At 41.2% G+C, this 72,089-nt stretch overlaps 3 protein-coding genes across 7 annotated transcripts; 2 read left to right on the top strand and 1 right to left on the bottom strand.

Annotated features, from left to right (window-relative positions):
- The first annotated feature begins 21,245 nt into the window (after positions 1–21,245).
- On the top strand, positions 21,246–26,142 carry LOC120452357. The gene has a single exon (XM_039636530.2). The coding sequence runs from the start codon at positions 22,037–22,039 to the stop codon at positions 24,431–24,433; it is 2,397 nt and encodes a 798-aa protein (XP_039492464.1). The 5' UTR covers positions 21,246–22,036; the 3' UTR covers positions 24,434–26,142.
- Positions 26,143–45,766: 19,624 nt separating this feature from the next.
- LOC120451236 (fructose-bisphosphate aldolase) lies at positions 45,767–53,538 on the bottom strand. 5 transcript variants are annotated; one of them, XR_005616360.2, is made up of 4 exons: positions 48,952–49,768; positions 48,618–48,817; positions 48,145–48,294; positions 47,613–47,983 (listed from the first exon to the last, which is right to left on the bottom strand). XR_005616360.2 is itself a non-coding variant. In XM_039634731.2 (4 exons), exons 2-4 carry the CDS (start codon positions 49,745–49,747, stop codon positions 47,888–47,890), a joined length of 1,092 nt encoding a protein of 363 aa, XP_039490665.1. In that variant the 5' UTR covers positions 49,748–49,768; positions 53,300–53,538; the 3' UTR covers positions 47,613–47,887. The 5 variants fall into 5 exon arrangements, 4 of the variants coding, with proteins under 4 accessions (XP_039490664.1, XP_039490665.1, XP_039490666.1 ...); XM_039634731.2 differs by lacking the exon at positions 48,145–48,294 and adding an exon at positions 53,300–53,538; XM_039634732.2 differs by lacking the exon at positions 48,145–48,294 and adding an exon at positions 53,112–53,232.
- A 1,188-nt stretch (positions 53,539–54,726) lies between these two features.
- LOC120453697 (dipeptidase 1) lies at positions 54,727–69,391 on the top strand. Its single transcript, XM_039638518.1, has 8 exons — positions 54,727–55,041; positions 60,445–61,172; positions 61,231–61,300; positions 61,367–61,543; positions 61,643–61,727; positions 61,830–61,905; positions 62,053–62,191; positions 67,092–69,391. The coding sequence occupies exons 2-8, from the start codon at positions 60,523–60,525 to the stop codon at positions 67,197–67,199; spliced, it is 1,305 nt and encodes a 434-aa protein (XP_039494452.1). The 5' UTR covers positions 54,727–55,041; positions 60,445–60,522; the 3' UTR covers positions 67,200–69,391.
- Positions 69,392–72,089: the final 2,698 nt, after the last annotated feature.

Below are 72,089 nucleotides of genomic sequence, written 5' to 3'. Positions count from 1 at the left end.
TCTTTCGCTCGCCATTATCCCTTTTTCCCCTTTCTTTTTTGTAAATTACTATTATTGTGTCTGTAACACCACTAGCTATTGTCAACGCGCACAATTCAAAGTGATGGACAGATAAATGAGGTGTTTATGCCAGCCGTGTAATAAGCAAACGCGCCAAAATGTAACAATTTGCACGTCTAGACACCGGAGAGAGTTGCTCCTGTTACTGGTAATTAAGGCTAATTCGTGTAAGACTCAGTCCGAGTACGGTTTTCAGCGAGTTGGTAGCAGTATTAAACACACCACATTAATGCAATTATAAGCACACTTCATTCGCCGCTACTCGGCTACAGCATTTTAAACAGACACGTGGCAAGCCAAAATAACCATAGAACTAATCTCACAGCTGCGTGCTCAGTTGTCCGTGTCCAAAAAGCTATTTTCCACTAAATTAACAAACGCAACAACGAAGTAAAAGTTTGCTTTCTGATATGTGCATTTCCTGTCGACTTTTAGCAAACATATTTCAGAAGAAATGTTAAAAACATGAGCGAAAGACCCACTAGAGACCGGAGAGCACAGAGCACAGAGTACAGAATACAGAATACAGAGTACAGAGTACTTTGCGAAATGTTCACTGTGCTCGCCTGTGTGTGGCATCGGAAAGTGCACCATGGCGTATGAGTGACACATAAAACTTTAACGCACACTTTGCTGAGTAATTTTTGGCCGGAATCAGATACCGCAGATTGCGGGGCCATAAATTATACGGCCAAGCAGCTGTCGGCCTGTCATCCTGCAGCTCTTTGGCTCCCATGTAAACAAAGCCGTAAACTGTAAGGACGAAACTCAAGCAGCTGCGATGGGGGAAATTCTCAGCCTAATTGCATTCATTTAGCATGGCAAAAAGGAAATGCAGTTTCCGCCGCTCAACGCCTTCAACCAATCACTTTGGCTTTAATCATTAAGACGTAATTGTAAGCCGGAAATCCGTGCGCACTTTCAAGTGCATTTCCGCTTCGAAAAATATAACGAACTGCCGTGAGCGCAATGAAAATTGTCATTTTTACGGAATCGCAACGGAAATGGCAGCAAGCGCCTGACTTTTCTCTTTTGCTCGTTTCAATTGGCCTCGTGCGCTCAAGTGTATGCTATAGATTTAAGTTGACAGAATGCCAGATCGAATCTATTGACACAGAAATTTAAAGCCAAGCTCATTGCTCATCATCGCCTTTGATTCGCTTTGACATCCAACACCCTGGTTGCATCGCATCACTTGGTCGTGGAATAATCTGGGCCCATTCTCCGGATCGTTAATAACGATGGAGCGTGTCAAATGCGCACAAATATTTCGAAGAGCAGCAGATTGGGTCGGGGTGATAAAAGTTGAACTAATCAATTTTTCGCATGATTGATGCCCAATTGTGCTGCATTCTTTGTTTGCCCTCGAGCTTCGTTTGACATTTGTCATCAGCGGCTCCAGACAAAAATACATAGTAACACGGAGAAAAAAAGCATAACTATATATATGCACAAATAGTAACTCTAGAAACATACTACCTTAAAAATAATCAACTTTAAAGAGTTTATGTATGGAAAGTTGTAAAAGCCACATCATAAGCAACAAAATATGTAAAAAAGTTGATATTTTATAATATATAGTAAAAAATGTCCCACTTTTTATTAAACAATTTATTGTGTCAAATACCTTTTCTGTGGACTTTTGACCACACTGGCGAACATTTTTGCTCTGTGCCGCACCAAATTGTTTCAGTCGACTGTGCAGTGTCAGGATTCGCCTGAAAGTTGAAAGCTTTCCCAATCCCCAGACCCCAGAGCCCAGAGACCAGACTCCGTATAATCGCATCACCGAGTCCTGCGGCTTCATGTCAGCCCTTTTTTCCAGTTGATGCGGTGTCAGCGGCAGTCTTTGTTGGTCCTCGTGATTGGATGTTCGCCGGGGAAATTGTCATATTAAAATTGCCCCGTAAATCGGGTTTTCTGCCGCAGCGATCCGAGCTAATCAAATGTGAAAATGTGCACACTCGCAGCTGTGGTGCAAATTTGAATTCTTTGAATTGACATTAGCTTATCGGTTGACCAATGCAAATGTCAGTTTGGTGTGGATGTGGGCTCACTTTTTGACATTCCGATTGCACACGGAAAAACACATCTGGTAATCCCACATAATGCAATGCTCAAGGCTAAGAGCCACTCAACTTTCAGGACATCCTGCAGGATGATATGCAAAATGAAAAATGCTTAGGGGACAAATCAATTGCCCAGCATGGCTAAGCAACAGAATTGAGCTGTTTGTGCGCGCAACAGTGCGAATGCGCATTTTTTTCAAGGCCAGCTCCATCAATCAAGAAGGAAAGTGTTTGTGGCGTATGGAAATTGTAGCCATTTTTCAATGTATTTTGTAGCCAAGAGGCCAGATAAACATTGCATTTGAGACGCGTGCAATCGATGATACACGCCTGATTCGTGTGGGGTAATTAAATCCGTATGGGGGTGGCGGAAAAAGCTATTTACACATTTAATTGACGCATTCTATTTTTGGCAAAAAAGCAAACCATAAAAAATGCCGCCATATTTTTTGCACCAACCAGTGGCGACGAAAAGCACAGAGAGAGTAACTCAAAATGTGGCAACATGCGTAGTAACAACAATCAAAACGCTGGCCTGTTAAGTGGCTGGGCAAACAATTTTATGGCCCGCTGCCTGTTTTCTTGGCCTCTATGAATATTTATCGCTAATATTGGTTATATAGCCACCATAATAACAAACCGCGGCCACAATAATCACATGTCCGATATACAACACATAGCCCATTTAATTAACTTGCGCGAATTTTCATCAAAAGCGCAAACTTTGACGCGTGGCTGATTTTGGGTTGGGCTCGAATCGTCGAAGTTGCGTTTGATTTGCTGGATTAATTCATATATGGGGCAATAGCCTATCAGCGCACTTCGCCTTGAGTTTCAACACTTTTGCCGGCAACTGTACGCATTGAATTTGGGTAAAGGTGTTGAACTAGGGTAAAGGTTTGTTCGCTTGACTGGCTACCAATTAGTACTTTTGGCGCAAAGTGTTTTCGCTCCTGAGTGCTTAATATCGCAGCAGATAGCTATGGTGGCTGGAAACATGAAAAAATAAATATGTATAATTAAAGTGAATTTTTGCAACAACACTTTACAGTGACACAGCCAGCGACAGGGTGCCAATCATCTTGGAAAATTATTTCAGAGGAAAGCCCCCATCGCGGCAGGCTTATTCATTGGCATGTGTACCTTGAACCCGCCACCGGCTGAAGTCGCATCCATTGTCGCCAGACAATAACAAGTTCGGGATGAGGAAAATGAGTGGAAAGAGGAGAAAATCATGTCCGAACTCAAGTGAGCGCCCTTCAACCCGAAATTCCCAAAAGCCAATGCACCGGAGGCTCCAGAGAACACGCCGCAATATATATGAAAACGAAAAATCGTTGTGGGGGGACTGCAATTCTTGGCGTGATATTTGCAAGATTCAAAATTGCTTGCATTTATCGCATATATATTATGTACGCTATTTGCATATTATTTATTTGGACGAGTTTATTGAACTGCACACTTAACCCCTTCCATCCTCTTTCGAATGCAAAGTAAATAGTCGCAGAGCTTTCGCTGTTTGCCCTTTGAGTTTATGTACCTACATTTCTTTTTTCAATATTTAAGTAAATTAAGCGAGCCGAAATAAATTCAATTTCCCAGCAGCGGAAGTTAATGTAATATGTAAATGAGTGGATGCGCATCAATTGAATTTTCCACTGCCCAGTAATTGCATTTTAAATGCTTTTAAATGTTTTTAAGGTCAAAATGCAGCTGCCTTTTAGCCACTGGGCAATCAATCAGCCTTGCATGCAAATTATTTGTGCTCTGTGAGTGGCTGGCCAACGCTGCGTATGATGGATGTACGAAAAGTGCATAATTGGATTTGTAATCAATATTGATTCGTGCCAAAAAAAGAATGCAACACAAAAGCGAAACTACGCCAATGATCGATAGACAAAGGCATCTATCTCAATAGTTTTGTGCCACTAACCCAGTTTTTCGGGGGTTCAAACTTGTTCGTTGGTGGAGAGGTTAAAGTACGGCAGGACATTAACCTACAGCTGACCCGGCAGCCGAGTAATTCAATCCTTTTCTGGGCAGCATCCTCGGCGGAGATCGCCCTGAGGTATTAAGTTCCTTTTAGCCACGTGCCAGCATCCTTCAGCACCTCCGCCCTCCCGCCGTCCACGATCGCAAGTAAATATCGATGAGGGGCTGTTTTTTTTTGTTCACCTCTTCGAGCTGATTTATTTGGCCGGCACACACTGTGCGGCTTGTTTGTCCACTTGACGCTCATCACGTTTGGCTATTAAGGCCATTAACACTTCCAGTCTTCTGGCCCCCGACTTTCCTCTCAGCGCCGGCCTTTTGACTTGGTTTCGTTTTTGCGGCTTTTTTTCTGGGTCCTTATTTCAGCAGGGTGATTTGGGCTTATTGAAATGTTTGTGCTTTGTTTTTGGCGAAAGGGATATGAGTGTCTTAGCAAGATAAAGAGATAAAGAGGCAATATGGTCCTGAGCTGTGATTCTTTTTTTCAGTACTCTTTAGGTAACCTAGTGAACGAATTTTTCCATTACAATCATTTTCAATGTTAAATGGTCAACGGAACGTAGGTGTAAGAATTGTTTTTTTTTTAGAATTACTTGTTCGCAGCTTGTTACCTTGCAACTTGTTGACGGAATGGAAAGTTTTTAATTTAAGTTGTTTGAAACTGTCAAACTTGTCATGTTTGTAATGCAATAATGGCGTTTAGTGAGTGCCCGAACGTCAATCACACTTTACAGATACCTTCAGTTTAAATATTTCAACAATTTTTTACTGGGGCGATAATTTAATGTGGCACATTCTATATCACTAATCACTGGGTTTTATGAAAATAGCATACCCAACAATACTCTAATAAATCACTAGATAGCGTATACATATGAATATTTATCAATTTGCTAATTAGGGCTTTTATGAAATTGATATGTGTACGTATGAACTGTGCAATCAGCTTAAGTTGGTCTACACTATAATTATAACCCAAGAAAGCCAACCAAAGGAACCTAACTTTCCTTAGCTTTATTAACGTTTATATTACATATATTAATTTAATACTTGTCTATACTTTTTTGTTTTATTTACAACATGAGCTCAGAGGTTTAATAAGATTTCTATATGCTAGACATTACTGTTTAATCTTATTCAATTTTTAGTTGACTAAATTACTAGTCTTGTCTGTAGTTTGAGTATATAAAACCATTTTCAAGTGATTTCACTCTTGCCCCATTTTTATTGGACCTCGCAGCTTCGCACATCGTAAAACCAAGAAATATAAACATCATTTGACATGCGTGACTGGGGTTTAAGCTCGTGTTGAACTTTTAAGCCATGCTTGTGCCGCGTGCTAATCAAAAATGATTCCAGAACATCGAAAAATTTAATCAACTTCGCAATCGCCAAAGAATTCCCCAATTGACTTACTTAAAATTTATTGCATTCGCTGAGCTTCTGAGAGCCTTGTGTCACCCGTAAATCAATGGACTGAAAGACCTTCACTATTCTCAATGAAAAATTATATCAGTCGATTTGATTTGTCATTTAAAAGAAGACGAATAGAAAGCTGGCTGGAAAAGTTTGCTGTCTGGGTATTAAATAATACCAATCGATTAAATTTGTCTGTACGAGCAATGGAAAAAAAACATTTCTCTCTGAAATGGAAAATTTTACATTTTAATTTATATTTCATTAGGAATATTTCTTGTTTTTCCTTTTGATTAAAGAATTGGGCCGTCGGACAGCAGAAACTTTTCTTAATTGACTTTTAGTGTCAGAGTTGCTAGAAAGTAAAAAGAGTGTGAGCTGGACTCATGGGAAAGTTGTATTTAATTTGCTAATTGTTGCACTTAACGGCGAGAAATGCGAAATTTGCGTGCCACAAGACGGAAAATTAGTCAACAAAAGACGGATGCGCAGCGGCTATGTTTGAGATCGTATAAGCGCGAAAATACATTAAGCTGTCAATCTTCATTCCGCACACAAACTTACGCAAGTCAGCCGACTGAAAATATTTTGGCAGCGTTGAATAGCCGGAGGGCAAAGGGCAGGGGACAACGTTGAGTGGCACTTTTTGAACTTTGGCATCGTCGAAGTTTGCCTCAATTGATTCGAGTTGCCATCTGATGCAGACAGACACACACAGACACATCCAGAAATTCAGTCAGCTGCCAAAGGGCAACAAACAATTTCACTAATCGACTTAAATGGAGGCACTCAAAATGCTTTCTCAAAAGTCGACAGGTAAGAAATTCGAACATCACAACTTCACAATTTGCCTTTGACAAATCTGGGCAGAGTAACTGATCATCCACCACAGAGTTCAATGGGTCTTTTGTTGAGCATTAGCTGACATAACTTGAACTGCACCACCCTCGATGCCAGAGGTCGAGTAATCAGTGTCCTTTTCAGGGCGAAATCATTGATTTATGGCAGGCAACCTTTGTGACTTTGACCAACTTCTTTGTCACATGAGAGCGTATGAAACCTGCCACCTTTCGACCATTGATATGCCAAGGGAATATTGAGTTGGGTTCGAACTTCGAACCAGAAACGCCCAAAAATATCAAGACATTCAATGTATATCAACATACATCTACACTTAAGCTGCAACTGACAATAGGGGTATTATTGCTGTTTGCATGGGGGCTGGAAAAATATTTCCCCCATTTTATTGACTCAACTACTTAGCAAAATGATTGTTTATTGTTAGTTTCCATTGTCTGTTTGTATCGCATAAAATGTTAATAAGTCAAGAGCAGGCACAAGACGATAACTCGAATTTTCCATATTTTTCCAATCTTCCTACCCGGGGCTGAATATTAAATAGTTATTTTCCTGTTTATTTTGCAGCTTTCCTGCCCGCAATGTCAAGGACATTGTCGCATTGTCGTTGCCATCCGCTCGGCTGAAGCTAATTTCATTGAGAAGGAAAACGAGGGGATCCTGCCAGAAGGGTAAGCAATTGCCAACAATTCCCAATAGGAAACGAAAATGGTAGGAATAGGATAACGCAAAAGGTCAATAGGCCAACGGATACCCTAATCGAAGCTGAGAAGTGCTCAATTTGAATTTAAAAATCTCTTCTTTAGTGTGTTTAACTTTGGGCTATTTTATGCTGAAAGCATCCTTGAATGAATTACCATTTTCAAAAGAACTGAATAAATGAATTTTAATCCCATTGAAAGCAGAGTAGAGTAAATGATACCTGAGAAAATAAAAGCCAATTTCTAATAAATTGTTATTAGTTCGTTAGATTTTAGTGTAGCGTTTAGAAATTTATTTCTAATTCTTATTTTCAAATTAATTTTCCGAAAATTTTTAAGCTCATTTCATCCAGTAAACGGTGAAAGTAAAAATTGTTGGCTTACAAATTCTATACTTTATTATCCGTATTAAGGCTAGAATAGCGTATTTAACTTTTGGCTTGCCTCGAATTTCCCAGCCATCAAGGCTAAAATAACAGCTTCCAGCTTGGTTCTGCCCGAAATTTCAATCAGTTTTCCTCACACATATGTGCCTCTCTCACTATATTGCCCGGTTTGTTTGTGCGAGTTTGTGTCGAAAATCATAGTTATTTTGGAGGCACGTGCACACACATACTATACTCACATACCCATACGATTTCTTGCCTTCTAAATTTTCTGAATTTCTCCTGACAGCTGAATCCGAAAAAAGTTACATAAAGCCTCATTGTTTCGGCACAAATTGCAACTTTTGATTAGCACTCTGATGTAATAATCAACTTTGGGCCACAAATCCTGCCGTCGAATTTGCTGGTCAGGAAAAGCGGTACGGCTGGCATTGTGAGTGGTATTCATAAATACATATTATAGACTGAATGAAGGGTTCCCTTGTGCCGGAGCACTATTATTATTGGCCTGCCATACTCTGGAGGTGGTGGCATCGAGCACTGCCTCTTATTTATTGAACCCCTCCACCTCTGAACAAGCACTATTGTGAAGTGGCGCCTATTGAGTTTCTGCGCTTTTAATGGCTAAACATTCCGAGCGCCTCTGATCTGAAGTTTTTCCGCAAGTTGAGCGCTTTCCGTGCCATTTTCGCTACTGTTGCCATGCGGACTGCGAGTTTGGGGAACTAGAAGGCAAAGTAATTGCTCAAGTGAAGTGGTAAAGGTCTCTCAGTTAATAAAAATAAATTGTCCGGCTTAATTCTGTTAGCTTGCCACTGGGGAAATTGGTGAGTGTCTTTAAGCCTCAATACTGAATACTGTAAAATTATACTACATAAGTTTTGAAAAAAGTTTCAACACTAAACTCAATCAAACTGCGTGATATATTTCATGATTATTGTTCCGCAGTGGGTTAAAAGATAAACGTTCTGCCGATTACGTCTTGGGGGGATATGAGTAACTTCTTATCAAAGGCCAACACTTTTTGCCACATACAATATGACGCAGATAGACAAACCAGCAGTTTCATGGTCCTTCGCTGCCCATAAATGTCAAAATAACAATTGCACTGCCTTTGAAGTGCAATCTTTTCGCTCAGCTTGCACATTTAATGGCGTTCCACTCTCACTGCACTACAACGCTGAGCTCAGAACTGGAGACGCCAATGGCTCATATTTCCTAGCTGGACTCTGTTTATGATGATATATTAATGTGCCAGCCAAGAGGTGCCATAAACTGAAGCCACTTGAAGCCACCAGCCACTCGATTGCGGTGTTTTCGGGGGGGCAGGGGATCCATCGAGATTGCAGCTCTCGGGATCCACATGCCAAACATGTTATACCTCGCATATATATTAAACGCTTAGTTATATGCTACTTAACACTTCCCTCCATTTATTTTTGCTCGAGAGCGAAAATTGTTTATTTTCATTGCCATAAATTTTGATGGCCAAGCTGGTCGTGCCATAAATCTTCCAGTTTAATCCCGCTTCTCCCGTTCGATAATGCCTCTTTGCATCGCAACCTCGTTCGAATGGCTTCAGTTCTAATTGCTTTTCCAATCAGCTGCATTGACTCTAGTCTCTGGACCTCGGCCACATGGAAAAATCTGTGGAAGGAGGCGCCTCATGCGCCTCATGCGTCAGCTAAGTGTCAACTTTTTGAAATTGCTAATCATGCGAGGAGCACACAAAGTCAGCCATTCAGTTCTCCGTCCGAGCATGGGGCCAAATGACGTTATGTGTTTGTTCGATAAACAAAATGTTGTGGCTATAGAGACGTTTTAGTACGCACACACAATATATGGGCAATATCTTTTTTTCGTATATTTCACTTTATGGCTAGGCCAGCACACTTACTCACATGCTGGCCTGCTCTCAAAGGGGGAAAACGGAAATACGAGCTGGAAAATGGGTCAACGGGAGTGAGTTCCCAGAAAGTCGTTTTTCTTCATAAAGTTCACGTTTGACGTTCTCACGTTCTCACGTTCCTTAAAGCGAAAATGTGAACTTCAAGCATTTTGGTAGAAGGTGTCTAGGCGTATACTTAACTTCGTTGGTTAGATTTTCATTACTCGTTCAAAATAAATAGAAGACAATTTTGCATTGAAGAGCTGCCGCATTTTATTTAAAGAAACTCAATTTTTATCTTTATACAAAACATTTTTCATGATTTATAGCACAAACATGAAGACGTCACTTCTTGTCTATTATTAGCATCTGATTTACGGCAAATAAATGAATGAATTTGAATGTGCAAACTCGATGAAACTTTTTCAATGCGCATATTACGTATACGCCGCGCTGTGCGTTGCCTATTAACTCACGCTGTGCGTAGGCAATATTTCCTCCTTTGACAGAGAACTCATTCAAAGACTCGCTGTATACGTAACGTATTAGTTCATTCATTAGAAAAAATAAATTGTATTTTCGTTTTTTGGCTGCCTTCCAATAACCAACTAACCGACGGAAAAACTTATCTCACGTTTTCGGTTAGGTTGTGGTTGAATTTAACGCGAGATAAGCCACTGGCCACTTTCTAATCACGGCCAAGTGATTTGGCATTACCTTTGAGACTTTCTGTGTGTCAATGTTGGCCTCATCTATCACGGATGCGGATGTTTTTGGTGCCACACTGTCCCTGATACAACATTCCTTGATGTCATATCGATTTTCACCAGACCGCATGCCCCATTCCCATTCCTGGCACCCCCAGAACCATGGAACTCTTCCCTCGTTTTGAATTGGACACGAAAAAGTGTCAGTTGACTGACGGAACTCGTGTTTGCGAAATTGTTCGATTATCTTGTCTGCGCATTGTTTTTTCATTTTTTTTTTTCACTTCTTCATGTACTCTTCCTTGGTGTTGGTTTGGGTTTTCGCCTTTGGCTTAAAGGTGTTAACTTTATCGGCCCGGTCGCACTGGTCAGCAATTGTCCGTATTTTGTTCATTTACAATGCAAACACTTGTTCCCCGGAATGAAAAGACATTTGATATTCATCGCTCCGCGGTTGGTTGGCGTTTTACCATTTACCATTTTATATAATTTGTTTTTCATTGAAAAATATGAAATATAAATTCCCTTGCGATATGCTTTGGCACGTACCATTGGCCCAGCAAACAAAAAGAAAATAAATAAATAAATATGTAAGCGAAAACAAAGTATCAACAACAATTGAACTGAATAAGTCGGTGGAATTCGAGTAATCGGAGACTTTAAGTCATTTTCCACTGAGAATGGCGACTAATGCGTTACAAATTCGATTTATTTCAAACGATTTTTAAAACTAACTGAAGAGAAAGACCAAGAACCATTTTATTTGCTACAGAGCCATTAATCAGAAGAGAACCTTAGGCCTATAATGCAATAATAAATTCCCCGCATGTTATCATCTGCGACCAAAGGCCTCTAGAGCAATTATTAAGTATTGTGCAATTCATATAAACAAACTATTTATTTGCCCTCGTTCAGTGCTCTGCACTTCATTTCCTCTGGTTGTTCCCCGGATTCAAACGGGTTAATAAATACCTAATAATGGGTTCATTCGAAAGTTCTAGTCGGATGGATCCGCCTTGTCAATATCCGGAGTAAATAGCACCCATTAGGGTCCATTAGAGCCACAGAAAGTATATGAATACACATGAGTGTGGATCTATAGCAATTATATTTGATCCGAGGGCATCATTAAAAAATTACTACCTACGTCATCGGTCAAAGTCTACGGAGCTATGGTACTTTACTCAAGCAGTTTAAGATAATTTCGTTGAGCACTTGGTTTTCTACGGCATTTCAGTCAGTAACTCGCTGGTATTCACACTTTGTATGCCCTTTCAGATGATACATCAGACTAAGGAGACATGAACGACCAAATATATTATATACATTTCTACATTTCTGATCGGTATTAACAGCAGACTCGATATATAAAACTTCTGCAAGGGTATATAAGCTTCGGCTTGACGAAGCCAGCTATTTTTCCCGTATTTTTTTTTGCAACCTTGCAATTTTCAACACGATTGCATTTTGTGACCACAACAATGGCAAATATCAGGGGAGGGGTCGCCAGGTGGGCAACCTGAAGCCAAACTGGCAACCAGCTCGCTTAGAACGCGGTTCAATGAACCCTCAACTTTCGTTAGAAACGCCATTCCGGTGGCAACCACAGAAGGCGATTAAATTAACCACCGCCAATAATTAAGGCAATTATTATTTTCGATTTTTTGCAACAACTAGCAGCTTGTTTTGCTGCCAAGAAGCCAACGTTTTTATAGTTGATGCAAACGAAGTGCAAGACCGCACGTGTAAATAAGTAACTTTGGCGTAACGAGTCCGCAGACCAAACCCCCAAAAAAACCAAAAATAACAGCAAATACAACGAGGTAACTATCTGTAAACAAGTTCAAGTCACTTACGACTTACAAGTTCAACATCTATTTTCGGCTTTATACTTTTTGTGGGCAGCTTAATGGATCTTTTCCATGCATTTAACTACAAAAGTTGTAAGCTGTAAAGTTCGGATTTCTAATAAAATTGAATCGACTGTTGATTCTATGTTTGTTTTCACAGCAAATGAACAAATAAAATTAATTTCGTACGATTTTCTTTAAGGAAGATGCTTAACCACATTTATAGGTCAAATGTAAACATAAAAGAAATAGTGAACCTGTAAAAATATTAATCTCAGTTGAATAAAATGAACTCAATGCGTCAAAATTATTAAATTAATTCAATGTGTCCTTCAATTATTGCAAAATGTATACCCCCGTATGAATATGCATGTGACAGGCCATTTCTTGGCCAATAGGTTGTTGGCCATTACCAGAACATTTAACTTTGGACCAATGACAAGCTTTTATTGACTTGGTCGTAATTAATGTTCATTAACAAAATGCAATTCATATTCCAATTACAGTTTCCAGCCAACTGACGGTGGGTAAACTCTTAGTATGTATTTTTCTGACCAGTTTATATAGCAACAAAGTCGGTTGTTATAAAACTGATTTGCAAGGGAAATGCAAGATTTCCTAGAAACAGCCGAGAGCCCGAGAGAGTCGTAGAGCATTAACCCGCTTATCTGGCTGGAACTTTTCTTTTACACGATTTCCATGCAAGATTTGCGCCACTCGATGGCCTTGAGGTGGTGCTGGTTTTTTTTTTATTTTCATAATCATTCCTCGGAATCGAGAGGGCAGCTATTAATAGCTGAAGTAAAACCGCCAAGAGGTCGCACCAACTGCAGGCGGCTCAATTATAAAATCGTAAAATATAGACATACTTTTTGTTTAACAGATTTACCTGCTCGATTTTGGCTTGCTTACACAAATATATTTATTACTTACACCGCAAAACAAAAAAGTTACCTTCTTGATATTCCAAATCAATGTATTAATATTTAAAAAAAAAGAGTACTTTTGTTGCATAGGTATATAGGTAACTTTAAGTAGATAGTGAAATGCATAGACATAATGCAAAATATGATTTTCTCCACTCTGGCAATTTACCATGCTCTTTATACAATACAATCAGATAAATATTTTTTCCTGTGCTACTTTTCGTATGAAGTTCACTTCACAAAAGGCCTCCGGCTGCCAGCTGTACTGCCCTACAATAAGTATATGTATTAAATCAGGGGGCTGGGGAAGTGGATGGCCTAGCGTGCCGCTGGTGCGTTAAACTGAACGATATTATTTAGGCCAATAAAACTAAACGGTTCGGTTAGCCGAACACACTCGTTAATGTAAATGAGTTTTAATTAAGAAAAGACCACACTGTCAATCCACGGACACTTAAGCCCGCCCCCTTCCGCCACGAAAAGAGCTGATTTAAGTGCAGCAATTGTAAGTTTAATTAATGACTACGCCTGCCACGCCTTCTTGTCGCATTCTGAGAATGCCCTGCTAAAAGCACAAATCGTAATCTCTGCCCGATTTAGCACCAGACATCTAGGTCATTATGGTACGTGGCTGGGTGTGTGGACTTGGTGAAGGGCGGAACCCCAAAGTCTCCGACTAGACAAGTAGCAACCAAATAGAGTCGGGCAAATATTTACTTAAAGTTCATAATTCTACGGCCCTTTTGCCTGACTTTATCACTTGACTGATAAGCTCTGGAATCGCTTGTATCTAGATAAAGCTATCTGACAAGTCGAATGCACCGAACGCCAAATTACTGTCAGCCTTCGGCTATCAGTTCCTGAATGATCCAAGATGACTGGCAAATGCAAACTGACTGTATTCGGGTTTGTGGGTAATACTGGGGCCTTAAACTTTTTATTGCTTTATGGTGGAAAGTCACTGGCACAACTCATTTGCCAGACAGAAACACTTTCATCGAGAGGGTCGTAAACCAAATGGCTGTCAAAGATACTACACTGATTTTGGATATAAACTTTTCCATTGTTTACATTTTTTATAAATTAAATGTATATATTATATAAAAAACTGCTTTTGTATATTCAGCCTAGGCTAGAACATTTTATTGGTAGGAAACACAATGATGATATCATTGGCAAGATGCTTGCACATAAAAAAGATACTTATCAGCTGCGTGACAAGACACATACATGATAGCCAAAGTAAAAGAGATAAGATTTGTAATATGTTCCTTTAGCAGCAGGAAAATTAAGAGATGTTAACAGATTTCATCATACACCTGCTAGTTTCCAGAAATATTCGATGGATAATCGTATAAGTCATTTAGTTTTATATAAATATCAGTTATGTTTGATTTTCGGCACAGCTTTGACACCATACTCATCAATCAAAAACTATAACTAATTAACTGAAATTTGAATGTGATAACACACAGCCAAGTAAACCACAGAGCTTGTCTTATCTAAGGTGAACCGCCTCGGCAGATCGGCAAGGACATACTTCGTTAGTTTCCGCACATATCGATGGTATTGGGATTTATAATTAATGTTCAATAACTCTTTTCGATTCGACACATTTGCATGAAAACTACATGGCATTGCAATATGCCTTTTCCTACTCTTGTTTGTGTTCCATACGCAAAAGGTGTCAATCATGGCGATTTCTTGACATGGTCGCGGGTCTGGGCTAAGGCCAAACACAGACATTCGAGGAAAACTATTTCGAGTTGAATTTCCCACATGTCTCTCAATAAATTATCAACTAGAAAACCCAAATACATTTCCCTCTCCGCTGGGAAAAAGGCCATGTCAAAACGAGGGAAAACAACGTAGGCCTCATTCTCAATGGCGACCTCGCCTTCGAAAAGAATTGGGTCATGATAAGACAAATAAAACTGCCAATTAGTTGGGGCCCATCATCCATTAACTTGTGTGACAAAGGCAAACCTCAAAACTCAATTTAAGTTCGAGGACCACTGAAATGTCAACAGCCAGGACGAAACGAAACTAAAGCGAGCCAAGAGCTTTGTGGCATGGGTATATATGCAGTTAATGGTGGCCACAGCCGTGTGGCCCATACATGTGCGCATTTTGGTCGCATTTCGGGCAGTAAAGTACACAATCGCTAAAATGAATCGGGAAAAAGGCTAACAAGCTTGAAGTAGTGGACTTGAAAGATTTCCCCAGCTATTGTTCCATTTAACACAAAGCTTGGAAGCTTGCTGCAAGTTAAGGAGGCAACATAATAGTTCGCTCTGCACAGCACTCACTGTACTCTTGTTATGATGAACTGCTCGTCGGGTAATTTGATGTTTGAGTGGCTATGAATCTGAAATCTGACGCAAGTGCATTGAACTGGCCCAGCTTTGCATGAATTCGAGTCCCACACGGGGGCATTACCACATCGCCATCGGAATTATCGGAACCAACCGTGTTAGCACCCAGAGCAGCCCACTAATTATTATAAACGAAGGCATAGAGGGTCGTGTGGGGGTAAGTTTCTCGATTATTCAGGCGCAGCCACAAGAGGATTATTAATGCCGACGGATTGGCCAGCTTGGCTCGAAGATGCAGTCAGTCCTCCACCTTTTGGCATGGAGTTGAAGTTTCCCAGCTGTAATTGAGACGAGGTGCACAGAGCCAACTAATTACGCTGCTGGCCAGCAGAACTTGGTAATTGATTGTATTAGTTTCAAGAAGGGTTTTTCAGTTATACAACATGCAGCGGTGTCAAGCGTCCTCCAATTCATATGTTTTTAATTGAATTCAACGCAATTTGTCTGCGCTTTGTTAGCAATGCTTTTGCTGCTGCTGCTGTTGCTGCTGGGAAATCGATACTGATTGAATTCTGAATTCTGCACTCGGTTTGACATCGGACAAGCGATTTCGATTCGAGGTCAAGATTAGCCAAGCATTTAAACCGTTACGCTGCCCAGTTATTACTTATATTTCGCGTAGATAGAGTCGCGTCGAATTAACCACACGCGACTATTTCAGCATTTACATACCCAATTTATGTGGACTTTAGCTCAACGGTTTTCAGTTTTTAGTTTTTTTTGCAGTATCAATTTTTCCATTCGAGAAATAAAACGTCACCAGGGGCCAGACACTGAAATTGATGACAGCCAGACGACATCGGCGGAGAAAACGATGTTAACTTGTTTTGCCATCGGCCTATTGTTGTTACACAGAGAGTTAACGAGTTAATGGAAAAGTTTCCTACTAGAACTAATAAAGAGAGTGACTGAGTTGGCTATAATGGTTTGTTTGCCTTATGAGCTGTGCTTTTTTGTTTTTGCGCTGGTCATGTTCACAATTAAATCGTATTCTTCTTTAATTTGCATTCCGCCAACCGCAAAAACAATATATTAATGCGTTCGGACAGATACATGAAAAAGTTTCCAACCAATTGCTTTGAGCGCTACTTCAATTTGTTATGGAAACTGTGTTGTTTTTTTGTGTGGCGGAAAGTTTGTCATACTTATGGGCATTGATGCAGCGTAATGTAGGGTAAAACCTCGACGAAGTGGAAAAACTCGGAGGGAAAGCTGAGTTACATCGCTCAGATAAAAAGTTCTGCCAATATTTGCCTTTTTTGCTTTCGCTTTCGTTATAGCCATTCCCTTTGCCGCATTTGATTCAATTATAAGCGGATAAAAGAAGGCGAATATCAGTACACCCATACACATATACCCGTATTCCCATATTGGCATAATCGCATCAGGGCGGGGAAAGTGGGATCTGTTGGTCAAAGCTAATTGAATTGGATTTACCGAAGCCAAGCTCAACTCCCTGATTGTCTATTAAAGCTGTTTGCCCGAAACGTAATCTTATCAGGCAGCGAACGGAAACTGTCAATATTTCGTGTTATTCAACAAATAATATATATTTAAGTGCATTCGTCATGCCGCCTGTCTCACCTGTTCACTTCCTAAAAGGGCTGCCGTTCAGCCGTCAATTAGCAGACTTACCAGGGCTAAATATTATTATAAAACTGCCTACTTAGGGGAGGAGCCACTCAAAACTTTGGCTAAGTGTGAAACAAATTAGCACCTTTGCTCGGACCGGCCCATCATTGCGGAAATCACTCTACTCAACAAAAAATGTGTTATATGTGTTAAAATAGCGAATGGTATTTTAAAATGCCAGAAAAGCGAGCAGCCGGCACAGAAAATTTGATTTATGCCGCATTCGTGTATCTTCAAAAATATGATTGTATTTAGGTTTTCATTTTGTTAAGCGCGAGTAAAAATAATAATGCTTTCAGGATTCTAAACGCTTTATATGATATGACAGGAAGTTATAAAATAATATCGCAAGCCCGCAATGCCAGATATCAGAAAATGTGACAAAGTCCGTTGTAAGCATTGAATGCATTGCTGCAATTGCACTCCACCTTAAAACCCCAAAAATGTTCTTAGCTTGTTGACATTGCCACAAAGTTCTTATCAGGTCTTCACCTCAATCAAAAGCCCCATAGCTCAACCGAAAATTGGTTCGAGATAATTTCCCCATTTGGGCAATGCAATCAAATGACTCAATGGGCCCGGCAACATGGCAACTCATTATTAGCCGGACCTGATGGGCTTTTAACCAGTCCAAGGACATGCGGCTTGGCTTCATGATGACCAAAAGTATATGTCTTGACTGCATATGGTCCGGTAAATTAATGGCTTTGCTTCAGTCAGGGCCTTTCCCTATCGCATTAAGTTTTCCATTTTTGGCAATGGGGGAATGCACACACACGTGTAGGCGACACACCATTAAAACAATAACTTTTGGCTTTAGAGGAGATCAAAAATGCATACCTAGTTTCGTATAAATTGTGTAATAAAGTATTCATAAATTTGTTATAATTGCCATTAATTACCACCATTCTGATGGTAATACACCAGACAAAGCACACTTAATCTTGAGTAGTGAAAGAAATCATTTTCTGTGCGCTGCACATCATGAAAATCGCACCCAATTTGGAGTGGACACATGAAATTATCAGTTCGGCTACAAATATGGGTTAAATATCATTTATATGAATTTTTATAGTCTTATGGGGCTTAAGTGCTTTAATTTCATCGATAAACACGTGCACTGTCTTGTGGGGCAGACTGAAGTCCGTGTGCGAGTGCAAAAACTATATGTAAATATTTTTCAGAGCCGAGCACTCGAAATGCATACAAAAAAGCCCACGTCAAGAGTGACGTCACATTTGAGCCCGAACTGAAGTCCGAAGTCGAAACAAAAGCGGTAAAAAAACCGGCTTTTACATAGACTGGCTCAGATGGATCGACTCTTTGTGCTGGCCTGGGAATCACTCTGTTTTGGCCTTATCTCGGACTCGGACTCCATGTTATTCATGCTCTTCGATTAAGCAGATCACGTGCTCTGTGAGTCCCCCAGCGATGGTCGAAAGACCAGCCTCCTCAGTTGGTCAGCAGGGTGAATAAGTTATTGGCCGGGGCAGTAAACATATAAATATAACTGGCACTTTGTTCCCGGGTATTTTTTTTTTTTTCAGAGTAGCGATCTACCCTCCCGCTTGCGTTTACTCATGCTTTAAGTTTATCTTTCCGCCGAGTCATGCCAATGAGCGCATTGGCCAGCCGGTGCCAATTCTTAGCCCGATCATCAGACGGCGCTCACACAGCCGAGCTTCGATACTCGGTTACTTAGGTATACTCGGAACTCGACCCCACAGATACTCACAATGGGATAGTTGAGGTATGTGTACGGTATGCACACCCCCAGACGGAACTGCAAACACCTGTCCACACAAATCTCGATGCAATTGTCGCTGACCATAAAATATTCTTTGCAACAGGGCCAAATTAAGGGTAGAATGACTTATAAGCCCTGTGATATATGACTTAGTTGTGTTTAAATAGATTTAATATAAAATGCGGCATTCACTCGATGCCTTTTATCTCTGTGATGTCACTTGTAATTATGTAAGATTTTTGCCAACTTCTCAATGTTGCACTTTTATTAAAATCAACTAAAATTAGGTTTGTTAAGATAACAAACTCAGTGAATAGTTTAAATTGACAACAAAAGCGCAAAACCCCAGTAAGATTACATATAAACCTAGTCGGCAATGCGACTTTGATCTTAAGTCGCAGATGTATTCTACACCATAAAATAAATCAAATTCGAGGAATCCCAGAGTCTGCATGCGTGCGGAAACTCTTAATTTGAGAACAAAGTGAATTCTACTGCGATTCCCTTTTGGAAGGCGATTGGCGAACAATGAGTGCCTATATGGGTATTATCAGCACCTGCACTCGTATTTGATCAACTGCGAATTGCCTTTTGTGTTCCACTATCAATAAATAATCAAAGCCACACTTCCTTCCTTAGATAACAGTCTGGAAAATGAGAGCTTCGCCTTGATTTAATTTGATACACATCGCCGCAAACCCGCTGTATCTAACGAAGGGCGTAGCGTTAAAACGAGCGTTAAATTCACACCCCTAAAATGCCGCTAAAAGATCGCTTTCACACTTTAAAATGCCATAGATAATGCCCACAGAAAGATCTTTAGATCGGCCCCAAAGTAAATATGAATTAGTCGGGTGCCTTATTGACTCAGCGTCACACGCCGTAGATGGATGGATGTGGATGTGCCGCTCGGATGGGTTTTAGTTAAATGTAAAAGTTCGGGAACGTGGCCATATGATCGATGGCTGGTGGACGTTGATCGAGCTCCACATTGATAAGACTTTGTGTTAGGGGCGGATGTTTGATTTCGTAGGGGATTAGTGGGCGATAAAAGTCGATAGAGAAAGTTAACTTGTAGATAGTGTAATTACTTCTTCCAACACACTTGAAATCAACATTCATATTGATTCCTATAAATAATAATACGCAGATAAAGAACCTCATCTATATATATATTTTAATTAAGGCATAGCATAATTAAAATACATAAATCTACTCGCAATGATTCCTGTGGCAAATCAGCAATTAAACGCGCCATCTTTATCGGCAATCATTCATTTCGCATCTTCTGGCATTTTCACGACTCGTTGCTATTAATAAATATATATCTTCTGGCGTAAGTAGGGCATGCAAACGCCGCTCAGACCTGACACAAAAAAAAATGCCCAGAAGAAAATTGCTTTTCTGTTGATTTTTCACAGTCTCCGGTCGCGTGTTCACAGAAAAAATATTCGGCTCGTGTGTTCCATAGAACTGTAGCAATGATGAAATGCACTGCCAAAAATAAAGTGGCCGAATACTATAGAATTACGATAAATTTTAGATACATTATTCAGAACTTTTCGTGGTTTTGTTTTGAATTTTTCCCGGAAATTTATGCTTTTATATTAATATTTAGTAAATTGTGCATATATTCCAAGAAGACCTCAATGACTTTTGGCTTGGTTCCCTAAACTTTTTATGAGTACTGGGAACCGGCGAGCAGAATTTGCGATGAGCTCATTAGAGTCCATTCTCCGGTCATGTTGTAAGCGGCTGATCGTCGTCCGATCTGTGTACCGACTTCGGGGATAATGCGTAGTTATAAAAAGACAGTTAGCTATAATCAAGAGCCTTCATGCGAGGCGATCGTGTGGGGCTGATTGGGTGAGTGGGTGTGGCTCCAATGCCGATTTAAGGTAATTGACTATTAGTACCAATGACGAACTTCTGGACAGTTCCCTGGGGAAACAAAATGGACTTAAGTCTTATCGCCAAGCTACCGATAACCAATTTGTATACGTTCATTCCGGGAGCGTGCCGATTTAAAAGTTTGCCAAGTTGAATTATTATGTTTTCTGAGTCATTGCCGAGCGGGTTTTTGGTTAGCCGTAGAGTGAATCTGCTGTATCATGTTGGTCCAGCGTTTATTTCTATTTGCTTTTAATTTCACAATCAAAACAACAATAAGAAAGCCGTGCCTTATCTTGCGGACATATCTCCCCAAGTGCGCCGTCTCGCTCCAAATTGTATTGACCCTCTCTTTCGCTCTTTTTTTTTGCAGCTGGCGGCGCCCAACGGTGGGAATTTCATCAGCTGTTGTTGTTGTTTATTTCGCAGCAGCAGTCGGCCTAATAAAAATGCAATTTTTATGGTTAAGAAAATAGAGCGCGGCCGCCGTTGTGTTGCACATTGGAAATTGTGCAGAAGCCAGAAGAAAATGTGTCTTGGAAAATGGAAAAGCACAAGTAGCAGCAGCGCACAAGCAGCAATAACATTGAGCCAGTGATGTAATACAGAGCAAAAGTGAAGCGGCAATTGGCATTGCAAAAAAAGAAACAGATTATACAATTTGTGTTGCTGCCGCACTGAACTAGGACAACAGCAGCAACAACAGCAACACTTGCAGCAGCAGCAGCAACAGCAGCAGCAGCAGCAGCAGCAGTGGCAGCAGCAACAAGAACAACCACTAGTGATAAAGACCGGCTGGCAACAGAGCAGCGGCCACTTGCAGCAACATAATTTCAAAGTCGGAGCGTGGGAATCGCAAATCGCGGCAGTGGCAGCAACAGCAACAGCAACAGCAACAACAGCAGCAACATCGAACTCTCGTGGCTCTCCAAAACGCTCAATTCGCTCCCCGTTCTCGCGTTGGCGTTGCTCCGATTCGCTCGCACCGCCGCGGCGCCTCTCGCTCGCACCCGCTGGGGAGCAGTCGCGTATATTTGGAGGCGTTGGGGCGACCGCTCACGACAGTTGTGCTTGGAACGCTTCGGAGTGAAGATCGTGCTCGTGCGATCGGTGCGCGTGATAAATACACGGCGAACAAAATTGAGTGTAGAGTCAGTCAGTCAGAGTCACGAAAAATTATAATAAACACAAGTGGAAAAGCAACTGCTTGAGAGCTAAACAAAATAAAAGAAATTGTTTTTTTACAAATCTCGCACGTAAATTAGCAAGCGTTCGCAAGAAACAAACCGCATACAACAATACTGAACAGAAAAAAAAAAAGATATTCAACAAGAAAACACAAAAAAAACCGAAAATATTTTGGCTGCAAATGTGAAGAGACGAGAGACAGCGGATTTACACCGAGTGAAATTTGTGTCATAAGCAGAGCCAAAACAAAACCGAAAAAGCCAAATTCAATAAAAGGCCATAAGTGACTGTGAAACTGTGCAACTGTGCAACTGTAAAGTGATGTGTGGTAATCGAAAAACAGCATAAAGAATGGCCATAGACCTCCTGATCCTGGCCCTGCTGCTCGTCTCGTTCCTGATCAACCTGCTGGCGCTGTGTGCCTTTTGGATAACGCCCGGCCTGAGGACCACCGCCAATCGCTTCACGATCAACCTGCTGGCCATCAATCTCATTGGCTGCTGCATCTTGGCCCCCACTTTGTTCCTGGGACTGCCGGGCAAGTCAGCGGACGTGGCCACATCCAACGCCGAGACCCTGGAATTCTTCTCGAAGCCGGGTAACCATCAGGTGATACTCCGTCGCAATGGCCAGCTGGTGGAGCAGGATGGCGTCGTGGTGCGAAAGAACATCAGCGAAAACGGCGATACGGTGGAGACCTTCTTCAAGTGCAACGCCACCTACTGCCGCGAGTTGACCATCGATGAGCGCGGAGATGGTGGCTTTGTCATCACCGAAACCGAAACGCACGAGGAGAACCTCTCGGCCTTCGAGAGTTCACCCACGGAGGCTCCCATTTTGCCACCCGTCCAACTGAGATGTTGGTCCATAGACATGACAGCTGCGCTGGGAGCTCTGGCAGTGCTGCTCGTGGTGGGGGACACCTGGTGCGCCGTCACGGATCCCCTGCGCTATCACAGTCGCATTTCGGGCGTGAAAACCTGGATCTTCATAGCACTCACCTGGGTGGTGGGTATACTCTTTGGAGCGCTTTCCGCCTTCCGAGTCCTGGACTTCGAGGCGGACACACTGTTCAGCAGACAGCGCCGCCTGGCAGTCACGTACTTGAACATCAGCAGCACCAACAGTATTTTCGGAGTGGTGTACGCCAGTGTCTACTTCATCGTAATCATCCTGCTGCCCTTCGGCTTCGTGTGCGGCATGTACTGGAGGATATTCAGTGAGGCGCGCGGCAATGGGCTGCGAATGCGACAGAATGGATCTTCGCCGCTGCTGCAGAGCGCCTTGAATCTGACGGCTGGCCAGCAGGCGGCCCAGGCCAATCAGTTCTCCAATAGCTTGTGTGTTCATCGACATTCCATATCCTCGGCCAGTTCGCATGGCGGTAACAGCAGCCTCGGCTTGGGCGGTCTGCAAATGCAAATCGATCAGCGCCAACAGCCGAGGAGTTCGCCCAGCTGTCTTCGCAGGGACTCGGCCGCGAAAGTCCTTCTGCCCACCATCTCCGATGATGGTGGCTCAGATGCGGAAAGTGGAACCGGAGTTCAGCTGATGCCCGTGCAGGAGCACTCACTGTCTGATAGAAATCAGAATATTATGCTGACTCTGCAAACGGCCAGTGGTGAGATCAAGAGGAACTACTCCGCCAGGCAGCTGCCCCTGTTGGGCACTTCGTCGCAGGATCTGAGGGAGACCAATCGTCTGCAGGGCATTCGTCAGGTGCACAGCTCGCCCAATCTCCACAAGTACACGGAACTCCGTCAGGATTCCCTCAGTGAGGAGTGCGGTTCGCCGCATCTTCTGGGTCACGCCCAGCGGCAGCAGCAGCAGCAGTTGCATCTGCAACATCAGCAGCAGCAGCATCATCACCACCAGCAACATCACCCGCACTTCAGTTCGCCGCGCCACCAGCAACACGGCCACGCCCTCCAGATTCCCGCCATTCACGCCTCCCCCAAGGCTCTCAGCTACATGAGCTCCCTGCGACACCGCCTGAGCAACGCCAGTTCGCTGTTCAAGTACCGCGAGGAGTCGAGAGCCGCCCGCATCAGCATCCTGGTGGTGGTGATGTTTGTGGTCTCGTACCTGCCCTTCGGACTGCTGGTACTGCTGCAATCGCGGCTGACGGCTGCCAATTTTGGCGGATCCTCGCAGCTGGCCATCTTCATGATCCTGCTGGCCAATCTCAGTTCGCCATTCATTTTCGCCTACAGGAATAAGCGGGTGAGGCGCGGAGTCAAGCGGCTGTTTGGCCTGGACTCGTCGTCCGGTCTGCAGCGCAACTGCAGCAGCAGTGTGAAGACCAACGGAACCGCGGGACCTGCTGCAGGTGGGGCACAGTTGCAGCGCAACAGCAGCAAGTTGTCGCAGTACAGCAGCAACAGCTGCAGGTACCTCACCCCACAGAGCTCCCTGGTCGGCTCCCAGGTGCCGGTGCACACGACCTTGACCTTGAGGCCCAACAGCAGCTGCAGCACTATCATCAATTTCGGTGGTGCCAGGGGTTCAGCGGACTCCGATGAGCAGCCACCGGCCACACCACCACCCACTGCAGTTGCACCACCGCCCACTCGACCGCTGCGCCCCAAACTGCAGCGGGGCATCACCATTGTGGAGCACATTGCTATAACACCAACCACGCCCCAAAAGTTCCAGAATCGGCGTGCCAGGCTCTTCGACATGTTCTTCCGCAGCTCCAAGAAACTGCAGTCGGGCTGCCAGAGCCAGAGTTTGCCCACTGAGGTTTAAACGAAGGGGGGGAATTATGATAACTATACATTTAGGAACGTAGACAAACACTAAACTCGCTTGCTGAAGAATTCTAAGAACAGTATTCGTAATTTGTAAGTTTAGCAATTAACAAAGACAACTGTTTGAATTTGAGTTTTAAGACCAGATAAATGCTGTCCTAGAAGCTTCACATGCCAAAAAAAACGAAACCACAAAGAAAGTCAAACTAGAAAGTTTGAGATGCTTTAAAGTAACACAAAAACAAAACAAAAAACAAAGTACCTTTTAAAAAATAGAAGAAAACTGTGTACAAGTCAAATTAACAATGATTGAGAGTGACGGGAGTTATAATCTTAGGGTGGATATCAAACTGAAAAGTGGAACCAAGCCAATCCAAGTTGAGATCGTAATCAATGTACCTAAGCAACTTGCATATGAACATTTAATGTTTTACATTTTACTCAGATAAAATCACAGGAAAATAGCAAAGACAGCACAGCTTTTTCGAACTTCCCAACTAGTTTATTATTTATTGAAGCAATTGTAAATATTTATTAGACATCCACACCGCAAAGCTTTAACTCCAAAAAAACATTCTGGCTAAACAAGAAGAGACGCATACATTCAATTCATAAGTTAATTAAGTCAATGTGCAAAGCATATGTGTATTCTAGCCTTTAAGTTGTAGAGCCGAGTAGTCTTAAACCGAGCACCTAGTGCCGAGCAGTGCTTTTTCCACCTGGCCAACTGGAGTGAGCGTCTCTCGCAGGCGGCATTTTCATATTGAAAATGCATTTTGGCCAGTGCACAGTTGGTGGTTTTCCAGTTGGCCAGAAACCAGCAGTCCAGCAGTCCAGCGGTCAGTCAGCAGTTAGTTAGCCTTTGGTTAGCCAACGGCTATTGGGCTATTGGGCCATTAAGTCAATTTGCTTTTTAGAACACCGCGGGCATTGCGTGCAGCTAAATACCTCATTAGATTTAATTTAAAGTGCGAGATGGATGGCGGCAAAAGGCCAAAGGTCGGAGCCATCGACACGCCCCATGCATAATGCATGGAAAATGTTCGATTGCCTCTGGCATTTGTATCATTTGCTTTAGTACGCTGCAGGCCAGAAAGCTTTATACCTTAAGTTCTCCTGCTTTCCCCTTTTCCCCTGGCTGCACAGAACGCAACAAAAGCAAAACTCACACAACAAAAAACAACCTCGAATTTATATTTCTAAAGTTTATATTTTATAAAAGAGTGTGTGCATAGGAAATATCTATAAATATTCATGCATGTGTGTCGGACAAAGAAAATATTTCAAAACCAATTATTGTGATGTTGAGCAAGGGGGGCAACCAAGAATGTAATTTCGAAATGCATTAAAAATAACTTAAAACATGTATTAATAGAGTATACTACTATATACAAGCTTATGTGTGTATACATACTTTACTAAATAGTGATATTTTTTCAAATTTATTCAACTGTCATTCGCTAAACCATTCGATGTAAGCGCAAAAAGCAAATGTAACATAAAACAAAACCAATTTCAATGTGACAAATTAGCTTTTAATCCGAAACGAAAAGCAACAATTGATGGCTGATGCAAGTCAAATCCGGTATATTCCAGCCAAGCTGCTAATAAATTCGAAAATGAAACACAACACAACCAAACCATACCAAACCACAAAAAGAGCAAGAAACTATTCAAATAAAAGATTATGTGTCTTAAAAGAATTAATTATATTGACTTTTTTTCACTGGGGGCAATTGGATTGGGGGCTTGAAGGCGGTTCAAACATACCCACGCTGATCTCCACATCTGCAGCACCAGAGGTTGGTCCAAAAAGTTCTGGGTTCGCAGCAATTAATAGAGACCATTGCGATTCGAGTGAATTTATCGATCCAACCTGCTCTCAACTTTGCCGACAAGAGCTCTAGAACACGAACAAACACTTAACCAGACGGAGGGGCGCACGAGTTCATCATTTCATTCAGTATTTCAGCACTCGATTGCCCGCCACCCATTCCCGTATTAATTGATTCATAAACCGAAAAGAAACAGCACGATATATATTAAATTCTTTATTTTTTCGTTTCGTTGTGATTGTGACATACGCGTGTTTCATTTCAAAATTAATACAAATTGTACACGGAGAGAAAGATGTTGGTTATTTTCACTTGAATACCAAATCAACGAATATAGAGTTGCACAATATTTTTCTCAGTATATCGAATAGCAGATTTGATTGTCACATTTTTGAAAAAGGGGAAAGCGGCGGAGGTGTCACGATGTCTTCTGTATATGGGAGTCGGTGATTGGTACGAGTACGGGTTTGCTACTTAGAACCCGACCACGGTGATCCAACACTTGGTCAAGCCAAGCGAATTGGTGGGTATTAGAGGATTAGAGGAGGGTCTTGCCTGGGCGTTGCGGTGACTAATGGTTTGACAACGGGCAAAATATCAAAGAGCCAGCCCCAGCCATGGCTTACCTCAACAACTGACTCACCCCACCGACCGGGGTAAGTGCAAGTCAAGAAATGTGATAAGTGCGACTGATATTCCATATAGGCACGCTAATTTCTGCAGCAATGCGGTGACAACGGAACGTCTGTGTTTGGTCTTTCAACAGAAAAATGCGGCACATAAACAAAATCACATTCACAATCAAAAGCGCTGCAGAAGCAAAAGCTGAATCTGAAACGCCGACCAGATTCTCGGACACCCCAGTGAGTATCTAGCGGATGCGTTGCTGTCCCTCAACAAATCGGTCACCGAGAGCGTCGCACTTATTTATTTACTTTATGATTCACTGCGCGTCTCGCTCTATGGTGCGTTTAATATGCCTCGGTGAGGCCTCTGACATTTTTACCCATCAGTCGGCGTTAAAAAAGACTTCTGTTGTTTGCCAATTGTGGTCCGAAAATAGAATTTCCAGTTCCGAACATGACAGGCGGTGTGAACAAATTGACTGAAATATCACAGATTATATTAGCATATATAATATATTAGCTCTTTTTAATTAGGTACACGGTCTTTCTTGCGTGAAACGTGAAACATGAAACTTGAAACCTGAAACCTGAAACGTTTACACGAGCTTGGAAATAAAAGAAACATAAACTAGTCGCTTAACTAAAACAATTGAGTAGCGCCGAGAAGGGCCCTTGACTCCGATTGATGAGAAGCGCGTAGAAGAGCCATCGAAACCCTCAAGCGCAGCAACTCCAACGCTCAATGGCAATACGTATAATTAAATTTAAAGCTCTACAAAACTATTGGATAAATTAAAAAACAATTAAATATATATGTGTACTAAAAATAGGCGTACTCGTAAAACCAACTAATATGTTGCGATATGGCTGCATTACCAAAAAAGACAACCTGCTTCCGTGGTGTGAAGCCATAAAAATATTAATTTGAATAGCTGCATAATTAAATAAAACTAAACAAACATTAAAAAACCATTTTCGTAAGCCCGCTGAGTGGCAAGACAAAAGTAGAAAAGTGGAAAGAATGCCAAATGTCATTAAAACAGATTTTGGCATTTGGCACAGAGGCACAAATTTCGATATTTTCTTGTTTTATTCTCAGCACAAGCGGTCTGCTCTTCACAAGCAAACGAATGAATAAATTGGATTTAAACGCTAAAAACTGTCGAAAGTCAGGTGAGGAGCAAAGAAGGCCGTGTGGGTGGACAAGCTGCTGTCATCTTAAGCAAATTTGTCGATTAGGCAAGAGGAAATAAACATTGCGACTGCGACATATTGGTTTATTTTTTTTTCCACCCAGATCCGCCGATATGACACGTCAGTGCGTCATCTGATGTCAAAGCGCGAAAAACTAACGAGCGAGCTGAGATAATCTAAGCGCTGTGTCAATGAACCTCACGGAAGTTTTGGGCCCAGTCTGTCATAGGTGCTCGCCAAGAATTATGTATCAATATAGCCATAAATCTAAGCGGTTTTCGATTTATCCAATTTGCATGTGAACTTGAATAATCCGAGTGCATTGACTCGGCTGCACACCCTTGAGCGGCCAGAAAAATCAACACGGGCGTCTGTTTCTGAGATACGGCAATGGATTTATGTTATGTTCAATATTTTGGGGATCGCCGCCGTGTATTTACAACAGCTGCAGTCTGTCCGCGCTGGAGTGCTTTGTTTTTCACGAAACTACTGCTCGAATTCAATCTGCAGACTTAGTCAAAGTCAGGCCATGTTACTCGTATAATATGCAAATATACGACAGGCCTTATCAGTTCGTCCGCTTCATTATCGCTGATGGGGCACTAGAACATCTAACAGCATAATCAAAATGATTTAATATATTTGCCTGTGCACACAAGCACACGAGCTCTGCTTTTTGCTCGAATTTCCACAATAAGTTTTAAAGTAGAGTCAAGTTTTTGGCGCAGTCCTAGGCCAAGAATGTGAAGAACTGTGCCTTTCTCACGCAGCTTACTCTGGTTTTATCTCCCATATTATAGTATACGAGTATATATGGGAGTATGGCCGCGATTCGTTTGGTTGGGGAAATGGGCCCATAAATATGCCGTCAGGCTGGCTGTCTCTGTTTTTGCCTCCGACTTATCGCTGACAGTTAACCCGCTGACGACGACTCACGATTCACTGATTCCTAGTCCCTCTGTCCCCGGGTGACGTCACAATGGCAATAGAAACATACGAGTTTGTAGGCATCGAATGTAGCTCGTCGTAACACCCTCATTCCCGGAATATTTGAACCCATAGAGATCCGAGGCCAAGGGATGTGTCGGTCGGGCTGTGATTGTGGCCCGTCAACATTCAGCCAAGTTCTCTTCATGGAATATTCCATGACATGATTCAAATATTGTCGCACAACAAGCAGAAATCTTGGAGCTGGGGGCTTGAATCTGTCCTCCCTGTAGTTGTTTATAAAGTTTTATTCTCCAGCTTATCAGGCGCCGGTCTGGGCGGACCTTTTTCGAAATTATCAACATTTTCAAATCATTTTCATTCATTTCTTTCTACCAATAGTTTCCGGTAGCTTTCCTCTACTTTCCTCCTATTTTGCATATAAATTATATGTAGTTCTGTTTTTGGCACGTGCTAGCAAGTACTATAAACAAAATCGCTAAGTGCATTTCTGGGGCTGACAAAATTAAATTTATTCGAAAGTGCCAAGGCCAAAGGGGAAATATATAGATTATTGCGTTTCCCAGAAACTGTCAAGTGTGGATTCGTGTTCAAGCAGGATCATCCAAATGACACTCACTATACATTGGACTTTGTTCTCGATATTATTTGCAATTTCGAAGAGGAAATGGCAAATGATTCCAAGAAATGTTGGCCCACAAGTGTAGGTTATTTTATTGACGAGCTGCTTGGTTTCACATTTCTGTTTTATCATTTCTATTTAAATTTAATAAGAAGAGATAATATTTGTATTAAATGGCTGTTAAATGTGCTGCCAATATATGCAGCTCCTATAAGAAGCACACCTCTAATAAGCAAACATGCTGTGCCATTTTAACGAACTGTGTATGTGTACAATTTCTCAATTAAATTAAATTTATGTCTGCATCGACGGCAGATTCTGGGGGGCTGTGCGGTGACATGTGTCTTCTCATTATTGCTGCCAAATTGCGAGCCAGTAGTCTATGAGTAAGCAGAGACAAAGAGTCGCACCAGAAGACGACGAGCTATTTTCTATGCGATGCACACGGGTTCCCATGCTAGATTTAGCCACACAGCTGTGGCTGTGGCTGTGGCACCCCCATGTTCGCAAATAAATTCATTTCCGCATGGCTATATCTTTAGCAACACGCTCGCCTGAATGGCCGTTTAAATATTTATTAACAGGAGGGTCGGACAAAAAGGTTTATGGTTAAACAAACAGTTGCTACCAAAAAGCAAAACGGTTGGGCAATAATATTTGATTTGTGGCAGTTTAGTCGCCAGTGGCTTTAACTGCTTTATTTTACCGTCGACATTTTCGGCTTATTGCCAAACAGTTGACTGCACTTTTCCATGCACCTTGGCAATGGGCCAATAGCTGGAGCCAAAGGGAGATGGGGTTAAAACTTTTCCCGAAACAAGACCAGAATACTTGTATCATAACTGTGGCTCTCAAACTGCTGTTTGATTTGCCTGTTTGCACAAAAGCGAGCCGGGTCGAACCAAACTTGAATACAGCTAAGCAAATATTAGCCCGGCTCAGAGCAGCTCAGCCAGATAGCGAACTCGTCAGCATCGGCAGCAGCCACAAAAAACACATTATCACTCGTATACCAAAACATTTTTATTTATACAAGTTGCTCAAACTTTGTTTTCTTATTTTTTCTTTATTGGCAGCTCCTTTTTGGGCGCCATAGTGACGACATTGTAAACTGGAGGATGAAGTAGGATTTTCTATGGGGAAGTACCACGGCGGAAAGAGTACAAGAGTGTGGAAATTCATTGAAGAAAGTTTGTGGCAAATTGATTTAAAGTAAAAAGAAACACACATTGGCAGTACGTGCCTAGCTGCCGCGGCACAGGTGGCGTATACGTAATGCTCAACCACTGATTTTCTTTGAATCCTACTGCCAAGTAAACCAAAGTCGAGTGGATTGGCTGTGCTTTACTTTTATACACCTACAATACTTAGGAAGTGAATTGCTTTAACTAGTTGAGAGGCATTCACAGTTCTTTGGGCTTCACTAGTAACTAAAAAGAATGGAAGTATCAAAAGTCATCACTATAGTCGAAGAATTCTAAAGGGAATCAATATCGTTTTACGTTCTGGCCACATATAAATTGCGGCTTTTCTGTCAGCCTGCAACTGAAATATTAAGGGACATTTTGCCATCCTAGTAATGCAGTTCTGTGCTGTATTCGATTCGATAGAACCGGCTTGTTTGCTGACTTCACTACCCAGCCAAGTGCACCAAATCGTGAGTTTTGTATGCCATTTCGTGGCAGAGGAGGTTCGCGGACACAGAATCACAAAAAGAGTGAAAACAAAGGCAGTTGCGCCGGATGAACTTGCATTTACATGCAACTCCAAGTCTAGTGGGGAAACATCGAGTGGAATTGTGTATTAAAGTTGCACAAGAGTGGCGGTTGAATCGAAATCGATTTGCGGCACCCAGGAGTGCAAAAATAAGTCGTGGATAAAAGAAGCTAAGTTCCATCCAAAAGAATAAATAAGTAATAAAATAAAGCTAGTCTTATTGTTATTAAATAAATTATGTAGTAAACAGTGTTTTATTTCGTTATTTTGCAATATGCCAGTAATAAATAAACCTTTATAGACTTTTGTTTACCTACCAAAAAAAAAAATAAAAAGGGAAAATGGAAATATCCAAGAAACTACTTTTCCTTACCCAATCCTCTTTACCCGCCGAGCCCTCTATTAAACATTTCAGGCCCGGCAGCTGACGTCCTTGCTATTGAAAATTACTGGGTTTTTGCCGTTCACGCCAGAAAACCGGAAAGTGGCAGTGATGGAGCAGGGTGTGGAGTGCAGTGGTGTGACAACACTTAGGGTTAACCGCCAGCCACCGAGCCACCCGGCACCACCCACTCCAGCAGAGCCACCATGCCCACCATAGCCACCATGGCCACCATAGCCATCAGGTCCACCCACTCCGGCCCAGCCCAAAACACTCTCGCCCAGAATGTTCTTCGCCTTTGCTTGATGGTTCATGGCGTTTTTGCCTGCCTGCCTGCTTGCATGCCAGTTTTCCATCCTGCCACTATGCCACTACGCCATCATGGCAGCCCAGCCTTCTAGCTTGTTTGCCATCCTGCCCAGAATGCCAGAATGTTAGCCTGCCTGGCATCGTGAACGTCATATTCATCGGGGGAATGGGAAAACTCAAGGAGTGACTAAACAGCGCTGCTCCACTGTGATTAGGTGAAGAGTTGTTCGCCAAACTGCTACTACTCAGAAAATATTCCATTGAAGACTCAACGGTATTTTTCTACTCGAAAGAAATTAGTTTAGTTTAAAGTAGGACGAGCTCTAGACAATGCAGTGCTTTTCTTTTCAAACTTAACTCATTTTATACATTTTTGCAATTTAATCCAACATTCACATTGGTAGTTGCTACATTTAAAGCCGAGATTAAAGGCGTTCAATTTATGATTCATTGAGATTCTATTCTTTAATTAACTTGTAAGAAAATATTTATTGTTTGTGAGTCATTAGAAGGCCGCAGAGTTTAGGCCTTCAGAGTGTTTGCGGAAGCTGAAAATTTAGAGTGTCTCAGATAATTAGAATGATACATATGGGTTTTAGTCATATGTTTTGTTTTTATGCACAATTTACAAATATTTGTTTCATGTTGTAAATATATCAAGCCTGTAATCCAACATGATATTTATCCTAGAAACCATGGATTCTACTCCCTGCCAAACGTTACCATCGAAGTGAGGCGAAAATTTTCAAGTGTTGACAATATTTCTTCTGCCATCCGCAGCTGCGTGTTGGCGTGAGGAAATGAAAACCGACAACGATTATGCAACAACGCTTTCCATCTTCTTGCGGGGCAACCAGCTTCCCATTTCCCAGCACCGTGCACCGTGGGTATGATGAAGGAGCGCTGGCAGTGGAATATTGTTTAAAAAATGCCACCGACCGAGATGGAAACTGTGTAAGCGTGCACCTGTGATTGAAATCGAAATGACACCCCCGACCGCACAGCGAACAGCAATCAATACGGAAGTGCAGCTGTGGTTCTGCTTTCGACTTATTATTTTTGGCCATTTCCCACGGCGAATCATTCGGAATGGAAGTGGCAACCATTCCGTGCCACAAAGCTTTCAATATATTCAAGCGAATACATTTGAAACAAAGGGATGTGACTTGCATTCAAATTTAACAATGAACTCAAATAATTGAAGCAAATTTGAGGGGTATTCAAGAATTTATAATAGAGTATAATTTATTTAGATGTAAGATTTTCCTAAAAATTAAATTGTAAAATTTTCCTTTACTAATTCTTTTCAGTAAACCATTTTGTTTTCAGTAAAGTGCAAAGAGTGGGCGATTGGTTGGCATAGAACCAGGCAAAGTCAAGGTCGGACCCAGGGCAACTTTAGCAGCTGTTTGCGTGCGGTTGCATTTGAGGCGGAGGCCGTTGTTTTATTGCATTGTCATGTGGCAGCAATTGAATTTACTGTTGCAGCTGGAAAACATGCAACATTTTGTGGTCAAGCGCACGACACGTGCTCACCGGGGGATGTGTTGCATGTGTGGCTCTTGCTGGCCATGTTCCGTCCAACGGGGCGGATGGGTGATCTGTTCAGGCCGCATACTGACAAATTGCCGACAGAAATTTCCGCTGGATTTTCGCCTTAATGGCACATTTTCGATAAAGCTGTCAAACTTCTGACGCTCTGCACTCACTCATTGACTGACACTTTGCATTTGATTTTAGAAAAATTCGGCCAATAGCCAAACATTTGTATACCTCTGTGGCCGCTGGTCACTGGAGTTTTTCCATGTATTTAAAAGGCGTCTGTTTTATTTACGCAAAGTTCACAGTCGAATAGCCGATTTTTGTGTGTGGTTTTTTTTTGGGTATTTCCAATTGACGTTGAGTTTTGTTTATGTTCATGCTGTTGGTTTGGGATTTTTTATTTTTACTCTTCTTTTAGTATGCTAGAAATACCACTGCGGAGGCCTATTTTAACACAACGAATTTGGAAATACACTTGACGAAGGTATGCTATATCAAGCTTCTTGTTCAAAGGTACAATAAAAAAGGGTTTGATATGGTGTTAGAGAAATTTGAAATGGCATATACTTCATTGTCCAAAACACCCACTGATTTTAAATTTTTTTATGAATACCACACTAATAAAGAGTATATAGACTGCAAAAGAAATATTGTAGTGTGGTGAATGGACAACATTTGGAATACCGCGCAAAAATAAATTGCTAGTACAGTGGGCTAAAAGTAAGGCCGCTAACGTTAAACTTTATTATATTTAAGCTTTGTTATTTGAAATTTTTTCAGGCTTAGGTAAAAGTTCATCATGTCGTTAATTTTTGATGCAAGTCAGTTTTCTTTCACTCCTAATTGGATTTACTAATCTTTTGTGCCACTGTAATTTGCCCTCTAGGTCGCAGCTCCGCATGCATTCAGAGTCGGCAAAGGGAAAAATTAAAATAATAATCCGACAATAACAACAATTTTTTGTGTGGAATTAATAAATGCGTATAATAAGTCCGTTGTTGGCAGCAGCAACAAAAGCTAGCTCATAATACATTTGTATTCAATTTTTTTGTAGTAGCACATCTCATGATTAAGTAAAGTAGATTTCCAACTGCCATTTTGGGTTTCCCAGCCAACTCGCTGCGATTGCATCGGCCTTTTGGAAATTTTGAATGCGTGTAGTGGGTGTGGATTTTGGTCTAAGCCAAATTGGCTCCACTTCGATCGATTTAAGCAGCGAAGCGATAGCCACTTTGGGCAGAATAGAAATAAAAATTGAACGGGTTTTAAATCGTTCATCGCATTGTCGATGGCAACTAAGTTTTGTTTGCTTCGCTCCCCCAGCGGGAAAAGTTTAAACAATTGGCGAAAATCACACAGCCGAGGAGAGAAAAGGAAAGCAGAAGAACGGCAAACGAATCCCAAACAAATAATCATGCCAAACACGCCGAACTGTACGCAAGTGTAGACTTCCACTTCCGGCGACGATGCACTGCCCATTGAGGGTCACTCAACGGCGACCTTTGCTCTTTGACAGGTCAACTGTCGCCAAGCGTTCTCGTTCTCGCTCTCGTTCTCGCTCTCGTTCTCGCTCTCGTTCTTGTGGGTGTAGAATCCGACTATCGAACTCACGTTCGCAGTTGAAAATAGATTTTAATTACGGGTGGCCACAAATGAATTTCAGTTAAGGCAAATTAGACTGAAATTGCCTTTTTTGGGTAACCAACATCCGGTGGATGATCAGCGAAAAATGCGAATGCAAATTGATGTGATTCAAATATTTTCGAAATCAAAATATTTCTATATCGTGATTCAAATAAATGGGAGAGCGCCTGATGAAAAAAAGCGCAAACTAATGACACCTAATACCAAAGCTGTGAGTAATACAAATATGAAACCAAATCGAAATATAATTTGCCGCTGCATGAGAAAGTTGTTCGGGAGATGACCTAACCGGGCAGGGTTCACTGCACTTGACAATGCATCTGGGCCCTGTCTTCGGCCTGGCCCTTAAGTCGAGTGCTATTTGGACTTGACGTCTGGCAGATGTCTCTATCGTCATCAGATGGCTGAACTTTGGCCAACAGCTAATGCTGAGTGGGCATGACGACTGGTTTTGTTTGCCCAGCTGTAAATGCTGGCTTGGCGACCAGGTGTCTCTCGACCACATTGGACTATGTCGGTCTGATAGTTAATTGTTTATGACGGTTTCTGTTGTATATCGTCAAAGGTTTAATGCGGAGCCAACTGCCTTTGGGTTAAATAAGAAAAGCACAAGCCAAAACCGTAAAGTGCCTACTCATTTCGCGATCTGAAACTGGGTAAAGGGCAAGACGCAAATAAATTTCGAGCAGCATTTGGCATTTGAATATTAATGACTGCGCTTTGGGTAATGGCAATAAAGGATTTTGTTGGGCATTTAGCGTTGTTAATATGTAGATAATTGTGCCAGTTAAAGCAATTATAACTCACGTTGCATGAGTAATAGGCAGCCCAGACGCATTGGAAAACAATTTCACATAAATAATTTGAATGATTTGTGGGCTCGTGTGTTTATTAATGAATACCATTCCGTTTATGGCGTCAGTACGCTTTCCGCCTCTTTTAATGTATTCCGAAATTGCCTTATCAATTCTTTCCTTTCTGCGGACCATTTACTTTTTATTTCCAGATGTGTCGCAAGATTTGCTTCCGCATTTTACTCATTGCAATGCAAAAGAGGTGCCACATCTCCATTGCAGTCGGTCGGCCGCAAATGAAAATAAAAGAGCAGTTCAATGCGAACAATAGAGCCGCCACACGAATGCTGCGCAGAATGCCAGGGCGCCCTAAAACCACTTCCGCTGTTGCTGCTGCACGTAATGCCCTGATCCGTTTCCAAATCGGAGATGTCGGGGAATCGGGGAATCGGTGAATCGGGGAATCGGGGAAGCCAATAAACGCGACAACTGATTGGCATTCCAAATGAGAGGCGCGCGTGCTGGGAGCATTGAGCCCTTTTTTAGGCGTCTATACTCGTAAATGCCAATATCATTTGATTTTACAATTCCCATGGAAAGTGGAAGTGTACCTATGGATTAACGCTCAGTTTGCGTGTCTTTTTATGCGAATTTGGGATTTCATTTGAATTTTCATGTCGCTGGTCACGCACCGACAGAATTTACAGGTCAATGAGCAGAGATCACGCTTTTAAGAGGTGTAATTCCATTGTTACACCACTGCAGAAACAATTAAAATATTTTAAAAAAAATTTATTTCAATATTACATATTTTTATGTTGTTATTTTTATCATACATATCCAACATATTTTAAGCATGCTAATTTGTTAATCTGTTAGGTAAGTGTATATAGAGACCGACTTCAGCTCTAGTTTTAAAACTATTTTAAGCATTGCCATTTCGGAGGCGTGTTTTGTGCGGATTTTAATTATTTAAAATGCAAATTTATTTTTTGATTCAAGTCCACAATAACTGATTGTATTCGCTTAAGAAACAGCAATAAGCCAAAACATGTTTGCAGTCTTTTGACGCCCTATACATGTGTCGGATATTTATCTCTGCCTTCTCATTATCTTGAAGAAATTAGCCCATCGACAGGGCTGGAAAATCTTGAATTGTTTAGAAGCATTTCAATAAACATTATAGAATTCCAACTCATTAGCTAAAATATACAAAGGTTACTTTATTTCAAAATGACTTCGCAGAAACTAGGGAAAAAGAAAAAAATTTCCAGCTTAAATTAAATGGAATTTCCCATTCGGGATTCCCGTAAAAAAAAACAAAGAATTACGATTAAGCGAAGTAGCCAACATTGGACACTTCTTCGAAGTTGTGAAATCGCGAACTGTGTGCTTTGTGTTTTAAGGCATCCCTCGTCAAAGGAAACATGTGTTTGCATAAAATAAGACCAAATGGCCTAATAAATATTTATGAAATCGATTGGGGGGGGGAGCCAGGGGCACGAGCAGAGAAACTTGTAAAATAAGATTTCCTAAAAATAAAGCCTCAAGTCGAATTAAAAGCCGCCAATGCGTAAACTCGATGTCCAGATAGTTCGATTGCCAGACAACTCGGCGACGCAAGAAGCCGACTTTGAAGTCTTGGTAACAGGTTATGCGCAGAACTCTTGGCCAGTCGAAGGCAAACTGGGACCACGGAAACTATTCATAAATGCCGTTAAAGCTCTAGAGTCTAAAACTCTGAAGTGGACGATTTCCATTCGATCTCTGGCTGATTCAATGGACTCGCCACTTGCTCCGCTTAATTACCCATTTCGTCAGCGACACGCCCAATGGCTTTGATTAAATTATTTGCCAGCCCCACAAACGGCAAACAAAAAGTGACAAAGTGCAGGCAACAAAATGTGCGACTGGCCCACAAAAGCCAACAGCGAAATACACACATCAAATCAAATTAAGCTTTGTGAAACGAAAAACGGCTAACAGAAATGGCCACTTTGCTGGCTTATGTCATCCGCGATGAGTTGGAATGGCTAGATAATAATTAGATAAAGCACTCTACATAGTTTAAAGAAAATATTGTTGATTTGCTGGCGCAGAGATTGAAAAGTTGGCCAAGTCAGCCAGCAGAGACGAATGCCCGCGATTGCACCCATAAAAACGGAAAATGCGAAATTGTCACGTCAATAAAAAATAGACCCAACAAATTGCTCAAGCTCAGAAATCTGAAATTACATAAAACCGTCTAGAAATTGCACAAATTTATTTAGCGAGTCATTTAAGGAGATGCATTATTTTGCATAGACACTTTACACGGCACATGTTGCTCTTGGCCACCTGAGTTGAGATGCTATGATGTAAGATGTAAAGGGAATGAACAAAACGAAGGAGTGCTTCAAGTGACTTTAAGTATCCTTGTAAATTTGTAAGACCGAATGAAAAAAGGGGAACGATAAAGATAACTTTTGAAGTGGCTACAGCTATTCACTTTTCTTCATTATGTTACAATAGTTATAATGCTATCTCAGCTTACTAGCAACTGAAACAGCGGACTTATAAGCTTAGTAAGTAGTAAGTATGAGCTACACAAATTTTTAGTGTTAGTTACAGTTCTTTCTTTTAAGTACCAGCTTACTTATCAACTGAGCTTTTATTATTGTTGAATTCTACAAAATCCCTTGAAATGAAAGAAAAACTTTTAGATCCTTCAATCAAACACCCGTAAAGTTAAATGAAATCGTCGTTAGCCAATAAATTTGATATAAAACCACTTTTAAAGTTTTTTTTATGTGTTTTGTTTGGCTTCCCTTCTGTTTTCCTTTTTCCCGCTGTCTTCTTGCTTTCAGATAAGCGAAAACTTTTCGGATAATGAATTTATACTTTTTTGTGGCTAAAACAATTTCCGGATGGCTAAGGTCAAAAGGCACGTGGGAAAAACAGGGCCTTAAATTGAAAGAGCTAGAGAAAGTCAGGTATACGCATTCGAAAGTGAAAGAGGAGAACGTTTCTCGATTTAGAGTCATTAGCTATTTATAAATAGAGTGCATTCCCACTTTCGGAATAGCTAATGGGCTAAAACAATACACTGATACACCGAGCATACCCGCTCCCCAGTCATCGAAGCCATTTCAAAGTCGCGACTTTCTTGAGTCTGTTCAAGCGACAGCTGGCAATTTAATGAAATTTATGCGACAGCGTCTCAGTCTCAGTCGCAGTCTGTTGATTCGAGTTGATCGATTTGCGTCGCTCGCCGCTGATTGATTTTTCAGTCTTGGATTCGCTCGCAGTTTAATTGCCCGTCCGCCTGAACTTGGGCCATCCAGCACACACGCCCGTGGAAATTTTCGCACTTTATGCGAGTATTTAAAAGGCAAATTCATGGCAATATAAACCAGCGCACATCAATCAAAACGAGGAGCCAGCCAGTCAGCCAGCCAGCCAGTCAGTCGGCCACTCGGCCAGCAGTCAAAGGTTCAAAGTATCGATTGAAGGCAAAGCGCCGCTGCAGTTCGCCAGACGAACAATGAATGCAAAACTGTTCAGCGTGCTCCGCCATTGACAATGGCATTGACGCAACCGAAACTCTTGTCTTTTATTTTCTGTGCTATTTTTTTAGTGCATAACGGAAATGCCGTTGCTCTACTAATTCTGCAATGCCCAGGTGATACAGTAGACTCTCGAAAATACACGATATACGTTTAAAATGTATTCATTTTATGCAGTATATTGGTTATGTGACAAGTAATGGAAAAGTTGACTAAGAAAAATTAAAAAATAACAAAAAAATAATACCTAAAACATAAAAATATATATTACTGCATTTAAATATTAATTAAAAGTAATTTGCATTTAATTTACATACTTTCATATGAAATACTAAAATCTTGCATTTTTTGTTTCACAATTCAAGTGATTACTGTACATTTCGTGCCGTTCTGGCTTCACGTGCTCGCAGAATGATTTCGTAATAGGTCTACGCATACGCACAGCCATCGAGTGCGAGCAAAGTGTAAAGTGTTCGGGGTAAATCAGATGAAGTGTAAATTCGAGAATGTGGAAGCTGGCAGTTTTCGGTGCGAATTGAATCCAATTGAAATGTGGACATCTAGCGCAATTGCCGGTCATGGGGGCCAGTTTAGATGAAGGATGAGTGCGGGCTTACTTGCCAAATGCTCGAACTTCTTCCATTTGAAATTAACAATTTACCTAATCCAGCAACCAGTGCGGAAACCTGTTCAAATTGCTTTCTCAGCCGGTTAAATATCTACGAAAAAGTTGCCCAATGCCAAGCCGCTCCCTCTTACCTTCCGGCCCGAAATTCCAACCATCAAAAGGACTTGAGCCCCGTAAAGTGCCTTTAAAACTGCGAATTTGAAATTGACGTCAGAGACCTAAGCCTTATCCTTCAAGGCGGCAAGCTTGCTTCTTCCGCCATTTCTTCACTTCCCCGTCACCTCCAGCAATTTCAATTAATTTCAGAATCAACTAAGCGCGAGTCATATTTCTCAGTCCGGCTGCTTCACCGTCGCTGGAAATGCACGCGCCGGAAAAGCGATGAAAACTCAACAGTTTCCCACAGTTTTGCACTATTTTGCACTGTTTTGCACACAGTTTTGTTCCATTTTGCAATCTGTAATGGAAAATCTAAATGATGAAAACCTTTTGTGTGCTACATCGCAGTGCTAGAAACTTTAATTGCACAGTGCCACTGCCTGGCCCGCCATCGACCGCGTTTTCCACCATTTCGTCCTTGAGGGACAGGGTTAATTATGCCAAAATATTTTGTCAGCTTCACGTGGCAAGGGAAGTTTGTCGTTGACAAAAGGACATTAGCCGGCTTTGTAGCGAGGCTTGTGAAATCTGAACTTCCTTTGGCCGCCGGCTTTGTCCTTGATCCTGCCGCCTCTCATTTGTCGAGCTCTCATCCTGACGTATACGCAATGTCGGCGACTTAAGGTCGGCAAATTGCTTATACGCCATGTGGGTCAATGAATTAGCGCCGTTCGTTGTCGTAAAAATTACTTTTTCGTTTTATTCGCTTATTTATTTGTTTTCGTGTGCCATTTGTTAGGCTTTACAGATGTTAAACTGCAATGACGTAGTCAGCGATTTGATAAGGTTTATTTATAGCACTCGGAAACTATGTCTAATGTAAATAGTAAGAATAAATTGTCATTAAATTTAAATCACATTTAATTAACCTACTTATTTTTCATTAAAAAAATAACATAAATTCCAGGAACTTTGTTTAATCATTTATTTTATCCGTGCGCACTATCTTACCTAGGTTGGTCAACTGCTTTCTATGAATGGGCATTTCCCTAAGATAAGGTTTTAATTTTAGTCAGCTGTGTCATTTATAACAATGTAAACATATAAATTGGAATCCGATAGCTACGATGCCAGTGATTAGTTTAGTCTTTTTGTCAGCGACTTTCTCGAAACGTAGCGAAACGAAACAGTTCTGATTTAATTTTGTTTACTCTGCGAAGTGCCAGGGGAATCCCTGCCAGCTGCTAAAAGGCTTTGCATGTTCCATTTTCCAGCTGAATGGAACGCCAAGGGGATGGATGCATAAGAATAAAGTATAATATGTTCCCTCTCATTACACACTCGCGGCAGCAAAACGTTTGCTCTGCGGCCCACCCATTCGAATTAAATGGTACTCATTGCACTTGCTCATTAGAAAATATTTGCACATATAATTACTTGCACTTCCCAGCCACCGCAGTCGCCTCAGTTGCCTCAGTCGCCCGATATCTTCCCATGAACAGCGGCATTATGCATTATGCAAGCTCACATCTCTATACTCACGCGATGTCGGTCTGAAATTCAACGCAACTCGTCGCAGATTGCATTTCAAAGGCATTTTAATTGCACGTGAGTGAAAGGCGCTGGGAAAGGGGAAATGTGGGGAATCATCGGCAGAATGTCAAGGCGCTGGGAAAGTTCTATGATGCAATGGGAGTGAAAGTCGGAGGCAATGGGAGTTTGAGTGCTTGGTTCGTTCACCTGAATCAGTGCTCCCCGTTGATTTGCTCACTTTGATTTAATTTGAAAAGCAGCTGGCGGCTTCTTTGCGGTTCCATTTTCGTACGAGTGCACTGTAACAAATATATCTTTTTAACCAATTAAGCTTACTTATTACTAAAAAAATATTTTGAATTATTTTGTATATTTTAGAGCATTATAGTTATTATATAAAATATATAGCATATGATTTAAACTATATTTTTAACTAGAGAATTTTCGCACCTATCGTGTACGAACATCGCGTAATGTATTCATGATTTTTTCCCCTTCCGAACTTCAAGCTCCTTATGGCGATTTATTTGTTCTGTCGATTATGGCCGCGAATTCGTGCAAACAAGATAAATGGAATTGTCGGAATTGTTGTGATTGCTTGATTGTCATGTTACTGTCAGCACTGTGTTTTAACTCCTTAAAGAGTGCTCAGAAAAATACTGCCATTAATAAAAAGTTCCGATTCACGTAAGTTATTCATGCTGAAACTGATGAGTAAGGGGGAGGAGTGAGTTGATTTCCACAACCAAAACCAATTTCCTGTCCAGTTGGAAAACTTTGCTCTCAGCTTCTTTTTGCATACATTTTATATTACCCGGAACAATAGTTTTTCATGAACTTAATTGAAAATTGAAAGAAAGTACAAGTCAAAGTTTTGCAAGTTATTTTGCAGCTGCAAATCTTTAACTATATTTTCAAAATGTGAATGCAGTTCGTAAAGTCGAATATAAAGTTGTGCAGGCACTGAGTCCACTGCTCTTTCGCATGCCAGTTGAGTTTGAAGCACACTCGTGCCACCAGACACCACCAAGTGGGTCCAAAACAGAAGAACGGAAGGGGGAGCCACCCATAGCCAAGCAATTTGTGTCGTTTTTGCCGTCTCATTTGGCACACGGCCAGTGCATTGGGCCAAAATGCAATCGAGTGCACGCCCATCTGCCAGCCTGCGATTCCGAGAGACTCCGCGTGTCCGGCCCCCTCGCAACTATAAATTACATTCCATTAAAAAATCATGCCGCGGCGCACAAATCAACATCAACTCAATGAACATAAATTGCCAAGACGAGCTGCTGGAGCGAGGGGCTCGTACAAAATGGGGGTGGTGGTGGACAGTCGCTGGGCGGCGCTAACGGATCGATCGACCTTCACATTGGCCGCCATGGCGACGACGACGGCGACAACGCACATGGCCCAAAATGCACACAAACAGGGCCAAAAAGAATGAGGGGAATGGCCAAGTGACAACAGGACTTTGTACTGAACGGAAAAGCGGTCTACAGTGGGCTAATGAAGTACTATATCCGATGAATTAGGTACAAGATAATATATATTAAGAGAAGACCAAAGTAATTGTTGGCTTAAGAAGTAAAATGATGCTGTGTAAAATAGAAAATATATTTTCTAAGTTCATAAAATCATAAACACTGAAGCAACACTTACAAATATTTTTAAAATGAAAGCAACATTTAAGATATTTCATTGTTTTCAGTGTAGAATTTGACCTATCTTAAATTATTACCCTAGGCGATTCATCCATAAATATGTGTTCCCCGCATTTGTCATAAATCTCGCTGATAGTGCTGCTATCTTAATTGCTCCTGTCCACGGTGCGGCTAACGTAACGCATTTGGGAGCTGTCCAACGTGGATTCCGGTGCCTCGGAGGTTTCCCTTTGATGGCCACTGGTTCTCCAGTGGATCCAGAGTTAGTTTTGAGCTATTTCTGCTGCGTCGGCGTTTGTGACACGCAGTGGGTTTTGTTATTGGGCCCCCGAGTGATGTTTGCAGCTAATTAGAAACGCCCCATACGCCCTCACATTTGGCCAGCAAAAGCAATCTGCAATTACAGCTCGAGGGATGGAGGGAATGTCTCAGGACATGTGCGCTATAAGTGCAAAATGATTTGGCTTTCGGAACGGGCATGTAATTAATGGAGCGTGTCTTGAATTATGCAAAGCTCAATCAGCTGCATTTCGCAGACCTGGAATCCCTTTAGCCCAGCCCATATCTTTGGCCCTCCATTCACGGTGAGTCCATTTCCGCCCGAACACGTTGTGTGTGCATCCCCATCCACTTCCTCCTCGGCGCCACATGACGTGCAGTTGATATTTATGCCGTCGCCATTGTCGTCTTGTCGTCTCAGTTCTCGGAACCCCATTCACCATCCCCTCCAGCTCAGTATTCAGGACGCAGGACTCGCTTCTCCTTTGAGCGTAATCAGCAACGTGCCAGGGTAAGGTGAAATCACTATCGCACCGCAGGAAGTCGAAGGATACAATGTGTGTTCAATGCACTGAAAATTATGGGGATTCAATGGGGATTTCTACGAATACTATTTGAACTGAAATAAATAATCATAAAATATAACTCAGCCATTTAATATGCTTAATTTCGATTAATTTTAAATGATTTAATTGCTCTAATGCAATTTTGAGAAAGAACTGTATTTTCCCTTGTGTTTGTTGACGGCAGAGTGATGGGAAGGTGGCGAAAGGCTGCTAGCCATACTGAATCCAGTTTAGAAACGTTGCAGGACGAGATCCTGCCGGCAACGTGATGATGTTTACATCCTATGCAAATACAATTAATTCCACTTTTGTGGACAATCTTTGTGCCAGCAGGTCTGTGAGGGCGAGTGCAAGTGTGACACAGGAAATGTTGTCACTGCCACGGGCATTGTAGATCAGGATGCCAAATGCCAGCACCTTTTGTTGGATTCTCCTGCCGCACCCCTTTGTGGCTCGCCCCAGCGAGGAGCTCAGTTGCAGACCGACTGTACCACGAACAGTTTGAAAATTCCTTTTTATCTTTAGACGAAGGCAATCAATGACGCAATGGTGTAAACAAGTCGTTCATCCCAGCGCTATAAATCAGACATAGCACCAAAACAATCGCAATTAAATTGACCATAATCGAAAATCAAATTCAACACTCAGAAAAACTAGTGTACATACTTACTTATATTAGTATAAGGATCATGCTACAATATTCATAAATTTCGTTTAATAGTTTTTGTTTCAAGTGAATCTAAATAATTAATTTTTATGCATTTACCCTATTTTTTCCGTGTAGTTTCATTCCCCCTTCACCATGCTAAAAATCCCTGTGTCATCTTATCGTGGAGTTTCTCTGTATGGGCGTTGCGCATTTGATTTGGGTGTGATTAAACGAACTTTGCACCTCGCGAATACCACAAATCCAATTGAAAAGGGATCACGGTGCAGAATACGAAGTTTGTTACACTCTGTGCTTACATTTGCATTACCAATAAACGAAATTGTAAATTTAAATACCTCAAATTTCTCAAAAGGAGTACAGATTCTGTTTTAACCTCAAGGTATGCGGGCTTACCTCTAGCTATGTTAATATCAACTTTCCAAGGTTATGAGCAATTGACTTTCAGTGAAAAAGATTTAAGGTCCCGGAATTTCTTTAATGATACTATAGTGGTAGCATATAAATAGTGTGAAGCCTTTAATCAGAGCTAGTAAATTTACATAGCCGCAAAAGAAGAAATATGATCAGCGATTATTTTACACCAGGAGAGACAGTTTTTACAATATGTATGTATGTACATGTAATCTTCATGGTGAAGACGACTTGGTTTGAAGCTCACAGTGCATTCCCAACTGTAACTTAAGCCTGGATGTATGCAAAGCTTTTTTAATCAACCCAATAAAATTAAACCAATTTGGGTTTCTTTGCTCTTAAGGTTTTTTTTATTGAAAGATGTTATTTCAACACCCTTACTTGTATGCTGATGTAAGTTTATTTGTTGTTTTTTATTTCTTGTATATTGGATGTACAGCTGGTTGTTGTTGCCGTTTGTGGTGGTTTTTATTTCACATTAAACTATTTTAAGCTTAATCCTTCCAGTAGTTATTGTATATCCTTCGTTCGTGTCTGTTATATTTTCACATTGCACTTCAAACAATTGTGTGAATAACAACGATATGCAGTATTTGCAACTTGAATAACGTGTAAATTAAAACATGCTTTGATAAATATGTCGGTTAGTCATTGGTACAATATTTCTGTATTTAAATATGTACTGTGATAATGACGTTGCTGCCTTTGTTACTACCTATCGCGTTTTGGATAGAGAATCAGAGATGGATTCAACAAATTCTAGTAACATGCGTTGTGCCCCAGCACAGTTTAGAAGCCATTGGACACCGAAGTCCAAAGTTGAATATATAAATTCATATATTTCTTTTTAGTATTTTGCAACAACAAGTTCTTGTTTAACAATGTAAATATATGTATATAATGTTAATAAAGTTGTTTTGGGGGCTTTTCGGGTTTATTGTAATGTGTTTGTTTATTCTCGTCATTTGTTTCACTTATACTTATCAATCATAAATATAAAGTTTAATAATAATAATAATGGTAAAACATCGATTTTCATAGTGGATCTTTTTATAAAACATTAAAAAATTCAAAAACTTTGTGCGACTTCAATGATTCAAGCCTTAAACATTTAGGTGTTGTTGATAGTGATTGCTGTTGTTTTCACCATTAAATGTGTTTTTAGCCTAGCGATTTACGACATATCTTTTGGGATTCATTGAAATCTTGCATAATCATAATAATATAATAGAAATTGAATAACTTCAACAATAATAGGTTCATGTGCTTAAAACTTAAGATAAAATTGCTTCTCCATCGAACATATGCATTCCTTTCTTCTGCACTCATCATTTAGTTGTTCTCTAAAATAATGTTATAGTATAATAAACTTGCAAAAAATGTCACGTACTACATATATATAACATGTTTTGAAAGTGTAATCGTTCATCTCTTTTTTTTTGGTTATTTTTTTGTAATGCTTGCTTTGCTTAGCTCTCGAAACTAAGGTAAAAATAAACAAATCTGCTCCGTAGTTTTTTTTTATTTAGTTGCGTATAGCCAAGGTCCGCCCAAACGCCTTAGTAGGCGTGGTTGGCCACGAACAGGGATCCGGATCCGGCACCAGCGCTTCCGGCAACGTACTTGCCCTGAGCGGCATCACCGTTGGCCTGGGAGAGGGCAAAGAGAGAGGGGAAAATTGATTAATTTCGTTCTGCAAAATATCGTGGAAAATACGAAGCCTAATGGGAAATGCCTACTCCTAATTATTACTTAGTTGTAACTTGGCGAGCCGCAGCAGAAAAGTTTTTCGGCCAGCTTGAAAAGTTTTCACACTGATTTTTGCTGCGCTCGAAAAACTTTTGCCGCTTTTTCCACCTGCGGCAAATTTATAGAAACTTTCCCAGCGTACCGAATACATGCTGGGTAGTGCGGAAAGTTTTGGAAAATTTAATTTAGCAAGTTCTTTGGATAAAAATTATTATTCGATTATATATAAGTAACAGCGCACAGACCATATTTTGCGTTGTTTTCAGCTCAACTGTCAGGTACAGATATTCAGAGTAATTATTCTAATTAACAGTAGGAAGTTTGTAACAGACTTTAAATTTTAATTTAATTAAAAAATATTGTAAAATATGGCCACAACTTAGCGCAACTAAACTAAAGTAAACAAAATCATAAACACGGCGCATTAAATACATAATTTATTTCTCTTCGTCAGTATAAAATAAATGTTTCAGTGTCAAAAATATTTGCTTTAAGATCTAGTCAGTTTTTGCGGTAAAAGGTATACGAAATGCTAAAAGGAATATATGTGCAGTTCCATTGCTGTAGGAATGTAAATGCCTCCCGTCTCAGTCCAGCTGTGGGCCTCGATCTGTAACTCTTGCGGATTATCTGCACTCGGGTTGGGAGGATATAGCTTCGCTCGATTCTGACTCGGGATTAGTGCGTGGCTTTTAGGACTTAGTACTTGTGCTGGGCGACAAAGAGGTTGGCATTGCCGGCAAACGACGGAATTGAGCCGGGCACGTAAATACCCTGGCAGGCCTGGGAATTGGCCTGTGGAAGCGGGAGGAGAGCGGGATTTTGGTTGGGATTAATCAGAGTTTGGGCTTTTGGGATTAGGTTTAGAGCAAGCGAAGCATGAGTGACATGGGCATGTATGTTAAAAGCGTTTGCGATAAGTCGGTTTTAGTTTAATGCGTTAGGTCTTGAGTTACCCCAAAAAAGCTCGTTCTTCGCCATCAAAAGGCAGCAATTCTTCTTCTCTCTGTTCAGTACTTGTGATCATCCACATGCAAAGTATCTTTACCAGCGAACCCCTTGACCGATCCAGCTGTATAGTTACCACAAGCCGCCTCACCGTTAGCCTAGCCATGATGAATATGTGATTATTTATGATGAAATTAATGGAAAATGTACAAAGGCGTTATATGGAGTTATAAATTAGGAAATGTGAGGAAAAGGCGGTTTTAAATAGATTAGGTTTGGATAATGGATAGCAATCATTTGAATAGGAGAAACATTGTGGTATAAGAATTGGAAATGGGATCAATGGTTGGGATTAAAATAATATTTCTTAACCCTTGCAATACTCTCAACCGAAGCAAATACCTGACACTTGCAATACATACACCACTTAAATTGCTAACTACAACCAGTCTTACATAGATACAACTATCTGAGGACTCACCTTGGCGCGCTTGAGCAGCTCGTTCTGGCCGGCGGCGATGTTCTCCTTCTTTCCGGCCCAGGCACGCAGGACGGAGGCCTGGAGGGCACGACCGTACGAGAAGGTGAGGGCCCATGGGCGGATGAGGGGAACGTTGTTGATGGCGCTCAGGTTGACGGTGGCCTCCTCCTCGGACTGACCTCCAGACAGGAAGGTCACGCCTGTAGACAAGCAATCGATTAGATAGGATTTAATGAAAAACCAAGTGCGATTTGAAGAACTCAAGGTGCAAGTATTCCAATCCAGAGAGTACAGAAACACCTGTTCTTCAAGGCACTTGGCTTTGATGACTCACCGGTGACGGCGGCGGGAACGGTGCGGCGCAGAGCCTGCACGGTGGCCAGGGCGATCTCCTCGGGGGTGTTCTTCTTGGCCGACTGACCGGCGGTGACCATGTTGGGCTTCAGCAGAGTACCCTCCAGGTAGACGTGGTGGTCGCTCAGGGCCTTGTAGACGGCGGCCAGGACGGTCTCGGTGACCTTCTGGGCGCGGTCCAGATCGTGATCGCCATCGGGCAGAACCTCGGGCTCCACAATTGGGACGATGCGCTGCGACTGGCAGATGGAGGCGTAGCGGGCCAGGACATTGGCGTTCTCCAGGATCGACTGGTAGGATGGGGTGTTCTTGCCGATCTTCAGGACGCAACGCCACTTGGCGAAATCGCAACCGTCCTTCTTGTACTGGGCGCAACGGGCGGCCAGATCATCCAGACCCTGGGTGGTGACCTCATCCTCGGAGCCGAACAGTGGGACCACACCCTTGTCGACCTTGATGCCCAGAATGATGCCCTTCTTCTTCAGGATATCGGCGAAGGGGGTGCCATCGTCGGCCTTCTGGTAGAGGGTCTCGTGGAACAGGATCACTCCGGAGATGTTCTCGGCCAGCTTGGGGTCAGTGCTGAACAACAGCTGACGGTAGGCACGGCGGTTGTCCTCGGTGTTCTCCACGCCGATGTCCTGCAGACGCTTGCCCATGGTTGGGCCGGACTCGTCGGCGGCGAGGATTCCCTTGCCGGGGGCCACGATACGCTGGGCGATGTCGCGGAGCTCATCCTGCAGCTCCTTGCTGGGGTAGTTGAAGTAGGTGGTCATTTTTGAGATTCGAGTGTAGTTCTGCAGCACGCAAATCCATTTGCATTTGAGTCGGTGCGGAGTTGTTGGTGTTGTTTTGTTTGATGAAAAAGAGAAGCGGACATTGGATGTTAGAAATCTAGCTATCGTATTCCGAAGAGGCTTGGATGATAGGAAACCATTGTGTAAGCACAGAATTTTGAAATCGTTTGGGGTACAAAATAAAAACTTAAAATTTTGACAGTTTTTTTTTGGAAATATATAACCCGCACACTCTGACAACCCAAATGCAATTATTCAAAGTTACATATGATTTCATAGAAATAATTTTTAGATAACAAAGGCTACTGAGTTAGCTATCAATCAATTACTATCAGTGGATTTACCTAACTGACCTATTTTTTATTTCAGTAAAATAAAAAAAAATAATTTTAAAGGTCAAGTCTTTGAAAAAGAAATTCCGAATTGACCGATTAGAGACATTGAGTCATATGCGGTGTTATATCATCTTATTGTCAGTGTCAGGTCAATGTCACTGCTATTTTTCGTAATTCATGAATATTTTTCCATTGAAGATAATAAATGCTTTGCATGGCAGTGTTTTCCACAGCTGATTTGATGGCGAAGAGCGTGTAATTGAACGAGATCAAAGGCGCATGCTCCGAAAACGTGCTTTTCTCTATATCTACAGTTCTTCTCTCTCACTTTTTTTTTAGGTTTGTCCCACACTCTCAACATTCACACACAAAATGTTGCCTTTTAATAGAGCTTTTTTAGAGGTTCCCACAAGCATTAATGAATTTAGAAAAATTCTCTTGCAATAAGTATCACTGCACTGTTTCTTTTTGCTAGCTTTGGACTATTTTATATTGTCTGCTGTTTGTTAATAACTATTTGCAGAAACCGAACAATTAATTAAACCTTAGAGCACAAGGAAAAAACCGAACCAACCTCGACGATGAATTTTCAGTAACTGAGCAATGTCGCGGAAACCTCGGCAATAATTCCCTCTGATGTAATCAAAGTCATGGAATCTCCCCTCTCACTCTAACTGCCTGCATCTGTCTCGCTTCCACCCGCATAATGCGTGACGTGGAAACTTTCACTTTTATCGCCGCTGCTGCTGCTCTGTCGCTGCAGGCAGCGACGGCAACGCAGGGCGCATGTATTTTCGCTTGACATTGAACAAGGTCAAGCAACAAGCCTTAGCAACAAATGTTGCCAGCGAAATTTGTTGCTTACGAAATGCGAATAGAAATTGTTGAAAACCGAAAGTCGTGTGGCGCGTGTGAAGTGCGATAGAGATAGAGATAGCTATAGCCAGTGCGAAAGAGACCGAAAAGTAATATGTAGATACAGATGCGAAATCCCTCCGATGACTAAAAACTCAGTTTATACTTGTTTGACATTGACAGTGAGCCAAGGACTGGAATGGCATTAATGTCAGGTTATAGATTAGGCCTCCGCAACTTATCGCGAAATATTGTTTACCACATCGCCCAAATTTCCCACGCCATATATTTAACACTTTGTACACACGTGAATAACTTGTGGTCCCTAAACTGAACAGATATACTTTATAATAACCTGAATTTGACCTTTTTAACTTGACACTTTTCTGCGAATATTATGATAAATACTATACATATATTTACTATATCTTTAAAATACAAATTATATTTTGTATAATTTAATTTTAATATATAGCTGTATATATCGATATCTGTATATCGAAACACTCTGCACAGGACGACACTAAGTATGTACACCTTTATCTATAGATTGAGTTATCTATAGATGCCTTGGATTCACTCAGGAGACAACACCCACCTACACTTGCCGGCAATCAATCGAAGACTGAAATGTTTCGGAAACTAGGCGAAATATATACGATGACAAAATAGAAGGAGGAACGAAGAGCAGCCAACGCATGACAACAAAAAACAATCAAAATAAATTTACGCTCCTATCAAGAGACGGTATATAAAAATAAACCGACACATGTCCGTCTATATGTATTCGTGAGCTGGTACAAAAAACAAGCTGATAAAAAACGACTAACAAAAAGTTCCATGGAATATGGTAGAAGTTGCTCCGGAAAGATGAACAAACAAGTTATACTTGTGCTCGCATTTTGTATCTGCTATCAGTAAAAATTTTGAATCGAAAACGACAAAAAAACGAGCCCCCAGTGGCGTTGGTATTTTGGTTCCAAAGGTTTTGCATTATCATAACGAGATTTTAGGTCCGGCCTCCTCGACCACAGACAGTGGGTCAAAAGAACATCCACCAGGGGAGATAATACTACTACATATGTAATAGCCACGAACCGACGTCAACTGATTAGCTTTGAACACGGGTGGTTGTTATTATGCATATTATAAAAACTACTCTGGAAAAAGGCAACTTTGAGCACGTACCTCCATACTTTTGTCTATCTACTTGCCCTTCTTAAGTGACCCCAATAACTTTGTTTATTCGAATGTGTCTTATCTAGTCTTACTTGATCGATTAACTTATACTTTATTACTAATAAACCAAAATCAGATACTTCTACAATATTCCTTTAAAAAATTTCTATAATAAATTCTTTTAGGAAGCTACTAATAAAATTTATAAAAGATACACAAATTCCTGAAACATCGTATGGTTAACAATAAGTTGTTCTTAATGTTCTAAGTTCTTCTTGAAAATCCTAGTCAGGTTGACCTTCAAAAGAAGTCCTTGCTACTCCAAAACTGGTTTTCTTTAGGTTTCGAAACAACCCCTAAACCTGTGCCCCTCTTTTCTCATTTGTACACCCTAAATGTTTGTATAACTTTTCTCTTTCATTGAAAGCTAAATTAAAAGGTAGGTACCAAATGCAATAGAGGAAAAACATATAGAGAACAACACGAGAAGACGTCAACAAACCTATGAATTTACAATGACGTTGACTAATTGAAGTCTAAGCGAGAGAGCGATAGGAAAATGTATGTATTTTCCGATGCATAGTACATGCATTTAGCATTTATAAAGAAAACTATTTATAAGAAAAACCGCAGCGACGACTACAATTTGCGGTTGAAACGCTGCCAATAAGCAAATGAACTCGAATGGAAGAGCGCGTGAAAAGTGGGAATGCAAGGTAAGAGAGCCGGTTGAGCCGGTAGAGAAAACTACTACTACTACCACTACCACTACCACTTCGTGAGCCAAAAGTCACCCGATAAGGTTTCTTATCGCCTGCACTTCTCGTAGCCCCCCTCCCCCCACCACTCCTTCAACCGCAGTGCATAGGTCAACAACACTCGGCAGCCACAAGGTTCTAGAACTTGTCATAAAACTTTAGAGCACGCGGAAATTGTGAGATTAGAGAGTAATTAAACTACATTCGAATACGCACTCACTAACTCGCCTGCAGATGCGGTGCTGCTCTGTGGATTTGGATTACGAAACAGCCAGAGAAATGGGAACGATTACGCGACTTTTCTTTAACTGCACTGCCACCGCCAGTGGGGGGAAATATATTTGAATTTTTTTGTAGGTGCTCAGGGGTTCTGAATCTATTCACTGCGTATCACGCCCACTCACCGAACTGGAAACTGAATCTGGGATGTGGTGATTAGCTGCTGGCTACTGGCTGGGTCCGCTGCTGCTGCTGCACTGGAGGAGAGCGGTTAACGCTTTTATTTTCGGCCCGAGTCGCTGCTGCTGCCGCTGTTGAAGTCGCTGCCGATGCCTCTGCTGCCGCTGACTGCGACGTCAACGTGAAATTCCAAAGCGAAATAAGCGAGACATGCCGAGCGAGACCCCAAAAGGTTGTTTGGAGGTCGTCGCCGGCGGTGTTGGGCAACCGACTGAGCCAAGCGCTAAAAATGCCCAGATCCCCAAACGGACGGTATCCAAAAAAAAGCTCATGTAAAGAGCTTTTAGTGGGGCGTGGAACCTACCAGATAATAGTTCGCTATAAGTTGGAGCTTTTACAACAGCTTTGAGCTGCTTTAGCTTTAGATTGGGCGGCAAAAATTTAAATCAAAAATCAAATATTTGTCTTTTAAGCGTGTTTGTAAAGAAATGTTAATTAAGTATTATAAGATCTCAATATCTATTCAATATGGATTTTAGTTAAATAGCAATGATATGTAATAGTAATGTGTAATGTGTATGTAATAGTAATGTGTTATGTGTATGTAATAGTAATGAAATGTGTTGCTGGATTTACTCATTCGGTTGTAAAGTGCGTTCAATGGGTGAGCTAAATGTCTTGCTAAGCTTTCTTATCCTATCTTTAAAAAAACCATCAAAAAAGGAAGTGATATCTCTACAAATATTTGTGTCTGATAACCTATCAACCACATTTCCTATTCTACTTAAGCAGTTGCCAGTTGAAAAGGGGGATAGAATAATTAATTTGGCGTATTTTAACCTTAATTACGAGCGACCTGCTTTCCTCGGGGCGGTCAATGAATTTTTCGTGACCATCAGCATCAGGCGCTCCAGAAGCAGCGCAACAAAAACGAGGGGTGCCAGGAGCAGCAGCTAGGATAAGCGACTTTCACGCCATGCCTGACCTCCTGCAATGTTAAAGGACTCAACCCCCCTCTGGCACTGCAAACAGCTGATTGAGAGTGCAAACGTTGAGAAAATATCCCCCTATTTTGCCATACAATTTCCTTGGGTAAAAGAGAAATATGTGCTCTTTGAAGTGGCCCAATGTGACTTTGGCACAGTTTTTTGAATGAAAAATATGATTGAAGAGCAGGATATTACATTTAAAGGATTTCAGAGAGTTCATAGATTATCTATGCTAAGTTTTCTTTAGTTAAATTGATATAAAAGCGAAATATTAATGCAATAATATGCTTACCTAATAAAGGAGCCTTAGCCAAAGTGCTCTTCATTGTCCTCGCTCTCTGCGCCTCGTGGCTTCGTCCTTCGTCCTTTTTCGGTTTTCGTGCCTGCCTCACTCGCTTCCCAGTTTCGTTTGGGGATTCTGGTTCAGTTTTCAGTTCGAATTCGTGCGTCGGCCGGTCGAGTTGTGTGCCAAACGCTCGGCACCTGTCGCCCAACACGTGTTGCGTTCCACTTGCGCTGCGCGTCGTCTCCTTCGCTTCTCACCCGCGTACACCGCGGCGTATACGTTACGTACTGTGGTGCAGCCAAAGCGAAATAATATCTGATTATTCTAGTTATGTGAACCGAAAGTGGAGTGCATGAGAGTCTGAAATTCAAGCACAAGCAGTGTTTTAACTCTAATTAAATTATAGAGGAAGTACGCAAAATAGGAGTGAGTTCGTGGCTCAGAAGAATGATAAATAGTTTTCCCCGTTTTGGTAAGAAACTCAGTTCAATTTGGTACATATACAAATTATGTATAGATCAGTTTAATAGGAATCATATACTGAAGCTACAGAACACATATTAATTTCTTAAACCAAAACTCATGGTAAAATTCTAAAATTAAATTCCATTTTAAGTATTAGGGTGTAAAGACCTTTCTTTATTAAGTATTTTACTACATATTTATTAGGCTACCATACTTATCTGGCCTTTGCTTTAAAGATCGCTTTAATAAGTTCTCCTTTTAAATTCCATGTTACTTTTTGTAAGGATTCCCAAAAAGCGAAAGAATGTGTGCAACAAAGAATGCAAAATAGTTTTTCCTTGCCTTGCTGATGCTGAGTATTCAGCATACATACCAATATGGGTTTCGTATGCAGATTTTTGCCAGCCAGAGTCATAATATTGAGCAATTGATGAGAGCGCGTTTAGCTTGGGTTTGTGGCACTTGGCTCATTAATATGCGGAAGGCGACACAAAACACACCCCCGCGCCACCTCCCACACTCATACATACACACACACACACTCGGGGAAAATCCTCCCCTTCCCTAAACTTGTGTCTGTGTTTTGTCTCGTCCTCATCTGCATTTGCCCGAAATGAGAATAAGAATGAAAATGAGAATGAGTATCCTATAACCGACTGAGCAGCATCCTGCGTGCTGATGATAATGTTGATTCCTGCCTTCCGCAACAATTTGCTTTGAACCTAATCCGCCCCTTTTTCGGCCACGCCCTGTGGCAATAGCTTTTCCTAAGCTGGAAACTCAAACCAGTCTCCGGCTCACATTTCACTAGCTTTTGTTGCGGCATTTATAAATGCTTGTTACCTTTCCTTATATCATTTTTAGTCTTGGTCGGGACAAAGTGTTTATGGTCTCTGGCAGTTTGAATTTTGTGGCTTGGATCAGGAATCCCTCTTGAAAGGATACAAATTGCGTTTTCCTATTATTTGTCAGTCTAGATTTGCAAAGCTATTTGGAGATTGAGTTCAATTAAATAGAGAACGCCATTCAATGGAGAAGTATCCGATATGAAACGAAAATTCAAGCATTGCAAACTAATTACTTTTTACTTTATGTATAAAGTTTTTCGATTGGAAAATTGTGGATAAAATCTCAAGCATAAAAATTACCAAAAATGTATATTTTTCATTCAAGAATTTATGTTTTCATGTATTCACTGAAGTGTGTTAGTTTTTAAAAACAACTCTAATTAATCGGATAACAAAAGAAAATGTCTGCATAAAAAAATAAACTTTGTTTTGTAAGGATTAACTCTTTAATTTTATGCTCTACTGCTCATTATTTGGACATCTGCTGGGCAACTCGGTCCCTCATTATTTGTGGCATGCCGCAACATATGTCGTTTTATTTTGGGTCAACCAATTTTTTTAGGGATTCATATGATTCTTACGCCTGCAATTGGCCTCCACTCAAGCCTAAATTATGCATACAAAAAAGGGGAAATAAAAACAATAAAGGGGAGACCCGCCGTAGGCGAAGGTCGAGGCAAATCAAACAAATGGCAAGAAACATGAAAATGTTGTAAAATAATTTCAATTCATTCTAAGGCCATTTGGCATGCCTCTGGGTTCCTTGTCATTCCACTGGTATTTGTGCGGTTTGCTGCTGCCGCTTTTCCGGTCCTCGAAAAAGTCCCATTCAATTTCTGTGTTCAGTTTCGCTTGTTTGCGAACAAACAAGAATGAGCTTCTTTCGTTGTACGTAGAAGCACAATACACCGACACATGTGTAGGACATCTTTGTTCAAGTTTGATTTGAGCCCTTTGTATTTCTAATATTATTTCATTTCGCCATATGGGTACCGCCTCTTTTAATTTATGAATCTATCTATATTTAGATGCATTGTAAAAAGTTACCATTTCGGAAAGTTTAAACCGTGTGTAATAATGGCTTTTCATATTATTGGTATCAACTTAGGTAGAGATATCATACCATATCATGTACCAATTTTACATCTACTTAAAATTACCATAACAAGCTGGCTCATATTGCGCACGTGCGTTAACAGAAATTCTCCTGCTCAACGTTCTGAACAATAATCTTCTAGGAATTAATTTGGGTTTGCTCGCCACCCACTTGGGGAATTTGTCTGGTCATGCGATCAGCTGCTATTACCAAGACTTTTAATGATACGTTTTATTATCCTTGTAAAATTGAATAAGCATAAACCAGAAGAAATTCCAGTATGGCCTCCAGCAACTGCGGCATTATGGGTGGGAAACCTTATCACAGTGGGTGGCTGGTGGCATTCCTGCCGAGCTTACAAATCCCAAAACCTCCTTGAAGCTACCGACATTTACTCCACGGGGTGATGGTGGGTGCTATTCGCATTGACTGTTTGCTACAATTCGCTAGTGAATGGAATTTAGAGCTGAATGAAAGGAAGTCGGGGGGTTTGATTATAAATAACGTAAAGTAAGCGCACATGAATGCATTTTGATTGTCTGCTGTAGTTTACGGCACGTTTCCTTTATTTTTTGCCGCTTCTGCTGCTGCTTCTGGTTCTGCTTCTGCTTGTGGAGTTGTGAGGAAAAATGGAAATGAAAGACGACAAACTCAAACTCGCTCGGCAGTATCTGTGGGCGATGGGGGCGTGGCGACTTCCTTAAATGGTGCACTAATGTATAAAAGAAAAGCATTTTTATATTTATTTCCTTGCCACTTTGCATGGAAATTCCAACTGCAACGAGGACATCGCATTTCCTTACTGCAATTTTCCAACGCGCGCACTCCGGTTTCTTCATAGCTAACCCCCCCAACCCCCTTGTTTTCCTTATTTTTCCCATACTTCCTACTCGTCTCGCTTTCTTTTCTTCATCCCTACGTTCGTTATTTTTTTGAGGCCATACAAAATAATGTTTCATGTTGCAATAAATGTACGATTCAGTCCGCGCACCCTTGTCATTTCCCAGGAACCCCCATCGTTCGTTCCGGCATATCCCTACACCCATGCCAACTCAGGCACTCAGCAAAAAATGCATACGAGTATATGAAATAAAGGCAGGGCACATTCATTGCTCATACGCAGCGTTGCACGCAGTTATCCTTGCGCTCATTTTGTCGTGTGTCTGCATTTGTATGCCGCTCACTTTTGAGCAGAATACGATTTATTAAGCCACCAGTCATATTTAATATTCCTCAATAGGCCTTAAATTACATACTACTTGCACACTACTTTCGGACTTCAGTTATAAATTCGATTTATCGATCTTAAAGTATCTGATTTCTTACAGATATAGTATGCAGATGTGTTTATACTTAGCAGCTGTAACATGAAATGTTTTTTTCAGCAATAAAGTTATAGCGCCGTTTTCATTACCGCTGGTGAAATATTAAATTTACTTGTACGTAATCACAGGATTACATTCATTTTTGCTTCAGCTCTTCAGTTGGCTTTTCCCCTTGCTGTAAACGAGACCTCTTCAATTTAATTAAATATCCCATGTTGTGGCTCTTAATTTCGGTTTACATGCCGGCTGTTTTAAGGCATCAATGTTTAATGAAGCGCCAAACGTTTTCGATTTCACAGACCCGTCTTTTGTTTGTCGTCCTTCGTCGTCCTTTGCTTCCTGTTAACCCAACTGGGTCTAATTTGGCTTCCTTTTCTCTGTTGTTGTATTAATAATTCGTGCGGTGCGTTTCGGTCACGTTTTGCATGTCGCAAAATATTCGTGGCGCGTTGCCCTTGTCAATGTTGTCATTTCCTGCTCATCGTCGACTCTGTTGATTTTTGCATAATTTCTGTTTGGCCAGATAGCTTTAACAGCACAACTTCGCCGCAATGGAAATATGGTGAAGGAGAAAATCGAATCTCCAAGAACCCGAATCCATAATCAGTACCAAAAATGGAAGGAAAGACAGAGCAGATAAGGTATCGTCGTAGTTTTCTGTAGCGGAATGTTTTCATTTTGTTCGGAGGCATCAGAGCATGAAAATCAACATTCTGGTTGCCAATGGCCCCTCGCTCTGAATTCAACTTCTATTTCTATGTGACCTGCAGAGTGCAGCACCAACAGTTGGCACATGAAAATGAAAATATGGGGGGACAAATAAAAATGGAAAAATGCAGAAAAGAAGCGAGTGTTAACATAATCACAAGAGGAATAAAAATGTTGGTTTGTTCAGCAAACTAAGAGGATTTAGAATGCTTACTTTGCGGAAAACAATTTTGGTTAGCTGCATTATTAAAGTCTAGTGAACTAGTTCTGCTTTTATTAAAGATGCGTTTAGGGTTTACTTTAATACTTCAATGGCAAATATAATCCAACTTGAAGTTGCATTTGTCAATGCAATGACTTTACGATGCAGCAAAAATGGCTTCAGATAAAATAGCTTTAAGTACGAACAGCTTAAATACCTCTTGGCTGAACATTTCCATTTGCTCAGCTTATTATTTCATTTTGGCCATTACGTTGCTCGACTTGGTGGCCAAGTTCTGTGTGGAAAACTATTAAAGTAGTTTAGCTTAGTTTCCCTGTTTCGGGGCAAAACTTTAATTTCACTTTCTGGGACAAAGAATATATAAATATTTACCCACTTCGCCCGTTTGGCCATGGCATACGGGGCTTCAATTTCTTGGGGAAATATTTAGAACTTCGCTCTCTCGATTTTCCCCTGGCTTTGGCTTCTTCGCTTAGTTCTCTGCCACCTGCCAGGCTGAAGCCAAAGTTTATGTCGTATACGAATAAAAACTACCAAAATAAAATCGTATGGATAAAGTATTTCCCTCGCAGAACTTTTCTGCCGAACATCGGGGGAACTATTTAAATTTTCTATGATTTCTTTTTTGGGGTTCGGTGATATGCTGGCTTAAAAAAAAAAAAAGAAATGGAGAGGAAACTTTCCTATAAATAATTTTGCATTTTTATTGTGCATTTTATGCATTTTGTGCGCGATTTCGATTTGAAGTTGAGCTCTGAAATAAATATGAAAAGTTTTATTTATGTTTGTGGGGTGGCAAAGCCAGCAAAATAAAGGGGGCCTGGCTTTGGAGCTCAGTTTGTGTTTGGGGCCAGGAGGTATTCGGTATTCGGTAGCACAGCCGTGGGCGTTATATTTATGACATTTGTTTGCCAACAACTTTCAATAGCTCAATCACGCCACCCGCACATGCAATAGGCTAAGCAAATGTCCCGGCTTTGAAACACCAGGCATGGGTAAAAAGGACTCTTTCTAAAAGCAAACAAGCTAGCTTTTAGATTTCGGATTTCTTGATGTTTGAAAATAATATTTTAATGGCGTTATTGAGGCTTGAGGAAAGTGTGACTTTGACGTACGAGCTTATCGGTTATAAAGTAGTGCGGCTAAGCCTTTTTAAAAATATATTCTATGGCATTTTATATCTTATTAAGTTTTTTATTATGCTTTTCAGCTAGAAGGCCGAACACCATCAATGTGAGTGCTGCGGAGTGCGTGCTCTTCCACTAGAGCTCCGTGCCGCTCGGGGGCAATGAAATCGCGGAAGCTGCCAAAGGGCTTCGTGCTTTGTGGCCTCAACTGTTTGACCTTTGTCTACTTCCCGCTCGTCCTGCCCATCCTGCGATGCTCGGCCGGAGCGGCGTCGTCGGCCAGCGGCGGTGGCTCAAAGAACGCCGACGACTTCGACTACCGAATGCAGCGGGTGCGGAATGTCCTGAAGGAAGTGCCCCTCATCGACGGACACAACGATCTGCCGTGGAATATACGCAAGTTTCTGAAGAACCAGCTGAAGGACTTCCACTTTGGCGGCGATCTGCGGGAACTGGCTCCCTGGTCGTCGAGTGCCTGGAGTCACACAGATCTGCGTCGCCTGAAGGAGGGCATGGTCTCCGCTCAGTTCTGGTCCGCCTACGCCCCCTGCTCATCCCAGCATCTGGATGCAGTGCAGCTGACGCTGGAGCAGATCGACCTCATTCGTCGACTGGTTCAGCTCTATCCGCATCACATGGCGCTGGTCACGACTGCCACTGGCATCGAACAGACGCACCGGACTGGCAAGATAGCCAGTCTCATTGGCGTGGAGGGCGGACATGCCATCGGCACCAGTCTGAGTGTCCTGCGAATGTTCTACCAGCTGGGCGCCAGATACTTGACTCTCACACACACCTGCAATACACCCTGGTAGGTTTAGCCTTATTAACTTTATTAACTTTATCATACATACTGTTTCATATCTTAGGGCGGACTGCTGCAAAGTTGACGAACCTGGAAAGTACCCGCACATCGGCGGTCTTTCGCAGTTCGGCAAGGTGAGATGTTCCCCCGCCAGACAATCTACTCTGTAACCCTAATCAATTGCAATTCCAATCGAGCAGCTGGTGGTCAAGGAGATGAACCGACTGGGCATGATTGTGGATCTGTCCCACGTCTCGGTGCCCACGATGCTGGATGCGCTGGCCGCCTCGAGGGCTCCGTTAATATTCTCGCACTCCTCGGCGCACGCCATCTGCAATAGTTCCCGCAATGTACCCGATCATGTCCTGCAACGCATTGTGAGTCCATTATGGCGACATTAATCTGGGGGCACATTAATCTATATATACCCTATACCCCATTCCGATTCCCCACATCCACGTCCACATCCAATGCAGGCAATAAACGGCGGTCTGGTTATGGTGGCCTTTTATCCGCATTTCGTCAGCTGCTCGGGACAGGCGACATTGCACGATGTTGTGGGTAGGTGGCCTTTGGCCCAGTGGCTCTTTCGCCACTGGGTGTTTGGTGTTTGGTGGTGCACTATTAATCTTTAAACTTGTGCTTTTTGGGTCCACCCCCCAGCGCATATCAACCACATAAGGGAGGTGGCCGGCATCGATCATGTTGGCATTGGAGCTGGCTACGACGGAGTCAACTTGTAAGTAGGGGAGCTTTTCGCCCGCACTGCGGCTTCAATTACATTTCATTTCATTTGCCAAATTATGGTCTCTCTATCGTTCTATTTCTCGACTTTCTTCGCTCTCTCCCTCTCTGTTTTCTATGCTTTCTCTGCTTTCCACTTAAGAGTGCCCAAAGGACTGGAGGATGTGTCCAAATATCCGCATCTTTTTGCTGCCCTGCTCGAGTCTGATAAATGGTCGGAGGAGGATATTGCCAAGTTGGCTGGCAGGAATCTAATACGTGTATTCAAGGAAGTCGAAGCGGTGAGTCCACAGCAAAAAACGTACCAAAATTGCACACTTTTCTCTGGCATTTTTCTATTGTTCATCGGGCTGTCCCCTAAAGGATGCTTAGATACTCTGACAAAGGGTGTTGGAAACTTTCAAACTGAAGGGGTGAGCAATTAGAGTTGCAAAGAAAATCCTGTCTGTTCTTTTGTTCTACAGTCATTCAATAAGCTGAGTTTAAGCTCTAAAGAAAAGATATATTTACCAAGATATATTGTATAGAGACATAATTTTTTGTAAAATGTAATGAAATACTTAAAAGTAACCAAAGCGCCAGGCTTCGTATAAAATTTATCCATTGTGGCATATGTTTTGTGAAACTAAAAGTATATTAGAAACATCCCAGAGCTAACCAGACTTTGGCTCTTAGTACGTTGCCATAGTATTAAAAATTGAGTCCAAAGCGATATTATTTTTCCTTATATTTTTTCTAGGTATTAGGCGCGTACCTGACCGACTTAAAGTCGAAGCCAGTCTCAGAACTAAACACACATTTCGCAGCAAACAAACAAAGAAGCTGTGAAAAGGACATTGGTATGGCATCCTCGGCCTCTGCTTTTCTCTTTCTCTCCCTCGGCTGTTATTGCAGTTGGAAAATTCCTTTCGCAAGGATAAAAGGAATAACGTGGCTTTGCAATGGAATTTGCACATACTTGAAGAGCAAGAGGAGGAGGAGGATGGAGAGGTTAATGGGGAACTGGAAGGATAACTGGGAGGAGAGCTGGCAGGACATTGGCTTGACGTCGAAAAGACGCAAGTTGTGAAATAATTTTAAAAGGATTTTCAAATGCTTATTCCGATATTTATACACGAGCCTGACCATCGCAACCGAAGCAACAGCTTCACCCTGCAGTTTGTTTGCAGGATGCGGTCAGCTTGTTTGCCGTCTGCTCTCCGGCTGGATGCAGCTTATGGTCCTGCGAAAGGGATTGGGATTTGGCATGGCTCGGGAATTTCTTTCACTGCTCCACGATGACTGTGTCTATGTCTGGGCGGGCACTCCAAGCTCAAGCAGCATTCAATTTAGATCAATAAGGGATGGGCCAGAGCCCCTCTCTAGCAAGTTACTCCTCGGTATTGAACGGCACTCGAGCGCAGGCTAGTACCAGTTCAAAGCCTTGGAAGTGGGTTTGTTTTTCAGTTCAATGGTTGGAGTAGATAGTTGGGTGCTTGGACGGTTCGACGCATGAATGGATGGATAGATGTATGACTAAACGATGTAGACAACACTGCAGCCTTCTTAAATAAGCTTGTGTGCTTACTGCTTTTGAATTGTAAAATGGTAAAAATGCACTTCAACTTAACTGATAGGCTGAGTGCAATGGCAATTAAATGGTGGTATAACTTAACATGCTTGTTATTTTCTCATTAAATGGCTAAACCCATCCAAGATGTTATGATGAAGGACATGATATCCTGATTGGGTATGGAGTGAGTTTATGTGAATTTTTCCCTCTGCTTCCTAAATCAAAATCCTTTAATTATGGCCATTTTTAGCTTGGTCAAGTTGCTCCTTTTGCTGAGATAATTTTAAGATTTGATATGAAAAATAAATCATATGCCGCGTGAACCATGACCAAGCTCCGAGATTTCATTGCTTTTGCTGATTACGAAAACCTCCGCCACGTTTCACCCATTCTAAGCCCCATTTTGACCAAGTTGAGAAAGAGATGCCGCAGCATTTTTTAATTTAGCTCTTGTCTCTCGCTGACTGAGAGGCGACCCGGCAAACTTTAATCTTATTCTCGCGGCGTCTCCGCAGTCTCTACATTGTAATTAGTTTTAGTTCAGAGCGGCTGTATAATACGTAGAAATACCTAATGTCCGTTATTACAGGGACTTGCGAGGGCTCTTACCCCATCAGAGGGAAAATGGTAATGAAAATGGTAACAGCATAAAAATAAGGCTACAAAAGTATTGCCTACTTTGCAGCGCGACTGATTAAAATCGCTGAGTTTTTATTGCGCTTTGCACTCAGCAAGCAACCATATAGCACAATACACTCGTTCTTTTTTCTTTTTTTACTGCTGTTTATTACATGGCCATAATGCTCATTAAGAATTGTATTTTAATACGTTTCTGTTTGCTTCTGTATTTTTTCGCCCTTTTTTTTCCATCCGTTTGCGGTAAAAAGTAATTAAAAATGTTACCCAACGCCTTTTATCTTGGACCAAAAAGCCCAGAGCATTGCAAATTAAGCCAGGCCATATATACTTATCGCAATGACATTTGCCTTTGTTTTGCATCAACGGCCCAAGACTCCAGTTCATTGAACCGAACTCGAAATCCCCCAATTCAATTCTGGGTGCGGTGAAATAAAATACATTATAGCCTACTTATGAACGTCGCCAAAAGCTCGGCTCGTAATGCAATTAAATAATAACGAAAAGCGGGTCAAATGTTCAATTATTAGAAGCTTAATGCTGTTTTGCGTTGTGTGTACCCATGGGACTAGGTCGGTCATGGCTGTGATAATTAAGCAAGTCATAGAAATTAGGCAAAAGGCCATTTTAATGATTGCCATCTGGCACAAGCGCTCACAAGAACATGTATACGAGCACAAACACAAGCCAGCACATATACAATACCCTTTTAGGCTGGACACGCACTCGGTCAAAATTCAGAACAGGGTGTTCTTAAAATCGAATTCGAAATGATTTCTCCGGATTTACCAATCAATGACCGAAAGATCATAACAGGTTTACTACATTTATTATATAGAAGAAAGCATACATTTTTTCTTTCCTATCAGTTAGTTTCCTATTTTAAGTAATAGGATTGTAGATAGACAACCATTCGGTATAGATTGGTATCAATATTAAATGATTTTGTATGTCCCTGTATGTTTATGGCCCCATAAATTTTTAAACGCTTCAAAACGAAGTGCATATCTCAAGTCGCATAAAACTAGCAATGCTCCGATCAGATTTATCAGAAGTAACCGGTTCTGGGAACACAAGCCCAAGGACATTTGGGACGACAAGGATGGCCGCAAATTTTTGGGTGGCGGGGGTGGCCAGTGGATCTGTTCGGAGAGCCATTGCCATAGCCATAGCCCATGAACATGATAATTTTCTCGACGCCAGTTTTTATCTACACAAAAGCAGCCTCGTCGGGGGCAAAGAAAAGCCAAGGATTTTAGGCCCTTCACTGGGCCCACTCCGCACTCCCCACTCCCCACTCACCACTTGTGTTTGTGTTTGTGTAAATGTATCTTTTATTTTAGCCTTTTATATCTAATGCGAGAGCGAAGAACAGAATTTGGCACGACACATCGCCCAAGTGGCGGCAACGGAGGCTTTGCCTCTCAGATGGGCAAATGGCAGCAATTTGTGCGAGACAAATTCATTTAAATATCTTTCACAGGCCTTGTGTGCACTGGAAACAAAGTGATTTGTAATGGTGGTCAATATCATCTTGGTATAAATAAGTGGTGCAAAATTTGAGTTATTGCTACTACCATTATGTTTTTATACAGCGAAGAAATTGTTATTTTATTTAGATACAGAATTTTATTTTGTAGTATTTTATTTAGCTACGGAATGCCAGAGCTTTTTTTTCAGTCTTTCATGATAGATTCCCATAAAAAACTGGTCTTTTTAGTTCTAATACTAACAATCTCTCACTTTAACCTAAATCAAAATTATTATTATATAATCTGCCAAAATCTTAAGATGCTAGTTTTGTGCTTGTAAAACTGTAAAAGTGTTTGCGCTGACCTTCTGGGAACTGATTTGAGTCTTAACGTTGGGAAATGCGTTATGTCGCGTTGGTGTGGGTGTTCATTTTCCGCTTTGAGCTCATGACTCAAACTGTAACAGTGAACTGGGCTTTTCATTTACACTGAATGAAATCCAGCTCAAAGGCCGGAAAAGTCTAGCCAAAAGGCAAATGGCTCAAAGTTCCCATAGTTGTTGTGCTCCACTGTTTTGTATGAGTGGGTCATGCACACAAAGTGCAATGACTGAGCCAAAGCTGACGTTTTATTGTTGTTTGTGTGGCAGGGCGCACATAAAGCCTCATAAAAAAGTCGTAAATTCGATTGTTGTATGGCGAACAAAACCCAGGAAATGGGACCAGCCGACCTAGGCCTCACCATCACCCCTTCAAAAGGTGTTTGGTGTTGAAAACAAAACATTTTCTCTCATTTTATTTCGTTTTTTCCGCCCTTCCTCTCTCTCTCTCCTGCGTTTTTTGCTTTTGTGGCATTAAATGTGCTTCAACTTTTGCCAGGAATAAGAGCTGCCTGTTTGGCATTCAGATTTTGGCCTCTCTTTAAGGACTCAGTACTTGTGTGTGTGTGGAGTGCGTAACTGTGTATGTGGGTTAGACATGCGGAAGAGGTTCCTATGAACATTCAACTCTGCACTCTTGTTTTCGTGTTGGATGACATCCTTTTTTCAAGCACTTAAGCAGAATGATAAGCAGGAAGCTTGGGAATCGTTTCTAGTGTTTCCATAGATCAATTCCAGTTTCAATCTCAATCAGTCCCACAATAAGTTTCTGTAAGCCCATTTGCTAATTTTCGCAAGAATGTTTACCATAACTAACATGCAATTCCAATTTTGTTGCCAAAGCGCGGCGCTAGAACTTGCGAACAATATTAATGCCATATGAAGGAGGAGTACGCGAGAAGTTCCAAGAAATCATTTCTGCATTTGAAAATTCAAACAAAACTTTGGCAATTACGCTAAATAAGTTTTGTAAGTTGTGCCAGCTTGGCAATGAAGCATTGCAATCAATTTTCATCAATCAAGTGCAGCTGCCGTCACTCCCACAGCGACACTCACTGCGACACCCACATCCACACACGCATGCATAAATAATTGCCCTAATGGTACATTAATCCAATCAAATGAACTTAATTTACTTGCAGGTGCGCGATCAGATGGAACTTTTGCGAGTGGCACCCATTGATCAGTCAATTCCAGCCGAAGACATTATGGGCCGATCCTATTGTCGTTATCAAGGACCAAGAACGTGATAATTTCTCCATTTGTAAACTTCACCCATATGCATACCCATAAGCGTTTCATTCATCGCAAAACTGTGGCGAAAATGGCTTAAAAAAATTATGTCAAGCGTACGTGTTGTAAAGTGAAACTTGTTTTAGGTTAATTGACAAAGTTTTCCTCCTCTCAGCTACTGATGTTGTTGTTTTTGTTATTGTTGCTCTGTGCGTTTGTGTGTGTGTGAGTGTGGCATGATGCTGCACAAACACATGCAGGCGAGAACTCACACACACACACACATGGGGAAAAAACGTCGACATTTTGCAATCGCTCAGAGTCGAGCAGCTGGCCAACCACTGTTGCTGCACTGAAAAAAGAATCAATTAATTTTTACGAAACCTATTTATAGATTTTCCGACTTCAAATTACTAGGGTGATTTTACATTTATTTATGATTAAATTTTGTTAATTTTATTACATTTATATGTTTTGAGATTTAAGAATTGTTTAGAATGGATTTCCATAAGCTTTGATTTCATTCTCAGTGCACAGAACTTTTTGCGCAGCTGGCATCGGCCATAAACAAATACAAAGTGGCAAGAGGAGACCGCCACCCACCACCCACAATCGCCCCCAAAGACCACCCAACCCTTGCCCCTTCTTGCCCCCATTCCCGAACTAGCCAACATTGTGTAAATATCATTGCCATGTTTGTTTTTATCTCTAGCTATAGCTCTAAGTCAGACAAAAAGAAGGAAAACCTAAAAAATGAGGATGGACAGACGAAAAAAAACCAGAGCACACAAACGCTAAAAAAGTAAAGCCTATAATAGCGAAAGAAAAGCACATTTAGTCTAAAATTATTAAGCCGAAAACAATGTGGAAAGTGGATTAAAAGAAAAGCCGAGGCTAATCACAAAAGTCAAGCTCAATGTTAGTACAGAAGGAAAATCTAATTTTTCATCGTGTATTTTTTCTATGAAAAAGTTATTAAAGTTTACAAGGATATAGCTAATAGTTAATGAATTAAATACTGAATTTATAAATGCGACTTTTGGTGAGCTTATTTGGATCTGATATCGAATAAAGTTCGTTAATCTGAATTCATTAGCCCGCACTCGCAGCAAACGATTTAATTATAAAACATTATGCGTTTAAAGAGTTTTTAATTTCGTTATGATCCTAAATGAAATTCCCATTTAATTAGTTAATTAACATTAAACATTTAATTAGCCAAGGTTTACTGCAAAAAAAGGACAACCGAAAAAAAAATTCAATGCACGTATTGAATGTAACCACATTTTATGCATCATTTGTAAGGCTTAAATGCCAATCTTTTAATCAATATTCAAGTAAGGCGACGAATTCGCCAACGAATAGCAGCGAAATGATAAACATATTGTATAATTAATAGATCCATACAAAATTCAACCCGCCAAAATTGCAAATAAGTTCACAAGCAAACCAATTAAGCGAGAAATATTATTAAATAAATATTGTATAGAAAGCAAATGGGAAAACTACAAGCGCGTTTGTTCAATAACTATTTAACTCATATACCCACTCTTACTCACCTGTATTACACACTACTGTATAGATTTGTACGCTTAAAAATTTTGTTTTCATTCAATCATCAAATATATTTTTCGACGGGGTCAACAGATTTTTGCATTCCGCAGCTCACTTTATCAATTCAATTTAACAGTTTGGTTTAAAGAAATAAAAAGCGTTGAAAAATAGATCAAATCAAAGCATATTTCATGTTTTACGCCGTTGGTGGGCGAACAAAACAAAAAGGCGGAGAATAACACATGTGATCAAAACTAAAATTAAATTACAGATCTATATTATTACTACTTATATATAACTATAATAATTTAATGTTTAACAGCAAACCAAACTGAGAAAGATATTACAAACGAATTCAACCATTTTTACTGCTGATGGTAAAGGAAATGAAAGCACTTTATTGATTACAAATAACCCATGATAAAGTGGGAAACTTAATTGTAACCGTATAGGAAAATATTGGAAAAATGCTGATCATGTGAACAGTGTTTTGTCACCCTGTACATATTTGTATGAATACTGATCAAATAGTAATATAATTGTATGGAAGTATGTCAAGTTGTGAATTTGAAAATAACCAAAAACGAACAAATAATAAATTAATTAATTCATATGTGTAAATTGGATGATGTCGTAAGTGGCCAGCAGGCAATACCGAAACAAAACATAAATAAATTCATAAAAATTATAAAACTAACTGAAATTGATCAACAATTATTTTGAACTTACTTCGGAACGGCTTATCAGGGGAAACTCGCTTTCCACTCAAGGAAATCAGTGAATGTGAGTGAAACGCCTCAACAACCATCAACACTTCCAGCTCCACTTCACATTGCTTTTCCTTTATTCTTATTGCGATGATAGCACTCGAAATACACATCCTGCCAGCACTCGGGTTTCCCATCCTTGCCCCGCCCATTTATCTGTCGTGAGTTCTGTCAGGGGTTGGCTTGTCAATTCGAACGTAAAAATAAAAGGATTTGCAGTTTCAGTTTGTTTATATCAGCGCATTTTATACGCCCTAAGCCGGGGTAGATAAAACTCCCGTGCTCTCCAATGTAATTTATTTCCGCTTTGGTGGCCAAAACAGTTCAAACAGTGAGAAATCATGGAATTTATCTCGTTTTTTTCGGGGCGAAGGTCAAGCAGCTGGAATCCGCAAAACCACATAAATGAATGCTCGTAAAACTTGCAAATATTTCACATTTTTTTTTTTTTTTTTTTTTTTATTTCTGGTTGGGGTGGAGGATGGAGGGTGTGGCGCTGCGAGCGTTAAAAACTATGCATCAAACGGAACGAAATGTGTGTTTTACATAAAATTTCAATTAAATGAAATAAAGTTTCGGTTTTTCGGGATTCGGATTCGTCCTTGGCACTAAAAGGACCCGATTGCCGTTGGCTGGCAACGCACGTCTCGTTTAAATCATCTCGCTGGCAGCTGGAATGAAACCCGCAGAGGCAACAACTTTTGTTAAACATTTGTTACCAGCAGCCATGCTGCCATACCACTGGCAGCCCCAACAGCCATCACTTACCAGTGGAAACTAATAAAAGTAATAAAACCCGAGCGGAAAAATATCGAACTAGAGTGAAGCGAAACGGGCGCCAAGTACGTATAATGGATAGAGGGACACCGAAAATGCTATGTTCAAAATATTTAAGTAAAATGTAATACTATGTGTAGAGTTTAATTGTGCTAAGGTTAAATATACCTAAGTTAAAATAAAACATTAATTTATAAATTAACAGATTTTTTTCACAACAACAGCCTTGTTAGGTTATTATGGCATTAATTTGGATTTGACATCTGAAAATACCCAGCGCATTAGTTTCACCCGAAATCTCCTTAACATAAATCGGGACTTGTCAACCCTGAAAGAACCAAAAATATGAAAGCACTAAAAACTCAGTTATAATAAATAAATAAAAAAAAAGGATGCGAGTGACCGGGGCTAAGAAAGAAAAACGGCAAAGTGAAATAAAACAAGAAAGAACGCTATAGTCGAGTTTCCCGACTATTAGATACCCGTTACTCAGCATTTAAATTTAAAAAGTTTTTTGGCAAATCGACAGAAATTTACAAGACCAATACAAAAATGAAAAAATATCAAAACATTTTTCAAAAGTGTGGGCGTAGCAGCTTTTGACGATTTGTGGGCGTTAGAGTGGGCGTGGCAAAAAGTTTTTTGGCAAATCGATAGAAATTTACAAGAATAATACAAAAATGAAAAAATATCAAAACATTTTTCAAAAGTGTGTCCGTGGCAGTTTTGGGCGGTTTGTGGGCGTTAGAGGGGGCGTGGCAAAAAGTTTTTTGGCAAATCGATAGAAATTTACAAGACCAATACAAAAATGAAAAAATATCAAAACATTTTTCAAAAGTGTGGGCGTGGCAGTTTTGGGCGGTTTGTGGGCGTTAGAGGGGGCGTGGCAAAAAGTGTTTTGGCAAATCGATAGAAATTTACAAGACCAATACAAAAATGAAAAGATATCAAAACATTTTTCAAAAGTGTGGGCGTAGCAGCTTTTGGCGGTTTGTGGGCGTTAGAGTGGGCGTGGCAAAAAGTTTTTTGGCAAATCGATAGAAATTTACAAGACCAATTCAAAAATGAAAAGATATTAAAACATTTTTCAAAAGTGTGGGCGTGGCAGTTTTGGGCGGTTTGTGGGCGTTAGAGTGGGCGTGGCAACATGAATCGACAAACTTGCGCTGCGTCTATGTCTCTGGAGTCTGTATGCTTAATCCTAACTTTCTAGCTTTTGTAGTTCCTGAGATCACAGCGTTCATACGGACGGACAGACAGACGGACAGACGGACAGACGGACAGACGGACAGACGGACATGGTCATATCGACTCGGCTATTGGTCCTGATCAAGAATATATATACTTTATATGGTCGGAAACCCTTCCTTCTGCCTGTTACATACTTTTCAACGAATCTAGTATACCCTTTTACTCTACGAGTAACGGGTATAAAAATCATACTAAACATTTTCGTTTAGTTTCCAATGACGATCTGCTGACCCACCGCCCACTGGACCACATACAACCCCCACCACACCGCAAACAATGTTGCCGCCTTAACCCGACTTTTGGTGCCACCGCCGCCTTTGCCCATGAAGTGGCACCGGAAAGGATTGCTCTACGCCATAAATTGTTGTATTTTATTGTCCAATTTCTTTTTATTATTTTTCTGCGTTTCTCTTTTTGCTTTATTTTGTTTTTTCTTCGTTTTTTTCCGCGCTGTGCTGCTTATGCTTCATCTAGTGCCTGGCCTCGAGTTTTTTCGGGCACTTTGAGCCACATGCTGAGTTGTCCTGGTCAACTGGACCAAGAACAGGACCCCGCACA

Source organism: Drosophila santomea, chromosome 3R, assembly GCF_016746245.2.
Source record: "Drosophila santomea strain STO CAGO 1482 chromosome 3R, Prin_Dsan_1.1, whole genome shotgun sequence".
In the NCBI taxonomy this organism is placed as follows: domain Eukaryota; kingdom Metazoa; phylum Arthropoda; class Insecta; order Diptera; family Drosophilidae; genus Drosophila; species Drosophila santomea.
The sequence above is the reverse complement of the archived record's forward strand: the minus strand, read 5'-3'. Positions and strand labels throughout refer to the sequence as shown.

Coding starts and splice junctions, on each gene's coding strand:
- LOC120452357 (XM_039636530.2), top strand. CDS start 22,037: ATGGCCATAGACCTCCTGATCCTGGCCCTGCTGCTCGTCTCGTTCCTG.
- LOC120451236 (XM_039634733.2), bottom strand. CDS start 49,747: ATGACCACCTACTTCAACTACCCCAGCAAGGAGCTGCAGGATGAGCTC. Junction 48,818..48,951: donor CGTTCCCGCCGCCGTCACCG/GTGAGTCATCAA, acceptor GCTTGTCTACAG/GCGTGACCTTCCTGTCTGGA. Junction 47,984..48,205: donor TTGCATGTGGATGATCACAA/GTACTGAACAGA, acceptor CCGCTTCCACAG/GCCAATTCCCAGGCCTGCCA.
- LOC120453697 (XM_039638518.1), top strand. CDS start 60,523: ATGAAATCGCGGAAGCTGCCAAAGGGCTTCGTGCTTTGTGGCCTCAAC. Junction 61,173..61,230: donor CACACCTGCAATACACCCTG/GTAGGTTTAGCC, acceptor TTCATATCTTAG/GGCGGACTGCTGCAAAGTTG. Junction 61,728..61,829: donor GACATTGCACGATGTTGTGG/GTAGGTGGCCTT, acceptor TCCACCCCCCAG/CGCATATCAACCACATAAGG.